The following is a 72,089-nucleotide window of genomic DNA, read 5'->3' as shown; positions in this document are numbered from 1 at the left end:
TATAGTATAAGGTAAATACTTTTGATTTACCCAAATTTATGAAGGAGCACTTCAAATTGGAACGAGGAGAATTCCAGTTTGAAACAAAAGGAGCCATTTCTGCAGTAAAATGGATGGATAACCATCCAGTCACTTTCCTGTCCTTAATTCATGACCCATGAGAAACAGCCACAGTGAAAAGGAAAAAACAAGGATGGTACTAGTACAGAGATTTCTTGTCCTGAAGTTGTGGCAGAATACAACAAAATGATGGGTGGTGTCGATAAGTTTGATCAATTACGAGAAAGGTATGCTTTTGGCAGACGTTCTGTAAAATTGTGGCACAGAATATTTTATTTCCTGGTGGATCTTGCTGCAGTGAACAGTTTTATCCTGTGGAAAATTAGTAAAAGGTATAGTGGACAGCATGATCAGCTCACATACAGTATCCATCTAGCCAGACAACTGATCGCTGGCTCCTCATCCCAAAAAAGGCGTGGACAAAAATTTGTCTTTCTGGCAAAAAGGGGTAAAGTACCTGAAGATTTTCGTCATGTGGCTGTAGGGGAGCATCAACCCATTTTAGGAGAAACGTACTGGACGTGCCGTCGTTGTAGTACCAAAGCTGCGGAAAAGAGCACTCGCTGTGTTTGTACATATTGTCAAATACCACTTTGCATAGACCCATGTTTCAGAAAATTTCATGGCAGGTAACTGTGAACAATCATTGTAACAAGAGAAGTAAATTTATCAAATAAATATGACATATATTGAAAAAGTTGTTTTTGTCATTTAACTCCAAGGATGGGCAGTGGGAAGAATACTTCCCACCTTGTTGTGTGACCTCACTTTCACAGTTGGAGCAAATTTGATATTCTGTATGATTAATATACCTATCTGTTAACTACTATCTGATCTCCATTCATAAAAAAACTGCTCAATAATTTTGCCCACGAAAGGGTTAAAGAATGGGCAAGCCTCCGATCCCTACGTTCTGTGACGAGGTATACACTTCCAACTTCTTGTCGCCTACTCGTGTTTCCAGCATTCTTCAACCACTTTCCATAGACGCTCACGGCAGTAGCACGCGACGGTAGCCGCCCAACTTCGCCTTTTCCCTGATGCTCGCTCCCAGGTACTGGGCCACAACAATCTAGCTTTCGTCAGAGACCCGTAAGTCGGCGGATTTCCGCATTTGCGCCACTTGTCGTCACTAGAATGATTCCCCATTCGTCTCTGCTCCGCTCTTATACTGCTCTTACCGTGTCACGTGCTCTCAGCTCCCCCAGGCAGCAGACAACCTCGCGGTGGGCAGTGGTCATAATGTCTTGGCCAGTCAGTGTACATTAAAACTGTCCACATTTATACGAACAACCTCCTTCGTCCCTAAAGAGTTTGTGCACTGTATTATACAGAACTGAATGAAGCATAAATGACCTTGATAGTGCAGGGAACTTACTCCTTCATCCCCTGTGTTCTTGCAAACTGACAAGTGCCAAGTGATTGCGGTTATGATTAAGGAATATGCACAGATTAAGGAATATGCTCAGATTAAGGAATATCCACAGATTGAACAGTATGGGTGAAAGACTACAATCCTGTCTCATACGCTTTTTTATCCAAGCATTTCGCTATTGGTCGTCCACTCTTATTTTTACGATCTAGCTGTCTTGTACATATTGTATATGACCCGTCTCGCCCTATAGCTTACCCCTACTTTTTTCAAAATCTCGAACAGCTTGCACCATTTTATATTGTCGAACGCCTTTTGCAGGTCGACAACTCCTATGAAAGTGTCTTGATTTTTCTTTAGCCTTGCTTCTATTATTAGCCGTAACGTCAGAATTGCCTCTCTCGTCCCTTTACTTTTCCTAAAACCAAACTGATCTTCACCTAGCGCATTTTCAATTTTCTTTTCCATTCTTCTGTATATTATTCTTGTAAGCAGCTTCGATGCATGAGCTGTTAAGCTGATTGTGCGATAATTCTCGCTCTTGTCGGCTCTTGCCGTCTTCGGAATTGTGTGGATGATGCTTTTCCGAAAGTCAGATGGTATGTCGCCAGACTCATATATTCTACACATCAACGTGAATAGTCGTTTTGTTGCCACTTCCCCCAATGATTTTAGAAACTCTGATGGAATGTTATCTATCCCTTCTGCCTTATTTGACCGTAAGTCCTCCAAAGCTCTTTTAAATTCCGATTCTAATACTGGGTCCCCTATCTCTTCTAAATCGACTCCTGTTTCTTCTTCTATCACATCAGACAAATCTTCACCCTCAAAGAGGCTTTCAATGTATTCTTTCCACCTATCTGCTCTCTCCTCTGCATTTAACAGTGGAATTCCCGTTGCACTCTTAATGCTACCACCGTTGCTTTTAATGTCACCAAAGGTTGTTTTGACTTTCCTGTATGCTGAGTCTGTCCTTCCGACAATCATATCTTTTTCGATGTCTTCACATTTTTCCTGCAGCCATTTCGTCTTAGCTTCCCTGCACTTCCTATTTATTTCATTCCTCAGCGACTTGTATTTCTGTATTCCTGATTTTCCCGGAACATGTTTGTACTTCCTCCTTTCATCAATCAACTGAAGTATTTCTTCTGTTACCCGTGGTTTCTTCGCAGCTACTTTCTTTGTACCTGTGTTTTCCTTTCCAACTTCTGTGATGGCCCTTTTTAGAGATGTCCATTCCTCTTCAACTGTACTGCCTACTGCGCTATTCCTTATTGCTGTATCTATAGCGTTAGAGAACTTCAAACGTATCTCGTCATTTCTTAGTACTTCCGTATCCCACTTCTTTGCATATTGGTTCTTCCTGACTAATGCCTTGAACTTCAGCCTACTCTTCATCACTACTATATTGTGATCTGAGTCTATATCTGCTCCTGGGTACGCCTTACAGTCCAGTATCTGATATCGGAATCTCTGTCCGACCGTGATGTAATCTAACTGAAATATTCCATTATCACCCGGCCTTTTCCACGTACACCTCCTCCTCTTGTGGTTGTTGAACAGAGTATTCGCTATTACTAGCTGAAATATATTACGGAACTCAATTAGTCTTTCTCCTCTCCCATTCCTTGTCCCAAGCCCGTCTTCTCCTGTAACCGTTCTCTCTGCTTCTTCCCCTACAAATGCATTCCAGTCCCCCATGACTATTAGATGTTCATCTCCATTTACGTAGTATATTATCGTTTCAGTATCTTAACATTCTTTGTCTATCTCTGCATCTTCAGCCTGCGACATCGGTATGTATACCTGAGCTATAGTTGTTAGTGTTGGTTTGCTGTCGATTCTGATAAGAACAATCCTATCAATGAATTATTCACAGTAACACGCTTTCTGCCCTACCTTCCTATTCATAACGAATGCTAATCCTGTTGTACCATTTTCTGCTGCTGTTGTTATTACCCTATACTCTTCTGACCAGAAATCCTTGTCTTGTTTCCAAATGGTTCAAATGGCTCTGAGCACTATGGGACTTTACTTCTGAGGTCATCAGTCCCCTTGCACTTAGAACTACTTAAACCTAACTAACCTAAGGACATCACACACAAGCATGCCCGAAGCAGGATTCGAACCAGCGACCGTAGCGTCTTCTTTCCATTTCACTTCTCTGATCCCTGCTATATCTAGATTGAGCCTCTGAATTTATCTTTTTAGAATTTCTAGCTTCCCTACCACGACTCGTAGAATGTTATCTTTTCGATGGTTATTCACTCTCATGGTCATCTTGTCCTGGAAGTCCCCTCCCAAACATCCGAATGAGGACTATTCCGGAATCTTTTGCCAGTGGAGAGATCATCATGACACTTCTTCTGTTACATTCCACATGTCCTGTGGGTATAAGTTCTGTGTCTTTAATGCAGAGGTTTCCATTGCCTTCTGTATCCTCTTGCCGTTGATCATTACTGATTCTTCCGCCTTTAGGGACAGTTTTCCTCCCCAGAGAGAAGAGAGTGCTCTGAAACTCTATCCTCTCCTCCGCCCTCTTTGACAAGGCGTTGGCAGAATGTGGGTGACTTCTTATGCCGGAAGGGTTCGGCCGCCAATGCTGATAATTAATCAAATTTTAAACAGAGGCGAGGCTCGCTCTCGGGTCCGAGATTGTTTTGACTACTAATCACAGACGCTACTCCACTCTTTTTCCAAAATTTTTTAATTTCGTGTTCCACGACGCTTACCACTTTCTTTTTGCCTTTTTTTAGACCTTTCCAGACCTTTCAGGCGTTGTCCCCTGTCACCCATACTACTCCCCAAAACCAATCTAAAGTAAATACAAAAAGAAAGGTAGTGCCACCGCCACTTTCACCCTAAAAGCTAACTAGGACGGTTGTTTGCCACCAGCTTAGGCTGCCCCCACGAACAAAATTTAAATACTCCTCTAAACGTTTTATTAAAATTGAAAAGGACAGAGGAAGGGGTACAATACTTATATGTCTTGGTCGTTTTCTCATTCAGCAAGAGTGAAACACCCTGTAATTTCAATTGATGTCTCTCATCAGTCCATAATGTGCTATATTTCAGTCTCTTCTCACACCCGGCACACCCCAATCGTCTGGAGGGCGCTTAAACAGCAAGCCCAAGTAATTCGTAAAGAGCGAGCCATGCGATGCTTTGCGCCGTAAAACCGTGTAGTTGCTCGTTAAATAATTCCAAAAATCTAACAACCCTGCAACTCTCTCACTAAAAACCTGTGGCAGTGCCATACCTTAACCCACAACGTGGCGTTATGGGGAGTAACAGGGAAGTAAGTGGCGTCAGTTCGGTGGGCTCTGCGGACTGAGGTGTCCGTCGCAGCAACAGTGCCAATAAGCGCCGTGTGCGGAGCCAGCGGTCAGCAGCCTTACCACAATCAATACGGTGCATTTTCATGTCGGTGGCGGCGCATCCGGGGCAGAGATGATCCTCGGCAAGATGTATCATGGGTAAACGGGTTCAGGTGGGGAATTTTTCAGTCGTTATCGTACACCACAGCACCCTGACCGTGATGGAAAGGAAAGGCGAGTGTATGTTACTCCACACCCGTCTCCAGCGAACCGCCGGAAGTCGGCGTTCAATCACATTAGCAGGCTGTGTCCGTTGAAAGTAGCGGTAGAAGTCCTCTGTTCTAAGATCCCGCATGGTCAGTAAGACATCCAACAGATAACTCATGTCGACCAGATGGGTGAGAATGTGAGACAGTGCTGACATATGTCCAACAGGAATCGGTAGCCAGAAAGACTAAGGCACCACTTTCTGAATCACTCTGCCAGGGAGGGTATTCTTGTCCGAAGTACAAAGGCGCTGCATCGTCCGCAGGAAGAGAGCACGTGCTCTGTTGTGTACGTTTATCATTCCATAGCCGCCTGCATGTGTGGGCAACTTTAGTGTCTCTTAATGGTTCTTGAACACCCAACCTCGCTGACGAAATGACCTAAGGCCGCCTGGAACGTGGCAGCTACCGTAGCGGCCACTGGGAGAACGTATGTGTATTGATTAAGTTTCGGAGCGAGGTAGACGTTGACAAAATGAACCCGCATGATAAAGTCAAGTGATCGAAAGTTATGGAGACGTACTTGCGTGCGGATCACATTAAGTAGTCTGCGATACGTATCTGCTGCTGTACGCTGCACGTTCCCACGGAAGATAGCTCCCAACCATTTCAAGGCTGGGACTTTGGCAATGGGCACTGGCTTACTCATATTCAATCCTCTGCCCACATCCATATAGCGCAACTTTCGTAGGTTGATACGGCTCCTTGACACCTCACCGTAATGCTGAAGCCACTCGATCTGCGTCCGCATATCTTCTGCCGACCTCGTCGAGAAAACTACATCATCCGCATAGGCACAACATTTAAAATGCACATTGTAACATCTACATCTACATTTATACTCCGCAAGCCACCCAACGGTGTGTGGCGGAGGGCACTTTACGTGCCACTATCATTACCTCCCTTTCCTGTTCCAGTCGCGTATGGTTCGCGACAAGAACGACTGTCTGAAAGCCTCCGTGCGCGCTCTAATCTCTCTAATTTTACATTCGTGATCTCCTCGGGAGGTATAAGTAGGGGGAAGCAATATATTCGATACCTCATCCAGAAACGCACCCTCTCGAAACCTGGCGAGCAAGCTACACCGCGATGCAGAGCGCCTCTCTTGCAGAGTCTGCCACTTGAGTTTATTAAACATCTCCGTAACGCTATCACGGCTACCAAATAACCCTGTGACGAAACGCGCCGCTCTTCTTTGGATCTTCTCTATCTCCTCCGTCAGACCGATCAGGTACGGATCCCACACTGATGAGCAATACTCAAGTATAGGTCGAACGAGTGTTTTGTAAGCCACCTCCTTTGTTGATGGACTACATTTTCTAAGCACTCTCCCAATGAATCTCAACCTGGTACCCACCTTACCAACAATTAACTTTATATGATCATTCCACTTCAAATCGTTCCGCACGCATACTCCCAGATATTTTACAGAAGTAACTGCTACCACTGTTTGTTCCGCTATCATATAATCATACAATAAAGGATCCTTCTTTCTATGTATTCGCAATTGTGGGGGCGAATGCCCTCCAAACGCTGTTTTAGGCCATGAAGTGCAGGCACGAGGGCGACGGCGAAGAGAAAATCTGACAGAGGGCATCCTTGTGGCACTGAGCTCTCAGTAGTGAACGGTGGCGAGCGGTAGCAATTGACCGGGACTGTGGAAGTGGCTCCGTGGATGAGACAGAGAACCACACCTGCCGATATTGGGGACAGCCCCATCTTCTGGAAGTCAGCCTGCAGGAAGTGGTGCTCAACTCGGTGACATGCGTGGTCTGGGTCAACTGCCACGAGGGCGCCTATTAAGCGGCATGCCGACATAGACGCCACCACATCTTTATAAGAGCTTAATGCAGTGCGTATATTACCTCCCAGACATGTTTGGTCGGCATGAATGGCATCTTTGACAACAGCGAGAGGGCGAGAACGGAGAATGCGGGTTGTAACAGCTCCTCTTAAGATATATTGGAAATGTCCGACTAACTAGTGGTAACATTGTCTTATGAGGAACATTATATAAAAAAAAAATCTGTCCTGCTGCACTGTATTCACGCCGAGTGCGTATCAATGATACCGATCAGTTCAAATAATTACATGCTCCCCGACGTGTACGAGCACAGCTACACGTAGTTGCACAGCAATGGCTTTCCCTGTACTAATTATGGCTACAGTCCATGTACTGCAATAGTTTCTCCCCTAAAGTTTCCAGTTTACGTAATCTTAATAGTTCGAATCGGTACAATAACTGTCTAACGCGGCGAAGAGTATTTATGCATGCTGCACTTTGTTATTTGATCTGTGTCGTCGCACTAATAAATATTTCATAAACACACAATATTAAATGGTTTGAAAGAAATGTCACACAGTAAATCCACTTTATGCCGGTTTGTTCTATACTATTCACGTCCTATCATTGTATTAAGGGAGTAACTTTTCCCTAAGCTGGGTGAAATTAATTACGTAAGTTTTCGTCAAGGAGTTTGTAACAAGATCCAGATTTCATTTGCTGCTTTAACGAAACTTCGGCACTTTCTCACAATTCAATACCAATGTTCACTTCCTATGTCGGTAAATTGCTAACAGTCTACTGCTTTGGGGTAAAGTTCAGTCTTCCCTGTATGATAATCAGTTTAAGACAAGTCCGGATGTTTTCCTCTCTTGGCTTTACGTGCTGATATACTCAAAGTTGCTGACGTACCTATTTCAAGTTTAATGATTCCTAGCAGATCGCAAAATTTCCAAAAATGCACGAAAACAATCTCGTCGCGCCTACAAGAGCATACGTTGGGATACGACCTGATCCAGCAAGCGCTAGCAGCACATTAACAATGTATGACTTTCTTCTCCTGTCCTCAAAGACTCACAAAGAGTATTCTTTGAGTTCACTAGTTCTATTCCGTGATCTATAAATACACTACTTTGCGATCTACTATTATTTTAATTTTAAACTAATGGATTCTATTTCTTTTCTTCCCGTTCTCAAAACACTAAGTCACCTCATATTGGATTTCCTTTCTATATACTTGCTACTATTCAAGTGATGCTATTCCAGTGGGACTTGAAATTTGGATCTTGGATTTTGGGACTTCTATTGGGTTTTGGGTACTATTTTAGATTTTCAATTTTGCGTCCAAAGGAAGTAGCGTTACATCCGCCCCCGGACGATTATCTATGCAATCCCTTTTTTACTGTGGGGTGCGTTGATAATTGGACTCTTTGTGTCACCTCATTATTACAATATAAATACATTGCTAAAAATACATCGGTATTTGTTAATAATCTTAGCCTATGGGATTAACAGGATTGCCCGTTTAAATATTTCAAATTTAATGCTATGTAGGCCTAAGAATTTTGTCTGTTTACACATCTTATTCCTTAATAATTTCAGTGCTAAAGTACTTCGGGCTTAAGTAAATTCCCCACTAAATAATCCAGGTCTTAATTAATTCCAATTATGATGAAGTAATTTAAGAATGGCCTATGTTAATTACCATGTCTAGAAATTTCATTATTAAATTAATCGGATTATACATAACAATGATGTTACAGAGTGTGTACAATAATCAGTTTCGTTGTCATCTCTCTCGGGCGACGCTCGAAGAGTAGGCAGACAGCAAGCTCTGGATTACTGTCTGCAGTCAGCGCTCAGCTCCCCATCGGGTCGTTTTGCTCGTATCAGAGATGGACCAGACTGTGGAGGCTGGGATCACAGTCTGATCATCCGCTACTTCTGGTGCCTCTCGGATGACTAGACAACAGGAACCCCAGGCGACGCGCAATCTTCTCATCTGCTACCTCAATACGCTAGCAGCAGAATACGATCTTCTCATCTGCTACCTCTTGAATATGCTAGTAGCAGGATTGGGCTGTTTTTGATCAATTTGCCCTCTCTTTGTTGGCGAGCGGCGGAAGTTGAAGTATCTCGTTTGCTGCTTGATGGCTGGTACAGCAGCCAACATCCGTGAGTATCTGATTCGCCCATCTTGAATAGTTGCCGGCCAGACGTAGAAGTATCGAGCATTGTTGTTGACTGCGGCTCTGATTCTTCTTATATGGACGACTGCATCAGAAATCTCACCCACATAGTTCTTTCATGTCATTTGCCAGTTTTCTTAGTTGACCAGCTGTGTCTACTTTTACTTCTGTAGGTGGTTGCATCAATGATTTCTTCGATGTGGAGCAGTCCCATACTGGTTGCATCGTTCTTGATTTTGACGAATTGTCATTGGATCTATTGTTTTTCTGCTCAGCTTCTTCTATGACGACGACATCTTCTTTAAAGAATGACTGTTGAGTGGAAAATTGTGCTACTCAACATCTTTTCTGATGACATCTTTTGGAGAATAACAGCCATGTGCGATGACCAGTCATTTAAATTTACCAAGTCGATGGCATCTTCTTGACGGTGATCAGCTGTAGATAGGCAGGCTGCTCGAAGTCTTCGACTCATTCATCTGTTTGTACTGCAATGGACAGTCAACAGCGATCTTCTACTTCTTTGAATTACCGCTAACGTGTGCGCCCCCCATCGGTTTTGCCTTCTTCATCGCTTGTGGTAGACTATAAGTGACGACATTAGCGGCCCACCAGAAAGCTGCTAACTTCGTTCTCGTACAGTGATATGAAACAAAAATATTATTAACATAACAGATTAGAGAACAATAGAAACAATCATTATTTCATTGTTGTCAATATTTATGTAGTTTACTCATATGAGTTTAGGTTCGTACTGGACTTCTTGTAACAGTATATAATCCTAACTTGTCTTTAACCAAGTTCAAGAGAAGGTAATTATTCTCAGCGACTTGTATTTAGAAGTTCGCCTAACACCGTTTCGCCACACGAAATCACACGAAACACTTTTCACTCATGTTTAACACTTTTAAAGTTCAGTTACCTTTAGGTAAACAACTCAGCTTAGTCAGCTATCGTATTCAAAACTTACCTACTTCTGCAGTTCCTCTGTGGTAAAATAGTAACACGGAAATCATTGTACCACTTCTTTTCTCTGCAAACATGCCTACAAATAATTTCCTGTTACAAATGGTCAATTACATGTAATTGTTATTCACATAAGTCTCTTTCTTACGAAGTTCTTTATTATTTAGTCCCTAGAGTCTTTTCTTGTTTAAATAGTTTCATAGTATTCTGTGAGATACTTAAATCTGATAATCGACTGAAAGTTCTAAACCAGCACATTGTGAAAAATTTAACTCTATTCTGGCTCTGAGACAGAAAAGTACTTTTACTCTTCTTACTCTAAATACAAATACAACTTTCAAATACTTATCCTAATAATAAATGCTCAAATTGAAATTCATTTTAACTGCTGAAAAAAATATCCTAGCTATTATTTCTGTTGCAGAAGGCAACAATGATTTTAAACCTTATTACTAGAAGGATAGAAAATGAAGGAAGTTTAAATACTATTTATCCTAAAATGTCTTATTACACAAATCGATAAGTCTCTTTATTAAGCTTGAGTTTCTTACTTCTCTTCTTTCGTAAGGTTGTTCAGTACACGAATCCTCTACTAAAGCTGTAAAGCAACAGCTTATAACAGTTTTCAGGTTACAGTTCCTTAGTCTGTTATCAAATTCTCAATATTATCTTTAACGTTCTTTAGCACAGGCTATCTCAGTTATTAGTATTACTGAGTATCTTCTTCTCCGTCACTTTCTATCGACAAACAAGTCCACAGGTAAAATTACTCACATACAAATTTCAATTGCCACTTCTTGTTTAACTTCTTTATGGCAGATGATTTCGGATGAGATCTTAACATGATACTTTCTCCAACTCGATAGGTAACAGGTTTAATCAAATGCTTATCATAGTAAGTTTAACTTAATTTTGGGTGATGCTGAAGCGCAGCACGCACTTGGTTATATAAGGCAGATTTGTCTATAGGTAATGGATTATTGAATTTTGGTAGTTTTTCATTCCATTTGTTTGTTTGACAATTACCAAATAAGATACTGTAAGGGGAAAAACCGGTAGATGAATGGGGTAACTAATTATACACTTCTTCAAACTTCTGCAAATATTCTATCCCGCGATAGTGTTGGCTGGAGACGTAGGTTCTCATGAATCGATTTATTTCTGTAAATACGCGTTCGATGGGACTACTTTTCGGACTAAAACGAGAAATCTGAATATGCGCAGACACTCTTCCCAAGATCTACACGAAAAATACGAAGCATTGTCCCTTAACAAGGCTTTCTGTTTTCTCACTTGAACTATGTATTTCCCTATTAATAGCTGTAGCATCGGCTTTACCCTTACAGATTTTAATGGATACACTTTTACGTACTTAGCAAACAGATCGTAAAATGCTAGTATACATTTAAAATTGTCTTTTGACGCTGGCAACGGACCAATTATGTCACACGAGACTAAATCAAGAATATTGTTGACTACTATAGATCGCAACTCTGTTTTTGTCAAATAATTAATTGAGTTAACTTTTTGGCATATTACACAAGTTTTCAAGATTTTCTGTGCAATGCGCTTTAAATTTGGATAATGTGCATAAGCCGTTATTAATTTAGCACACTTATAACCACTTACATGTCCCCACGACATATGTGTATGTCAAAGGAATTTTTGTACATAATCTGAGGGAAGGCAGAATTTCCACTGGAGGAAAAAATCCTTATTTTTGTAGAAAAGGATATTGTCGCGAAGGCAATATTTTGTGCTTTGTTGGCTACTGTTACTTTCAGAGACGGATTGTCTAATAATTTTCCATGTAGAATCTTGTTCTTGAAGTTTAATAATGTTCTTGCTCATGAATTCGATGTCTTTCTCGAATATAGAGTTCTGAATCAACATTACTCGAAAGTTGTCACTTTTGTTCACTACAGCATTTGTTCCAGTGATACCGCGCGGCAATCGAGAAAGCGCATCTGCGATAACATTATCCCTGGCATGGATATGTCGTATCTCCAACGAATATTCCTGCAAGAATAATGCCCATCGAGTTAACCGTGCGTGCAGCAATCTACAGGTCATCAAAAAAGTCACAGGTTGGTGGTCACAATACACGATTATTGGTTTTCCATATACAAAATATCTATATTTCTTTAGCGACCACACCAAGGCTGACACTTCCCTCTCCGTAGTTGTATACGCTCTCTCACAGTTTGTGAGCGTGCGACTGGCAAAGCTTATAATTTTGATAGTACTAGTATCATCTGAACCATCCATTTGAAATAGTGTTGCTCCCAGACAAGTGCCTGAAGCATATGTGGCTATATAAAACTGTTTGTCCATTTGTGGGTGGTACAATATCTGCGCATTCAGCAAAGTGTTTCGTATTTTGTCAAACGCTTCGCGACATTCCGGTGTCCAATGCCACGAAACGTTCTTTCGCAACAGGTTACGCAAACAATCCTGGTTTAGCATCGGATCAGGTAGGAATTTCCTAAAAAAGGATGCCAAACCGAGAAAGGACTTGAGTTGCTTACGAGTGGACGGTCACGGACAATCACTTATTGTTTTCAACTTTTTGGGGCTAGATGTTATGCCCATGGGAGAGATAATATTCCCAAGAAACTTAATTATTTCTTTTCCAAATTCCGACTTGGAAAGGTTTACGATTACTCCGTAGTCTTGATAACGACAGAACACTCGTCGTAATAGTTCTACATGACGCTCCAAGGTGTCGGTTTCCACCAGGAGGTCATCAACGTACAAAGTTACCTCATTTAACAAGTCCGGGCCTAAAACAGTGTCTAATGCGGCAATGAAAACTCCACCACTGATATTAAGAAAATGGTTCAAATGGCTCTGAGCACTATGGGACTTAACATCTGAGATCATCAGTCCCCTAGAACTTAGAACTACTTAAACCTAACTAACCTTAGGACATCACACACATCCATGCCCGAGGCAGGATTCGAACCTGCGACCGTTGCGGTCCCGCGGTTCCAGACTGATGCGCCTAGAACTGCACGGCCACGCCGGCCGGCTGATATTAAGACCGAATGGCATGACTTTGAAGTGAAACCTTCTCCCCATAAAAATGAAAGCCGTGTATTTCCGAGACTCTTCGTCTAACTGCACCTGCCAATAAGAATGACGGAGGTCAATGGATGTCAAATATTTTACGCCAAAGAACCGCTGTAGTAATTCGTCTAAGTTCTCTGGTCTCGTCCGAACAGGTGTTAAAATTTTATTGATGTTTTGGGCGTCAAGCACGAGTCTTATATCACCGTTAGCCTTTGCAACTGCTAGAAGTTTACTGTTGTACTCGGAGTTGGACGGTTCTATTATGTCCCCTTCCAACATTTTCTGAATTTCTAGTCTAACGGATTCTCGTTTGAAGCAGGGTATCGAGTACATTGTTTTGCAATATGTTTCGTGAGGCCACACACGCATCTTATACTTAACTCCTTTAATGACACCAGAATTGGCGCGTACTCAAATAGTAATTTAGACAGTTCCTGTCTCTGTAAACCTGACAAATATTCAGATTCGGCTATTTTGTCCTTGATGACTTGCTCGAGATCTGAATTGTAATCGACTATAGGCAAACTAATCGTGTCGGTTGACATTACATTATTATAATTACATAACAACGGCAGATTCCGACAGTATTTGTCGAGAATCCTTGTTTCCCTCAACAAAGACAATTCAACGATCCAGTTGACTGTATTTAAAATACAGGTAGGTGCACTTAAGTTTTTCCTCCTGTATGATTAATTCCGCCTGCACTTGAGCTTTAATGGGTGGAATACGTGTGCAGAAAGCTCCGTAAATAGTACACCCTGTTACCGGAAAGGTAGGTACTCTTTCTATTCTATTAATACATTTAAATAGATCAAACGACATCGCATTAGTGGTAGCTCCCGTGTCTATAAGGACGTGTACCGGTATATCATTGATCTCTCCAGCTATTATAGCTTATACGTATTCCTTGGGTTCGGGTTGGTCCGATGTTGCCTCACTCATTAAATCATCTCTAATGTCCACTCCAGAATTATACCTTCATAAGCACACAGATTGATTATGTTGACCTCCATTAAGCCTACCAGTCACCCCCGGAAGTCTAGGACTGGCTGGTCCTAGTTTGTTGAGTTCTCTGGTTCATGACGTGGCTCCACGACTATCTCCGCGACTATCTCCACGACATGGACGTTGTGATTCTGTGGATTGTATATTGTATTCCGAACATCAGCTGCACCATTTCCTAACAGAATCGCCGCAGAAGTATTCTGAAGCGGAAATCTCGGTATATTAGTCTGGTTCATTTGGTTGTTCCAACGAGCATTTGTTGGAACCCACTGATACGACTGATTTCGATTCTCTGGATTGTTTTGTTCCAGATTGGTATATTGTCTTGTGTCACTGAATTTTCGCTTCCGATTTTGAACATTAGCCGGTGGAACCGGTCCCTGACTGTATGCATTTCTACTGTTTTGATTGTTGTAATTTAGGTTATAGAAGTACTGTCTACGTTGTGATTCTCTGTTATTCGATTGCCAATGATTGCTACCGTTAGACGGAGAGTGGTTGTTATTATTATTATGACCGTTACCGTTATTGTGACGCACATCTCTACCGTTTAACTGACGGAAATCTTCTCGTATGATATGTATCGACTCAACTGTGGGCAGAAATTGCTCAAAATCATCATCGGGTGCATGAACAAGCATTTCACGAATGTTAATCAGAAGCCTGGTTTTAAGGATCCGAATAACTTCGCAATGTGATATAGGTTTGGTATAATACCAAGTTTTATTAATGTACTTTTCAAAGTACGACCGTAAGGTTCCCTTCTTCGGGTTATAAAACCCGGTATTGTAAACCTCTTTTCTTAAACGTTCTTGCTTGCTCGTGGACCAGTACTTAGCCAAAAATAATCTCTCAAACTCGTGAAATGTGCTACATTTTTCACTAACTTCACTCGCCCAGAGCGGTGCCTCACCAACAATCTTTGAAGCTCTTTGGAAATATTCTCTTAAAACTGTTGATGAATATTTTGGGATGAGTTGTGTTCTTCTCCGACGAGAACATCGGGAACTGCCTACTTTTAAATGTGCTGTTTTCAATTTTAATAGATGACAAAGAAGTTTTCTGAGCGAACGACTCAGATTCAGGCAAAGATCGTTCATCACTATCGATTCCTACCGTTTTGAATTCGTGACGCCTTCTTTTCTCTGGTCTAGTTGATTACCTTGTTTCTGATCATACGAAATTTCTCTTTTTGTTGTTCAACGTCCTCAGGATTATATGCGTTTAATTTCTTTTCACTAGTTGAAGTTAATTTAAGTTCAACAGTGTCATTTACTCGCTTTTTTATCTCCTCTGAAGTTTCACCTATCCACACGGATATTTCTTTTTCCCACTGCCTAGATTTTTCAAGTAGAAACGAATCAACATTTTGTTTAGTGTTTAACTCCAGTTGATTCATTTTTTCAGACAATCCGATACCTGTTGGACTACAGTCTTGAGTTGTCTTCACTACTATGAGATTTTCTTCTAGTGTTTGTACAGCACCAGAGATGTCATTGATCTCTGTACTTTTTCGAGTTTCTGATTATATCTGAGATCACAAGCTTTCTGTAATTTTAACATTTCCTGCTTGAACTTTCTATTCTCTTCTTCCCTTTCCTGTTCTTTCTTTTTAAAATATTCTTCTCTTTCTTTATCACGTATCACCATTTCAAGTCTAAATTCCTTATCTCCTTCTGCTTGCGTGAATCACGTTCTTTCATCTTAGATACGAAATTGAACAACATATTCATATGAAAGTGTTGCGTGGAAGAAGCATTCGCCAACCCATGAAGTGCTCTGTAGCGCCCTGAAACAATGGAGCTACCTCAGTGGAGTAATACAGTATTCGCAGTACCAGACGGGGCATATAAATTCAAGAGGTGGACTGCTCGATGGTGAGCGCAATGCCTCTCGCTGATGGCAAATATTGAGTATCTGTTGATACGATACCATCGCGTAGTAGCGTGGCCGTACCACCACCACCGTCGGAAGTTGGGCTGACGTAAGACGCGTATCCATAAACATCCAGGCGCAGATCAGGTCGTACTTCTTGAAGAAACACGTTACCAATGTCCGCCGCCCGAATCCTTTAACAACTGGATTTTGATCGTGGAACTAATGCTGTTGACATTGATTGTACCTATCCGATACATCTGGGTCGTTTGGTGACACGATGACGTATCCTGAGTCGTTTAAGCCAGTAAGCATCACGTCGTCCGTCTGGCGGTCCCTGTCAAATGGTTCAAATGGCTCTGAGCACTTTGGGACTTGACATCTGAGGTCATCAGTCCTCTAGATCGTAGAACTACTTAAAACTAACTAACCTAAGGACATCACACGCACCCATGCCCGAGGTAGGATTCGAACCTGCGACCGTAGCGGTAGCAGGGTTCCGGACTGAAGCGCCTAGAACCGCTTGGCCACAACGGCCGGCGGTCCCTGTCACCTGCACCATATATATTATTGATCGGCTGAGACAAGATGTCCGTCCGACGATCCGCCGGCCGCGGGCATCTGGTTGTCGCTCAAGTCTGATATCATTCTTTCCATCTCGAACGCCCAATCACCAAGCTGAAGGTATGGTACAGTAGGCGACGCATGACGTTCATCTGATGTCTTAGCCGCAAAATCGCCAGGGGGCTCGTAGGTGAGTTGAGAAACGTCAATTTAAATCCTTGGCCGGACTTTGCGAGCAGCAAACCAGGAACCGTTGGAGCGAGGGCCACAGCCCGGACCTCAGATAGATTTTCCTCACCCTCCTGCACCGTGTCACCATCTCGCGAAGCATTTCCTGCAGTCAGCCTCCTCTTCTTTCGTTGGTTGGGCGACTTCCGCTTGCGGGCACGAGTGTCGGCATCCTGTGGATCACGACAAACAGTAGGCACCTCCAGTATCTCCGATCTTCTGGTGCTCTCCTTCCTCACACGGCTAGAGTGCAGACGTAGTCGCTGCTGCCGAGCACGGCGGCTGTTCCGATGGAGGCTGCGTCGCCGTGGGCGTGGAAACAGGTCCCGCGTGTGTCGGTAACTGGAACGCAACAACGTCTGCGTCCATCATGTTCCTCGCTGCCTCAACGTGTGTAATAGGCAGCGTTGTTGTTTGCGATGTAGGCGTCGTGTCTGCACGTGGTATCTGGACGAGGTGCCTGTTCAGCTATTCAGAGCGTACATGCCCTTCCTGCCCGGACCATGAACGCGTCCGCGTACTTCGCCGTAAGGCCGCAGCGCATTCACGACAAGCGTGGCCGGAACTTCAAACGGCAGCTGGAAGATTCTTATGTTCCGAACGCCGCGTCCTGCGTGGTCGACAGTCACTACACCCACGTTGCCGTCCGAGTGGTGGAAACGATATCCATCAGTGGAACGGCGAGTAAACCTTCACAGGCTGCTTCATCTACAAAATCCGGGTAACATATGGTGGAGACGATCGAAAGATGTATACCGAAGAGTTCCTGTGGATCGACGTGCATTAGGAAAATTGGAAATGTGTGGTAAGACCTTAAGAGACCAAGCTACTGAGGCCATCGGTCCCTAAGCTTACATACTGCTTAATCTAACTTAAACTAACTTACGCTACGGACAAGACACTCACCCATGCCCGAGCGAGGACTTGAACCTCCGACGGGAGGAGCCGCGCGAACCTTCACAGGACGCCCGAGACCTCGCGGGCACCCCGCGCGGCTCTACGTGCATTACTTCACGCAGGAAACGCTCTGCTTCGTATGTCTTAGGTCTTGCGTACTGGACATGGAACGTTAATTTAATCGTGGCCTTTCTATAAGAAAGCGGGACCGTCGTTCGAGGTGACCTGTTTACATTGCAGTACCACTACCCGCGCGAGTAAACACCGGCCCGCTTGCGGAGCGCCGCACACAGCCCTTCGCGTGTCCACTTCGCCGACTGAGCTGCCCCTAGACAAAGGGTAAATATATCTGTAATATTTCTTGGTTGGTTTCCACAGACGTGTAACTTGTTACTTCAGTACATAAAAAATTAGGAAAACATATCACCATCACCTTTCACTTTTAAAATTATTTATTTGTAAAACCGACTCTTGGAATTTTGACCTTTGGACGTTTTCAAGAGTAAAACTGCCAAATTGCAAAGAGTGGATGTATACAGGATGAATCACCTAAAAATTTGGACTGAAAATATTGCGGAAATGGAAGGTGCCACTGATGTGCGGTTTTCACAGAACGGATTGGTTGTCAGGGGCTCGTATTGTTATCCAATCTACAGGTTGTAGTAATACTTAGAATGCGTATTTTTGTCAGGGGCTCGTATTGTTATCCAATCTACAGGTTGTAGTAATACTTAGAATGCGTATTTTTGTGCAAACATTCACTTTTTCAAATGGAACAATGTCTATTGAGATTAAGAAACAAGAAGTAGGGTAACCTGGAATAAAAGTGGTGTTTATTACAGGATTCTAGTGCGAGTCGTTTACGAGATATCGTGTTTCGAAAATTTACCACACCGACACTTGTACAACATCTGTGGCAGCACACAATAAAGACCAACATGAGTGCATACGCTAGTTATATGGATCATGACCAGTAACGAGACAACTGACCATCACAGGTTGTGTCTAAAACGACCACCGGCACCGGCAATACACGCTTCCATTCTAGTATTGAACGACTGTTGCACACGTGCTGGTGTTTCAGCATAGACGCCCGAGCAGGCTGTAGTAATACGTCATTGCATATTATTGGGTGTAGTTGGTATGTTCTTGTAGATAGTGTCTTTCAGCTTTCCCCACAGAAAAATGTCTACAGGCGTCAAATCTTGGGAATAGGTCGGCGAATGTGCAGGTCCTCTGCGTCCAACCCAACGATTTGTATACAATTAGTGAAACGTTCTGTAGTACCTTGTGCACTATGGGCTGGACAGCAATCATGCTGAACCACAGGACCGTCGTCTAGCATCCGTGGGATATGGGCTGTTAAGAATGTGCGATGGTTGTGCGCGTTCTGTGTTCCGTCTATGAAAAACGGGCCTATAAGCTGATTGTTTGCTATCCCACACTGTACTTTTACACTCCATGGACGCTGACGATCCACCTGATCAATCTAACAGAGTTTGTCAACAGCCTAATAGTGCGTGTTTCGGCGGTTTACCTGCAATGACTGGTATATGTGGCTTCATCACTAAACAAGATACATCTAAATGCCTATGTAAAGAAGTTAACACTAATCTGTTAATCATTTCTATGTAGCTCTTGATGGATAGAGATGCAATGGGAATGGACCCTACCTATGCAATGGAGATTGCGTAGGACACTTTCCCGACTCAACTCGTTTCCATGTGCGACTGCGAGGGAGCTGACGTACGGATCAACTGCAATAGCAGCAAGAACATTAATTACCTCTTCTTCTATTGTCACTTATTTCCTTCTGTTGCGTTATCTAGGTGTTGCACTACCACTATCACGTAACTGGTTGAAGAGGTTGATAAATGATTGCCAAAGTGGTTGACGTCTATGGGATATCTTGCGGCATACAGCTTATAAGAACGCATTGCGTTCTTCGTACACTCTCCATACACCATGAGCATGTAGGATTCTTCTGCATTGGTAGATCCCGTGGTCCATTCACGAGCTACTGCTTGGACCGTCACACACTAACTGACTAGCAAGTCGCAGTGCACTCAGGAAAAACATGAGCACATTGTAAGAAAAAGTAACAACATCACACCTAGCATCTACGCACATTTAATGGCAAAAATAAGTATCGGCGTGGAAACTTTTCAATATAGATATCTCGTAAACGACTCACACTAGAATCCTACAAAAACACCACTGATATTCTAATTTCCCTACTTCTAGTTTCTTTAAGTCAGTAGGCATTGTTCAACTTAAAAAAGTGCATGTTTGCATAAAAATACCCTCTCTAAAAGTTATTAGAACCTGTTGATCCGTCGGAGGTTCGAGTCCTCCCTCGAGCATGGGTGTGAGTGCTGTCCTTAGCGTTAGTTAGTTTAGGTTACATTAATTAGTCTGTAAGCCAAGGGACCGATGACCTCAGCAGTATAGTTCCACTGGACCTTACCACAATTTTCAAAAAATCTGTTGCTCAACAAACAGTACGAGCCCCTGATTACCAAGCCATTCTGTGAAAACAGCAAATCAATAGTAGTTTCATTTTCCGCAGTATTTGAAGTGCAATTTTACTTGATTCACCCTGTACAGAGAACTGTATCGTTTGACTTACGCATTGCCCTACATGTGGCAGTTACTTTCCATGACGACACGTTAGCTGCATTTCTGACTTCTCCATAAAAAAATAAAATAAAAAAATAAAAAAAATTAAAAAGAATTAAGACGTGTTTGCATAAGGCAATATTTCATACCGTTCATCTTAAATTGGATATTCCTTCATTGCATGCTAGTGCTGAAATACACAGACGGAAAAAATCGCAACACCAAAAAATAATTAACTTATAGTAATGAAATTTGGCAATACATTTGTCTAGGTAACATATTTAAGTTCAGCCGAAATTTTTTCAAACGATCTAACAGTGTTCAAAAAGGACAGATTAAATACAGTTGGTGGTGGAGTATTTATTGCTCTCAGAGCTAGTTTGCCTTGTAGCGAAATTGAAGTAGATAGTTCGTGTGAAATAGTATGGGTAGAGAAACTTCCTGGCAGATTAAAACTGTGTGCCAGACCGAGACTCGAACTCGGGACCTTTGCCTTTCGCGGGCAAGTGCTCTACCAACTGAGCTACCCAAGCACGACTCGCCACCCGCCCTCACAGCTTTACTCCTGCCAGTACCTTCTCTCCTACCTTCCAAACTTTACAGAAGCTCTCCTGCGGACCTTGCAGAACTAGCACTCCTGAAAGAAAGGATATTGCGGAGACATGGCTTAGCCAGAGCCTGGGGGATGTTTCCAGAATGAGATTTTCACTCTGCAGCGGAGTGTGCGCTGATATGAAGCTTCCTGGCAGATTAAAATTGTATGCCAGATCGAGACGCGAACTCGGGGTAGAGGTTATACCTGACAATCGGACTAAACTATTAACTGGATTGTTTTACTGACCTCCCGACTCAGAAGATATAGTTGCTGAACAATTCAAAGAAAACTTGAGTGTCATTTCAAATAAGTTCCCCGCTCATACAATTATAGTCGGTGGTGACTTTAATCTACATTCGATATGCTGGATATGCCGGCGGCAGGCATAAAACGTCATCCGAAATTGTGCTGAATGCAGTCTCCGAAAATTATTTTGAACAATTAGTTCATGAGCCCACTTGAAGCGTAAATGTTTGCGAAAACATACTTGACGTTTTAGCAACAAATAATCCTGGACAAATAGTGAGTATTGTGACGGATACAGGGATTAGCGACCACAAGGCAGTTGTTGCCAGGCCGAATACCGTAACACCTACAACCATCAAAAAGAAACGCAAAGTATATCTATTTAAAAAAGCTGATAAAATTGCTCTTAACGCCTTTTTAAGAGACAGTCTTCACTCCTTCCGATCTGATCGTGTAAGTGTAGAAAAGTTGCGGAATTTTTTCAAAATACCAGTAACGATAGCAATTGAGAAATATATACCACATAACTTAATAAGTAATGGTACTGATCCCCCATGGTACACAAAACGGGTCAGATCGTTGTTGCAGAAGCAACGAAAAAAAGCATACCAAATTTAAATGAACGCAAAATCTCCAATATTGGCAAAGTTTTACAGAAGTTCGAAATATGGCGCGTACTTCAATGCGAGATGCTTTTAATAATTTCCACAACGAAATTCTGTCTCGAAATCTGGCAGAAAACCCAAAGAGATTCTGGTCATACATAAAGCACACCAGTGGCAAGACGCAATCAATACCGTCACTGCGCGATAACAACGGTGAAGTTGCTGATGTCAGCGCCACTGAAACAGAGTTATTAAACATGGTTTTCCGACACTCCTTCACCAAAGAAGACGAAGTAAATATTCCTGAATTCCAATCAAGAACAACTGCCAAGATGAGAAACATAGAAGTAGATATCCTCGGAGTAACGAAGCAGCTTAAATCACTTAATAAAGGCAAGGTCCCCGGTCGATGTTGTATACCAGTCAGGTTCCTCTCAGAATATGCTGATAAAATAGCTCCATATTTATCACTCGCTCACAGAATGATCCGTACCTACAGACTGAAAAATTGCTCAGGTCACACCAATACCAAAAAGAGAAATAGGAGTAATCCGCTGAATTACAGGCCAGTATCACTAACGTCGATTTTCAGTAGGGTTTCGGAATATTTACTGTATTCGAACATTATGAAGTACCTCGAAAAAAAAAAAAAATTATTGTTACATAGTCAGCAGGGTTTCAGAAAATATCGTTCTTGTGGAACACAAATAGCTCTTTATACTCATGAAGTAATAAGTGCTATCGACGGGGGATGTCAAATTGATTCCATATTTTTAGATTTCCAGGAGGCTTTCGACACCGTTCCTCACAAGCGCCTTCTAACCAAACTGCCAGCCTACGGAGTATCGCCTCAGTTCTGCGACTGGATTCGTGATTTCCTGTCAGGAAGGTCACAGTTCGTAGCAATAGACGGAAAGTCATCGAGTAAAACAGAAGTAATATCCGGCGTTCCCCAAGGAAGTATAATAGGCCCTCTATTGTTCCTGATCTACCGGGTGATCAAAAAGTCAGTATAAATTGGAAAATTTCATAAACCACGGAATAATGTACATAGAGTGGTAAAAAGTGACACACATGCTTGGACTGACATGGGGTTTTACTAGAACAAAAAAAAAAAAAAAAAAAACAAAGTTCACAATATATCCGACAGCTGGCGCTGGGCAGCAAAACGTCAGTGACTGCTACCGTGACGGGTGAGAGGTACGCCGATATGTTACAGAATCGCATCATCCCCTGCCTGGTTGATAAACATCTGCTGGAACGTACGATGTTTATGCAGCATGGCACTCCACCCATATTGCTAGACGCGTGAAATATCTATTGCGCTCGTAGTTTGGTGATGATAGTGTGCTCAGCCGCCACTTTCGTCATGCTTGGCCTCCCCAGGCCCCGTGCTATTATTGGCTTTGGGGTTACCTGAAGTCGCAAGTGTATCGTGATCGCCCGACTTCTCTAGGGATGCTAAAAGACAACATCCGACGTTAATGCGTCACCATAACTCCGGACATGCTTTACAGTGCTGTTCACAACATTATTCCTCGACTACAGCTATTGTTGAGGAATGATGGTGGACAGATTGAGAATTTCCTGTGAAGAACATTATCTTTGCTTTGTCTCACTTTGTTATGCTAATTATTGCTATATTGATCAGATGAAGCGCCATCTGTCGGACATTCTTTGAACTTTTGTATTTTTTTTTGGTTCTAATAAAACCTCATGTCATTCCAAGCATGTGTGTCAATTTGTACCTCTCTCTCTACATTATTCCGCGATTTATTCAGTTTTCAAATCTATACTGAATTTTTGATCAGCCGGTATAGTAACGACATAGGAGAGAATCTGTTTAGCCGTCTTAGATTGTTTGCACATGATGCTGTGATTTACCGTCTTGTTAAGTCATAAGATGATCAAAACGACTTGCAAAAGGATTTAAATAAGATATCTGTATGGTGCGAAAAGTGGCAATTGACCCTGAATAAGGAAAAGTGTGAAGTTATTCACGTGAGTACTAAAAGAAATCAGCTAAATTTCGATTACACGATAAGTCACACGAATCTGAATGCTGTAAATTCAAGTAAATACTTAGTGATTACCATTACAAATAATCTACATTAGAACGATCACATAGATAATATTGTGGGTAGAGCAAACCAAAGACTGCGATTCATTGGCAGAACACTTAGAAGGTGAAAAAGGTCTACTAAAGAGACTGCTTTCACCACGCTTGCCCGCCCTATTCTGGAGTATTGCTGTGCGGTATGGGATCCGCATCAGGTGGGACTGACGGATGACATCGAAAAAGCACAAAGATGGGCAGCTCGTTTTGTACTATCGCGAAATAGGGGAGATAGTGTCACAGACATGATAAGTGAATTGGAGTGCGACGGGATCTTCTCACGAAATTTCGATCACCAGTTTTCTCCTCCGATTGCGTAAACATTGTGTTGGCACCCACCTGCATAAGGATAAATGATAATCACGATAAAATAAGAGAAATCAGGGCTCGCACAGAAAAATTTAAGTGCTCGTTTTTCCCGCGTGCCGTTCGAAAGTGGAACGGTAGAGATACAGCTTGAAGGTGGTTCATTGAACCTTCTGCCAGGCAGTTTATTGTGAATAGCAGAGTAATCACGTAGATGTAAATTTAGATGAAATGATCAACATTGCAAAGCCACAGGTTAATGTTTGCGCGAATGAAGAGACTTTGCGAATATGAAATGCTGGTCCATTAATAACCGGTGTAATCTCCATAATGTTGGATCCAAGCATGCAGACACACATGCATTGTGTTGTACTGGTGGCGGGGGTCAGTTTGTGGAATCGAATTCCATGCCGTTAAAGTTGATCGGTCGTTACAGGGACGGTTAATGCAGTTTGTGAATAACACTGGAGTTTTGGAGTTGTCGTTCCACGGTGTCTCATGCGTGCTCGACTGGAGACAGAGCTGGTGATCGAGCAGGCCCAGGCAACACGTCGACACTCAATAGAATGCGTTGGGCTACAACAACGGTTTGTGGGCGAGCGATATCCTGTTGGAAAACACCTCCTGGAATGCTACTCATAAATGACAGCACAACAAGTCGAATCACCAGATAGACGTACAATTTTGCAGCCAGGGTGACGATTCGCCAGAACCATATGTCGAACATGAAAAAGATTTTCACTCTGCAGCGGAGTGCGCGCCGATATGAAACTTCCTGGCAGATTAAAACTGTGTGCCGGACTGAGACTCGAACTCAGGACCTTTGAATTTCACGTTTGGAAGATAGGAGACGAGGTACTGGCAGAATTGAAGCTGTGAGGGCGGGTCGTGAGTCGTGCTTGGGTAGCTAAGATGGTAGAGCACTTGCCCCCGAAAGGCAAAGGTCCCGAGTTCGAGTCTCGGTCCGGCACACAGTTTTAATCTGCCAGGATGTTTCTTATGTCAAACATGATGTTCTTCGCTCTCGGTAGTGCCACGTGGTCGTCCGGAGTCTTTTTGCGATCGTTCGTTCTCGTGACCACCGCTGCCAGTAACCATGTACATTTCTACCAAATCTTTCTGCAACATCGCAGAAAGAATATCAGGCGTTTGATAGCCCTATTACTTGACATTATTGAAACTTACTTAGGTGTTGGTACTGGCGGCTTTGTTGCCTTAAGGGCATCCTTGACTAACATCAACTCACCACGTCCAATCCCAATGGTAACTGACGCTCACGACCGTTACAGCGTGTAACGGTAACAAACGTGATTTACATCCTCATAGTGGCTCTACTAATGCCACTCCCTTGCGACTAAATCTTTCAGATTTAGAAACATGCCTACCAACTTTCATTTATGTCGCACGACTCCTTGGTGTTGCTAGTTTTGTTCCGTCAGCGTATTTGATGATTTTTTCTTAGATTTTGCTGTCTTTTGCGTATCTGTCAGTCTACGTGCATTGTAATGGACATTACCTTCATCATAGTGCAGAGGAAATACCCCTATTTCAGGAGGTAGCTCACACGATTCAGATCGAAAGCAGATCGTGTGGAAGTCTGCCGAGCGCTTTTGCCAAACAGGGTACACTCAGCCCTTGTGGGGCAAACTGAGGAGCTACCTGATTGACAAGTAGCGGTTCCGGTCTCGGAAACTGACATACGGCCGGGAGAGCGGTGTGCTGACCACATGCCTCTCTATATCCTCATCCAGTGACGCCTGTGGGCTGAGGATGACACGTCGGCCGGTCGGTACCGTTGGGACTTCCAGGGCCTGTTCAGACGGAGTTTAGTAGCTCGTGTGGAAGTTTTTTCGTCCTTTCAGCATGTGGAATTCCTGGATGAAATGCGAAGGCATCGTGGTCTCTCGGAATGACTTTCTGGTTTATACTCCAACCATGGATTCTCTCCACATCCGGTACGTTTGCCGGCATTAATTCAGTGTGGGAGCGCGACCTGCTCTTTTCTGATGAAGTTGACCACCTCCCTTCAAGACAGGTAGTTTCAGCACTCTGATCCCATTGGGAATCGTTGTGCACAGTGACAGTACACCATTTGGTCACGCTGAAGCCAGATGTGAATCTTGCAGTTGGCACTTGCCGCAGAGTAGTTTTGATGCTAGTGAAATCCGACCTGTAGCATGTACTCTGTTAATACTAATGCAGCTGTACAACGAAACTACCTGGAAGGAAGGAGAGGCACACAGCAGTCAGTCGCATTCCCATTAGCTTTTATTATTCTTGAAACTCTAGATTTCGGCTCTAAATAGCCACATGCAGTCCATTTTCGTTATATTTCAGCAGACTCTCGGCAGTCCATGTCGCCATTTGCTCTTACAGGTGTATAGGCATAAGGACACTGAGGCTGTTGAAAGAACTACAACAACTGCAGGTAGTGTGTTGAAATACACTCCTGGAAATTGAAATAAGAACACCGTGAATTCATTGTCCCAGGAAGGGGAAACTTTATTGACACATTCCTGGGGTCAGATACATCACATGATCACACTGACAGAACCACAGGCACATAGACACAGGCAACAGAGCATGCACAATGTCGGCACTAGTACAGTGTATATCCACCTTTCGCAGCAATGCAGGCTGCTCTTCTCCCATGGAGACGATCGTAGAGATGCTGGATGTAGTCCTGTGGAACGGCTTGCCATGCCATTTCCACCTGGCGCCTCAGTTGGACCAGCGTTCGTGCTGGACGTGCAGACCGCGTGAGACGACGCTTCATCCAGTCCCAAACATGCTCAATGGGGGACAGATCCGGAGATCTTGCTGGCCAGGGTAGTTGACTTACACCTTCTAGAGCACGTTGGGTGGCACGGGATACATGCGGACGTGCATTGTCCTGTTGGAACAGCAAGTTCCCTTGCCGGTCTAGGAATGGTAGAACGATGGGTTCGATGACGGTTTGGATGTACCGTGCACTATTCAGTGTCCCCTCGACGATCACCAGTGGTGTACGGCCAGTGTAGGAGATCGCTCCCCACACCATGATGCCGGGTCTTGGCCCTGTGTGCCTCGGTCGTATGCAGTCCTGATTGTGGCGCTCACCTGCACGGCGCCAAACACGCATACGACCATCATTGGCACCAAGGCAGAAGCGACTCTCATCGCTGAAGACGACACGTCTCCATTCGTCCCTCCATTCACGCCTGTCGCGACACCACTGGAGGCGGGCTGCACGATGTTGGGGCGTGAGCGGAAGACGGCCTAACGGTGTGCGGGACCGTAGCCCAGCTTCATGGAGACGGTTGCGAATGGTCCTCGCCGATACCCCAGGAGCAACAGTGTCCCTAATTTGCTGGGAAGTGGCGGTGCGGTCCCCTACGGCACTGCGTAGGATCCTACGGTCTTGGCGTGCATCCATGCGTCGCTGCGGTCCGGTCCCAGGTCGACGGGCACGTGCACCTTCCGCCGACCACTGGCGACAACATCGATGTACTGTGGAGACCTCACGCCCCACGTGTTGAGCAATTCGGCGGTACGTCCACCCGGCCTCCCGCATGCCCACTATACGCCCTCGCTCAAAGTCCGTCAACTGCACATACGGTTCACGTCCACGCTGTCGCGGCATGCTACCAGTGTTAAAAACTGCGATGGAGCTCCGTATGCCACGGCAAACTGGCTGACACTGACGGCGGCGGTGCACAAATGCTGCGCAGCTAGCGCCATTCGACGGCCAACACCGCGGTTACTGGTGTGTCCGCTGTGCCGTGCGTGTGATCATTGCTTGTACAGCCCTCTCGCTGTGTCCGGAGCAAGTATGGTGGGTCTGACACACCGGTGTCAATGTGTTCTTTTTTCCAAGGTGTAAGTCAACTACCCTGGCCAGCAAGATCTCCGGATCTGTCCCCCATTGAGCACGTTTGGGACTGGATGAAGCATCGTCTCACGCGGTCTGCACGTCCAGCACGAACGCTGGTCCAACTGAGGCGCCAGGTGGAAATGGCATGGCAAGCCGTTCCACAGGACTACATCCAGCATCTCTACGATCGTCTCCATGGGAGAAGAGCAGCCTGCATTGCTGCGAAAGGTGGATGTACACTGTACTAGTGCCGACATTGTGCATGCTCTGTTGCCTGTGACTATGTGCCTGTGGTTCTGTCAGTGTGATCATGTGATGTATCTGACCCCAGGAATGTGTCAATAAAGTTTCCCCTTCCTGGGACAATGAATTCACGGTGTTCTTATTTCAATTTCCAGGAGTGTATGACGAATGCGAAAGCCAGAATATCCACAATGAATGAAAGACTGGTATAATAAGTCAGTCACAGTGCTAAAGTACTCGAGGATGTACCAATAGTTGCTTTGAAATGATGCTACTAAATCAAAGCCACGGACACACGTAAGTGGAAGAAAGGTGCTAAGAGAATAGTCTCATTAAGTTAGTCCGTAAGTTCGCAACGTTTTTGTCTCGCACGTTGATATTGCTGTTGCTACGGGGTCATTGATCGACTGTCAGTTTTGCTTGTAGTTCACGGTTGCTATTAGGTACGTATATCATTTGGAGATTGAAAGGTGGCTACACTGAGCCACAGCGCCAGAGATTGCGCCAAAGAGTATTATTCAGCCGCCTCCACTGGCAGTTCTTGTCGAGAAGTCGTGGTGGAGAGTGCTTATTGTGAAGTAGCAGTAGGCAGTGCTTGTTGAGATGTAGCAGTGGTGAGTCGTTGTTGAGAAGTTCCCATGGAGAGTGCTTGTTCAGATGTTGTCATATTGTTTTGATGTTCCAGACACCAGATATTGTAGGACTGGGGATACTGTATTGATCAGAGTGTGCTTTTCATCAATATATATGAAGGTAAAAAATTCCTTTTTTTTATTATTTCAATGTCTTAAACAATAATGCCTCTTGGTCACATGTTCAGTCAACAAAGCATCTGGCTCGTGTTCTTGTATTAGACTGTATTTCTGGTTTCTGTGTGCAATTATAGTATTTCTGTTTATTTTTATTAATTACTTCAGTATAAATGGTGTTTAAAGTATCTGGTCTTATTTAGGAAGAACCGTGCCAGATGTGTACGTTGAATCACACTTCCACACACAGAACAGCTACACTTGTGTTTTGTTGTTTCGTAGGTTTTATAGTTGCTGGGGACTTAATTAATTAATTGTGTTAACGGAAGTTTTCTTTCGTTCTTTGTTGTTATTCTATGCAGTCAGATTGCGTACTATACCAGACAGGGCCAACCGTTTACGAGACTGCGTAATCGGACAGACAGCGACGAAAATTTAAAAATATTTGCATTTTATATAATTAAGCCCCCATGCACGTGGCGACCGCTGCTTCGGATCGTCCCTTGGAATTATTCTGATCGTAAGAATAGCAGACAGTAGTATTGTTGTAGTAATTTGTAGTTTAGTAATTGTAGTGTATATTGCATGTGTAGATTTGGTAATTGTCATTCTTCTAATGGTATTTTTTGCAGAATTTAATTTTTGTTGTCTTGTATACGGGTTTGACAATTTGTGCAAATACGAAGATTTCAATTGTTCGTTAATCGTGTTTGTCGGGAAGTATTTCGTGTGAATGGTATTGTTGGAGATAAAGTGTCATATTGTGTTTATTTTTCATATAGTGACGAGTTTTGTATGTTCTGTAAATGATTACGCGATCGATGAAAAAGGCAACAATGATGGATAGTGAGAATGACGAAATTGTTAACACGGCGAACTCGCCAACAGGCGAAAACAGTATCATGAATAATGAAGTAGAAAACAATTTAATAAGCAGGGAAAATAGTCCAGAACCAGTTCAAAACTTTTCACGATTAAAGAATTTTCAGAATACGAGATTAATGACAGAAGATTCTGGAATAGTATCGAACACAGATAGCTTTACAGCTATGACGAGGGAAGCTGGTTTTGCGGGAAATGTTAGGGGCGAAAGGAATTTCGAACCAGTCAATGTGGAGCAGTTGATGGGTGCAATATTAAATCTGGGATCACAGTTGGGATCTGAATTAAAAACAGTGGGATCACAGTTACGATCTGAATTTAAAACAGAGATGGGAACTTTGGCAACACCGTTAAAAACTGATTTGGGAACAATGGAAACACGGTTAGACTCACAAATAGGAACAATTAAAACAGAGATGGAAACAATGGAAACACGGTTAGACTCACGAATAGGGACATGTTTCAAAAACATGAAAGATGACTTAAAGAAATAAATTAGAGAGGAAGAACAACCGATTTTGAATGCTCACAATAATAGATTAATTTCAATAGAAATCAGACAAAAGGAACAGGATAGAGAACAGGAAGAAAGAGATCGCGCGATAGTACAAAAATTTTCAGAGTTAAATTTACAACGTGCACACGGTAAGGAAGAAATATTTGAGAGAATCTAGGAATCCGTACCAAATGACAACAATGTGAACAGTTCACTACTAAATGTGTCAATACTGAAATCCGAGTCGCGACACTTACGGAAGACGTAAATAAACAGAAAGAAAAAATAGGTGACTTATCGGAAAGAGTTGAGGAGATTGCAGATAGATTGACAAGTCTTAGCTTAAATGGGGACAGAGAGTCAGATGATACAGCACCATTGCCATTTGCAGAAACCGAAGAGTACCAGAACATAAATAAGCATGTTGAAAATCAGGGAAAATTTAATGAACGTGTTAAAAGGGAATTTGAGGCATTACGAAAGCAAGTCAAACAAATTGAAGGTGAAATCGTTGGAAAAGACAGCAGAAGAAATTTAGAATCGCAGATAGCAGAGGGGTTTGAAGAAAGTAATTTATTTCATTTACGAGAAGCAACAAGAGAGCGCCAGGCGCGCGATCTTGACAATAATCGACATTCGGACTGGGACAGACGCGGTAGGTCTTTGTCGCCACAAGGAGAAAACTTTGATTATAAACACTTCTTAACTGTTCGGAAATTTAAGATCTTTTGCAATTCTAAGAATGACATACATCCATGTTCATGGTTAGATCAATTTATGTACGCACTTCCACCAAATTGGCCACTAAGTCACAAACTGGAATTTATGTGTGGTTATTTAGAAAACGAACCGGCGACGCGCATGCGCGCACTTATTAGAGATTGTAATAATCTAAATGATTTTTATCATGCATTTCTATCGGCATATTGGTCCGAAATCACGCAAGACAGAGTCAAACACAGTCTTATTATGCAGCGTAATTTTAAACAGTCTGAGTTCCGCACGCCAGCAGGAAACTTTGAAGACATGATTGGAAAGAATCAGTTCCTTTCCAACCCTTATAGCCCGACTGAATTAATTCGCATTTGTTTAACTAAGCTGCCACAATCGATAAGACAAATTGCTTTAGCCGGAAGATGTAAAGATGACATTGAGACTTTTAAGACTTTGCTACAGGAACTTGAGTATGACAACGACGACGGGACTTCTTGTAATTTTTTCAGTAACAGTAATTACAATAGATTTTCAGAGAAAAGGGATAGTGATCGGAACGGACGTTATATGGGTAATTTTGAGAATGACAGACGAAACAGACAGGACAATAGATACCAGCCTTATGACAATAACAGACGTTCTGGCAGAAATTACACAGACAATTATAATATCGGAAATTCCTACCGGAATGATCAATCATACGGAAACAGTAATCGGTGTCATCAAGACAGAAATTATTCATACAGTAATAGTAATTCTAACTACAGAAATAACCAGTGTAGTAGATATAACAATAATTTCAGAAGTGATAGTCGAAATTACACAAGAAGCAGTTATGCAGACAGACAGGAAAATAGAAATTTTAATAACAGACACAACCAAGAATTTGCATCTAACAGACAGGAAGGACCTAATTGGCATCCTCCACGTGACAGAACTTCAGAGAGACAAGTGCAAATAGTAGAAATTGATCCGCGAAATGACGCGAATAATTAGAGTTCTCAGGGGATTCACTACATTAAGTGAATATGTGCCGTAGCGTGCACAGGGCCCCGAGCTGTAGTGGTGCTATTTCCCTTTTAGTTTTCTGCACCGCTGCCTACTCTTTTACTATTCTTTGTATCTGTCAAAACAACTCTTCGACTATCAATCTATCTAGAGAATCGATAAAGAATAACCGGACATGACTATTTTACCCAAAAGTGATTTCGGAAATTACCGTTTGGACTTACTGTATCTTCAGCAGCATTCATTCGTAGTTTAAACGAAATTTTACCTGTTTATCTTCGTGACAATATTACTTCATATGTTGATGATATTCTTATTGCTAAACGTTCTTGGAGTGAGCACAACAAAATTTTGGATTCATTATTACGTATTTTTGCAAGAGTTGGCATTACAGTGAACTTGGAAAAACCTGAATTTGGTCGTTCTCAGGTGAAATTTCTTGGTCACATTATTTCTACAGAAGGTATTCTTCCTGATCCAGAAAAACTAGACGCTATTCGTAATTATGCTGTTCCTGCCACAAAACGTGATGTTCGTAGTTTCCTTGGTGTCTGTAATTTTCTTAGACGCTTTGTTAGATTGGACAATTTGGCCACACCTCGTTTATGTGAACTATCTGGAAAGAATTCTAATTGGTGTTGGGATGAGGAGGCTCAATCAGAATTTGAACGACTTCGTGATGCTTTAGTTGCTGCTCCACTTCTTTCACATCCGGATTTATCTAAAGATTTTTGTTTGGCGACAGACTCATCGTACGAAGGCCTAGGTGCACATTTATTTCAAGAGATACAAGAAAACGGCGTTATAGTACAGAAGACTATTGCATTTGGAAATCGTGTTCTCTCTAAATCAGAAAAGAATTATTCGATTACGGAACTTGAGGCTTTGGCTGTTGTATGGGCTTTCACAAAATTTCGCATTTTTTTGTATGGTAGACATACTAAGGTTTACACCGATCATCGAGCTCTGGAATTTCTTATGTCAACAAAATTAACACATGGAAGATTGTCACGATGGGCGCCGTATCTACAGGAATTTGATTTTAGTATTGTTTACATACAGGGTTCTTCAAATATTATCGCTGATGCTTTATCACGTGCACCTATAGGTTTGAAACAAAGTGCTGAGGAGGACTGCAAAGAAAACCATTATTGTTCGATGTATATTCAAGGTGTTGCGTTTGAGAATTTTATTTCGTCTTCGCTCCAGGACATCGCTAAGGAGCAAAATAAGGATCTAATCTGGAAGGACATTAAGGAGAAGTGGAGGAGAAAGGAAAGCGTAGCGATTAGACAGTATTATTTAGTTCGCAATGATATTCTTTTTAAACGAAAATCGGTCGACAACTCTGTTTGGTTAGTTTGTATTCCTGATGAGTGGGTCAATAAATTGATTTGGTGCACACATTTCAGTTATGCACACTTTGGTCCCAGAAAATGCTTTCATAAATTACGAGAAAATTGCTACTTCAGTAACATGGAAAAACGTATTCGATCTGTTCTTGCCAAATGCAAATTATGTCAAAAGGCTAAGCCGCCAACTGTTTCTCACAGAGCACCGTTGTTTCCTATCATTTCAGCAAAGTTAAAGGACATGGCTGCAATCGATTTGTTCGGTCCAGTGGTTTGTTCTACTAATGGTTTTGCGTACATTTGGTAGCAGTGGAATTGACATCAAAATATGTGTGTTTTACACCTTTACGCAAAGCAACAGCTCGTTCAGTATCTAACGCTTTCATCAAACATTTTGTTAAAGAAGTGGGTCATGTTGATAGGGTTATATCGGATAATGGATCACAGTTTCGCTCTAAAATTTGGCTTCGTATTCTACGGCGTCGTAAGATTGAACCAATTTTCATTTCACTTTTTCACCCTCAATCTAACGCTTCAGAGAGATGGATGAACGAAATCAATAAATTGTGTCGACTTTATTGTCATCAGAATCACAGAACTTGGGATCAGTATCTTCATATTTTTCAAAACATTCTGAATGAACTCCCTAATGATTCAACTTCTTTACCGCCTATGCTGATATTAAAAAATAAAGCACCGAAAAATCACATTTCTGAAATCGTTCCTTTTCCGCCTACACGGAAACTGCGGCATTCTGAAGTTGTCAACCTGGCTCTGCAAAATATTGCGTCTGCGGCTGCTAGAAGAGAGAAATCAGCTAAGCGTCCTGGTCGTTTAAAAACCTTGTCAGTTGGTCAAAAAGTGTTAATTAAGTCTCATCGTTTGTCTCATAAAGGAAAAGGCTTGTGTCGCAAATTTTTTCTGCTTTATAACGGTCCATATAGAATTCGCAAAATTATTCATGATAACACTGTTGAAGTAGAAACTCTTAAATTTCGACGCTCTAAGGGAATACATCGTATATCGAACGTTAAAATTTTTGTGGAATAACATACTTTCGAGAAACCAGCAGTTATACGTAAACATGCAGAGAATACAAGGATACCGCGCCGTGTTCCGGCGGCGGCACATACTCAAGCAACAGTCAAGTCTGCGCGCCGCACAAGGCAGTCGTTGACCGCAAACAATTACTTCCTACGTCACGCGTACCTTCAGCTGATCGAGCGCTCTGTGCGAATGCACTGACAGCCGTAAACAAATACACAGTCTAATTTCTCTGATTAAATTCAGTATAAAGCTATAGTGTCTTCATAAATTATGTTATTAACTTTCAGTATTTCTCAGGATACGGTTGTATAAAATATTTAAGACCTTCAGGTAAATTCCGTGTGTGTCCGACGTTAAGAGGACTTGCTATCGGGAAAATTTCAGGAAGAATGTAATTTCGAAGAAGAAACTAATAAACTAAAGAGGTAACTATTAATTGAGTTTATTTTTCAGGTAACATATTTCCACTTAGGTACGTACTTTAGACGTAATTTGCTGCTCGCGATTACGTGATTCATACTTTGTGTTAACTGATTTTGACAATCATTGATTAATAAACAGGGTTGTTACTTATGTATATTATGCATCGCTTGGCTGCTATGCTTTTTCACTGATGTCATATTTTTCTATTATGTGCCTGCTGTGCTTATTTATTTAAATTTTAATTGCCACCTGATTAATTGTGTTGATGTGGTTATGTATGTTGGTTACACTTTTAGATTTATCTGCTTGCGCCTTCATGTTTACTTATTAAGATTACATATGAACATTTATTTGCTTATGCTGATATGATACTAATGACCTGTTTATTGTGTCAGATATATATTTGCTGCATTGCGTATGGATTGCATATTTACACATTTCTGCTTTGTTGTCATAACTATTCTTTAATTTGGTATATAGAAATGCTGATGTACTGTGCACGAACATAGAGTGTAGGTCACACTATGGTATTAATTATAGATTGTTCGCTTGGCAGAGCCTCATTGTAGGAATTGTGCTGCATCCACTTGTTGACATTGTGTTCTCTACTGGTATATTTACTCGCTATTGCATGTTTTGCTTACACTCAGTCCTTTATATTTTAAGATAAGAAAATGAACTGCCATGAGCTGGAGGTTTTATGGAAGCTGTATAAATTTATGTTACTAGGAAGGAAGCTAACGATATGACATACCAACACTAGGCTTAGACCATTGACAGTTATTACACTGCATTCTTCGGGAGCAATTGAAATAGTAAGTGACACTTGACACAAGAAATACTCCACATGTTTGCTTCTGTTTTGCCATGATTCATGAAGTGGTGTACACACTGTGAAATATTATGATCATTCACACTCCGTACTCGTACTTACTTACTGAAAGTTATTCGAACTAAAGGCTGTTAGAGGTCATGTATGCATTTCTTTTATTTTATGATGGACAAAGTAACCAAAATGTATTTTATAATTCATAATGAGTAGAAGATTTGGCTCAGGTGGACTGCACAGAGGTTGTGTGTGGACATTGTGTCTTCAGATTGTATGGGATGATGAATTGAAGTTTGCACTAGGATTTTATCTGTACTTGTTCGAGGAGACTGACTAGAGGAAAGAGTTGTTATGGAAGTGAAATGATATTGGTGATAAGGTTTATATGTGTCGACGTATTGAAGAGGTATTATTGAGGTATTGAGATTGTGTGAAGTTGATGATTATTGGAGTTTTGGTGGACAAGAGGTAATGCAAATGATATTGATGATGAGGTTTATATGTATCGACGTAAGAGGTATTATTGAAGTATTACGATTATGTGATGATAATGATTATTGGAGTTTTGGTGGATAAGAGGTGAAGTAAGTGAGGAGCATATTTTTTTTGTTGGTCTATATGGAACAAGGAGGATGATGATGGCAGACTAGAACACTCAAGTGGAAAGAAGATTGTCTACACACACACTTTGTTAAATCACTAAGCAGTATATATATATTTATATATATTTTTTGGAGAGAGGAAGCATTTGCATATCTTGGCACACTGACAGTTGTTCAGCAACCGTACATTTGATTTGGCTTGGCAAACATTGGTCTTGACATGATGACTATGACATTGACTAACTATTATTGACTGTTATACATTGCTGCCACTACTACTTGACACACAAGTTGAACATAAAATTTTGGACAGAATTGCATTTACACAGTTAACACTATTCAATTACACAGTGGTACTTAAATGTGGATAAAAGATGAGTGAGTGTGTTTTGTGTGTTTTCCTTTCCTAATCCCAAATAATTGATACCGACCTATCTCCTAAATATTATTTTACTTGTTTGTTGTGGCTTGCACTGACACCCACAAATATTATAGGTTTACTGTTATTTGTGTATTGTAATAGTTAATATGACAATTATCTGATATCAATTATATGTTTATTATATTTTGTATGTTTAGTGTAAGAGCATTGATAATTATTTTGTAAAAGCAATTGTGTGTGCCTTCAAACTGTTGTTCGTGCTTGCACCTGCTCAACATTACTGGGTGCCACTGATGGAACAGATTCTAGTGAAATGATGTCACTTGTTGGTGTCTGCACCTGTTCAACATTACTGGGTGCCACTGATGGAACTGCTTCTACTGAAATAATGTCACTTGTTGGTGTCTGCACCTGCTCAACATTACTGGGTGCCACTGATTGACTGCTTCTGCTGAAATGATGTCACTTGTTGGTGTCTGCACCTGTTCAACATTGCTGGGTTGCACTGATGGAACTGCTTCTACTGAGATAATGTCACTTGTTGGTGTCTGCACCTGCTCAACATTACTGGGTGCCACTGATGGAACTGCTTCTACTGAGATAATGTCACTTGTTGGTGTCTGCACCTGTTCAACATTGCTGGGTGCCACTGATGGACTGCTTCTACTGACATAATGTCACTTGTTGGTGTCTGCACCTGTTCAACATTGCTGGGTGCCACTGATGGACTGCTTCTACTGACATAATGTCACTTGTTGGTGTCTGCACCTGTTCAACATTACTGGGTGCCATTGATTGAATAATACTTATGTAAATTATTATGTAAAATCATATGTATGAAAGCATTTGTATTCCTTACTGTATTTTATATATTATGTTATTGAAGGGTCAGTGCAAAGCCAAATTTTATTTAGTTATGTGATGTTTACTTATTAATATTATCTTTTTATTTTGTCTGTATTTTTTTGGACGAATTAGGTGGTATTTCCACCACCAATGCTGGCAAAAATACCATCAAATTCTGGCCCATGGAGGAAGGGCATATGAAAGGTGGCTACACTGAGCCACAGCGCCAGAGATTGCGCCAAAGAGTATTATTCAGCCGCCTCCACTGGCAGTTCTTGTCGAGAAGTCGTGGTGGAGAGTGCTTATTGTGAAGTAGCAGTAGGCAGTGCTTGTTTAGATGTAGCAGTGGTGAGTCGTTGTTGAGAAGTTCCCATGGAGAGGGCTTGTTCAGATGTTGTCATATTGTTTTGATGGGCTAGACACCAGATATTGTTGGATTGGGGATGCTGTATTGATCAGAGTGTGCTTTTTGTCAATATATATGAAGGTAAAAAAATTCCTTTTTTTTATTATTTCAATGTCTTAAACAATAATGCCTCTTGGACACAGGTTCAGTCAACAAAGCATCTGGCTCGTGTTCTTGTATTAGACTGTAATTCTGGTTTCTATGTGCAATTATAGTATTTCTGTTTTTTTTTAATTACTTCAGTATAAATGGTGTTTAAAATATCTGGTCGTATATAGGAAGAACCGTGCCAGATGTGTACGTTGAATCACACTTCCACACACAGAACAGCTACACTTGTGTTTTGTTGTTTCGTAGGTTTTGTAGTTGCTGGGGACTTAATTAATTAATTGTGTTAACGGAAGTTTTCCTTCATTCTTTGTTGTTATTCTATGCAGTCAGACTGCGTACAAATACTAGTCAGGACCAACCGGTTACGAGACTTCGTAATCGGACAGACAGCTACTAAAAATTAAAATTATTTGCATAATATTTATATATAATTAAGCCCGCATGCAAGATACCTTGGAGCTGTGGCCGCTAGGAAAAGGAGTGCCAAGTGGATAAATTGGAACATTTCCGATATATTATTCTGTTTGAGTTCAGTAGAGGGGTCACAGCAGCAGAGGCAGCCAGAAACATTAGCGATGTGTAGGAGAATAATGTCACTGGACAGAGCACGGCAGGAAAATCGTTTTCTCTTTTTCAGGTGGATCGTTTCGATATTAGTGACTCTCAACGTTCACGAAGATATTCGGGGTTTGATGAAGATCGTTTAAGCACATTAATCCACAATGATCCATGACAGCGTACTCGAGAACTGGCAGATGTGATGAACTGTGATCATTGCAACATCGTAGGGCATTTTCGTGCAGTGGGGAAGATTGTAAAGTCGGGTGTATGGAACAGCATGCACTGAGCAAAAGTCACAAATATCCATCTTTTTGATTTGCAGCTCCTTGTACTGGTCGTGTTTGCAGTTAAAAGTTTTTGGATTTGAGGTCCGCCAGTTATACAAAACACCTTTTTTCTCAGTACCCAAACATGTTTCAGCACCACTGTGCCATCATCAGTGGGTTTTCGTTTTTATTTATTCTGCAATGTGAACATTTTTGTTACATGATTATAAAATTATGTGCATTTTCAGTTCAAACAACAGATTGTTTCTTTTTGTAAATGCCTTTACATTTGGAGTGTTAATTAAAACAAAAGTGGTCCAGAAAATTCGTGCTCTCCAAAATTTAAAGGTATTTACAAAAATAAACGATCTGTTGTTTGAACAAAAAATGTACATAATTTTATAATCATGTAACAAAAATGTTCACATTGCAGTTTAAGTAAAAACGAAAACCCACTGATGATGGCACAGTGGTGCCCAAACATGTTTGGGTACTGAGGAAAACGGTGTTTTGAATAACTGGCGGACCTCACATCCAAAAAAAAGTCACAAAGATCAGCGGGTGGCCAAACATGCATTTCCGCTTGCTCGTCAACAACTGGCACATGAACAACGCCGATCATACCTATCCTGTATCGTTACTGGTGACGAGAAATGGTGTCTTTATGTTAACGTAAAGAAAAGTAAGGAATGGTTGACCCGAAACAAAGCAGCAACTCTCCGTACAAAGAACTGCGTGCATCTACAAAAGATAAGGTTATGCATCTGATGTAACAACAACGGTGTGATGTACTATGAATAGTTTATCCGAAGTGTAATCATCACTGCTAATATTTATTGTCAACAACTGAGACGTCTTGCAGACTGCAATCCAAGAATAACGATCAGGACGACTGCGTGAAGTTAACGCTAGTCCGCATTTTGCTAGGCTGACAAAAACACTGTACAGGAGTTGAGTTGGGAAGTCATTCCGCGCTCACCTTATTGACCTCATCTAGCACCCTTAGAGATTTTAGACTTTTCCGCTCTCTATCAAACAGCCTCAAGGAACTTTCTTTCCGGATAAAAATACGCTCCGAAAGTGACTCGACGAGTTTCTCGCCTCAAAACCACGAGATTTCTACAGTCTCGGAATTGAAATGTTACCCCAGAGTTGGCAGACTGTTGTAAATAGCGAAGGAGAATATGTTTTCGATGACTTAACTCCCTGTTGCGTGTATTTGTTGTGTTTATTAAACTTACGAAGAAATGCTACGGACTTTTGGACCAAGCCATTATTTCGTAGCTGACGTCTCCAGTTCCCAACACTGGGGAAGCAACTATGTTATCTTGCGCGAAGTGCTCTACATAGCATAGTTCTTTCACATGTGCTACACATCGTCTACTGTAAGTAATGATTCATTCAAAGGTCTCTGAAAGATCATTGCTCGCACGAAAATACCAGCTGTAGATGTGCATGTCTTTCCGACGAAAGGTACGAAAAATAGTTGAGCTCCACTCTCACAGGGTGAACGTTACCAATCGTTTTAACGCTCCAAGGCCAGCACTGTGACTTGCATTCGAACGTTCTTCCGACATCACTTGTCGACAGTCGTTACCGAAAAGGACAGGGTGAATGTCGACGGATTTTGTTGTCACTCTTCGTGTCGCGGAAACTTAATTTGGAAGTATTTCGACGACGAAAAATCAAGGTATTGGTCCGTCGCACACTTCAGGCGTTAATTGAAAACGGCAGCGACGCAGAAAACCGACAAAGCTTCCCCCTAACACAGTACACCGGTAAGGCCCTGAACAGCGGTCTGTCCAAATGCAGCTGCTATTTCTGTCCTGCCTTGTAACCGTTGTAAGCGACGTGGAATTAAGACTTTATCAACGTCGGTTAATTGTGTATCTTTCTGATCGCACGTGAAGGGACTGAATACAAAGGAAGGGAAAGGAAGGAAGAGAACATTGCGGTAATACGAAACGCGAGCGAAGAAAGAGAGATGGTAAAGCCCAGAAAGGCGAGAACGAGTGGAGCGCTGTTGGTTTTGCTTTCTCCTATTTCCTGTTGACAAAGAGGATGGGATTGTGGGGGGGGGGGGGGGGGGGGGAGGGCGGTGTAGTCGGGCGACTGCAGCGGGAAAGGAAATAAAATAATTACCGAGATTGGCGCCGGCAGACTGCAGCAGGGCCGTGTTGCTGCTCGGCCTCGTCCGCGCTCCTGTTTGTTTAATTAAAGGCCGACAGGCGGCAGCAGCGGCGCGCTGCCCACGTACAGCTCAGCAGAGCTCGGCACGGCACGGAGCACTCGTGGTGGCACTGTGTGTCCAGCGCCGGCCGCTCTCTCCATCTCGAGCGTAAACAGGGAACGGCAAGCAAAGGGGCATGACGATAGTCGTCGTGTTGCACGGGCTGCCGTGAACTGTACCGCCACTCCTCTCAGCAAACTGCCCAGCCGGTCGACAAAATTGATCTCAAATACTACCGACCCCTGGAGGGTAAACGAACCATTACAGTTCTCTCGTTCTCCAGTACGATGTAGTGGTATGTTCTTTTCACGATGCAGAAATGTTTAACATCATTCTTCGGACACGAAGGTGACCTCTCTGATGATAATCTCGACATTGGGGGACAACATTATTTGTAATAACAGCAAGTATATCAGCTATATTAGCCGAGCGGTCTAAAGCGCTGCAGTCATAGGCTGTTCAGCTGGTCCCGGCGGAGGTTACAGTCCTCCCTCGGGCATGGATGTGTGTGTTTGTCCTTAGGATAATTTAGGTTAAGTAGTGTGTAAGGTTAGGGACTGATGACCTTAGCTGTTAAGTCCCATAAGATTTCACACACATTTGAACATTTTTTTGTATATCAGCTATGATTGTATGGAGTGTAGCCATGTATGGAAGTGAAACATGGACAATAAATAGTTTGGACAAGAAGAGAATAGAAGCTTTCGAAATGTGGTGCTACAGAAGAATGCTGAAGATTACATGGGTAGATCACATAACTAATGAGGAAGTATTGAATAGGATTGGGGAGAAGAGGAGTTTGTGGCACAACTTGACTAGAAGAAGGGATCGGTTGGTAGGACATGTTCTGAGGCATCAAGGGATCACCAATTTAGTATTGGAGGGCAGCGTGGAGGGTAAAAATCGTAGAGGGAGACCAAGAGATGAATACACTAAGCAGATTCAGGATGTAGGTTGCAGTAGGTACTGGGAGATGAAGAAGCTTGCACATGATAGAGTAGCATGGAGAGCTGCATCAAACCAGTCTCAGGACTGAAGACCACAACAACAACAACAGCTATAATTTGTCTGGTGCGCTCACTAATGTTATCAGACAACAGCTTCAAATTATTTTTCTAGTTTACCCATTACTTTTAAGGTTCTTATAACGCTCTTGGGCATTGCGTCAGATGGTGTTGAGGAAGTTGCTCAACATTTCTAACAGGCTGCTGCTTGTTATTTGCAGGGGCGACTGTGGGGGGCTGTTTCGATAATTTTCATTCTATAGACAGAGCTGTCTGTCCGAGTAATGACCCTTTGCACGGTCATAGGCTTTCCAGCCAAATAGCAGAAGCGATGGTAGTGGGGCAGAGGAATTCCCAATGGGAACGTCGCTTGGTAATTTACACTTCTTGTAGTTTCCTTAGAGTCAAGGAGAACATCCAAATAATGTTGGTCAGAATCATGGGATCTGGGCTGTTTTTAATAGAAATCTGGAGCAGCGCTATCCAGATAAAAAAAATGAAAGCCTAGTGTATATTTATTTACTTTATAACTCAAGTGCATCTACTCACAGAAGTCCAGTGTGGGCTGCAATCATAGTATGACAGCGGAACTTGCTAAATATGCTTATGTGCTAATGCGAACTGATTTTCTGTGGAAGAAAATTAGTTCCAATTTTTTCCACCAGGTGCACAATTGGCGCTTTGAATGCAAGGAAGACGTATAGAAATGCTTCCATATGTAGTGGATCAGGACCAGCACGTGGGCAGATAAGGTCATATAAGTGAGAACGATGTAATCTTGATTTCATTACTAACTGCCGCTTACACATTTCGTTCAATATGAGCACCAGAGATGCCGACGAGACGCTGCAACCTTAAAGCGACGTGGTCAGCAGTTGATCGCCGCAGTTCCGATGGAACCCAAGCAACGTATTCCTATGTACTGGCCATTTGATAAGGTAGAGACTGTACATATCGCTGGTAGCCGCATTCTTCAATGGTAGATGCCCCAAAGCGGTGGCAACAAAATTATTGTTCGTTGGTGTGTAGAATGTATGGGGGTAAGGATGTACCATCAGTCAATCGGAAAAACATCATCCATATAGTTCCGAAGATAGCAAAACCGACAAGTGCGAGAATTATCGAACAATCAGTTTAACAGCTCATACATCCAATTTGTTGATAAGCACAGTATACAGAAGAATGAAAAAGGAAATTGAGGATCTGTTAGATGACTATCACTTTGGCTTTAGGAAAGGTAAAGACACCAGAGAGGCAGTTCTGACGCTGCAGTTGATAATGGAAGCAATACTGAAGAAAAATGATGATACGTTAATAGGATCTGTCAACCTGAAAAAGGGGTACGAAAATTTAAATAATGGTGCAAAATGTTTGAAATTCTGAGAAAATTGGGTGTGAGCTATAGAGAAACACAAGTAGTAATATATAATATGTATAAATAGAAAGAGGGAACCATAAGAGTAGAGGAACAAGAACGAATTGCTCAAATTGAATAGGATGTAAGACAGTAATGTTGTCTTTCGCCCCTGCTGTTCAACCTATACATCCAAGAATCACTGACAGAAATAAAAGAATTATTCAAGTGCGAGTTTAAAATTCGGGGAGAAAGGATATCAATGATGATATTCGCGGATGACATTGCTATCATCAGGGAAACAGAAGAAGAATTACAGCATATGTTGAATGGATTGAACAGTAATGGGTGCAGAATATGGATTTGTGTCCACCCAAACATGTTTCGGCACTTTTTATGGGATCTTCAGTGCGTTTTTTGTTTATCTTTCTTTTTACATGAAGCTGTAGATGTTCATGCTATTAACTAAATGGTTCAAATGGCTCTGAGCACTATGGGACTCAACTGCTGAGGTCATTAGTCCCCTAGAACTTAGAACTAGTTAAACCTAACTAACCTAAGGACATCACAAACATCCATGCCCGAGGCAGGATTCGAACCTGCGACCGTAGCGGTCTTGCGGTTCCAGACTGCAGCGCCTTTAACCGCACGGCCACTTCGGCCGGCTGCTATTAACTCTAGGACTACTACGCAGTCTACACCTTCTCATAGATTTTCATGTTAGGTGTTTTTACTTAGTTCGCATCAAAGTAAAGTGCGTTTTTCTTGCGCTTTTGTCGATGCACATACATTTCTTGGGATTTGTTCGGCAAGTATAGAGTTTTTTCGCTACTAGTGAAAGAGAATTTTGCTATTCGTTGCACATCTCTCTTCTAGTGAAAAAAGAAATATTTCATGTCTTTTTCTAGCTATAAGACAATAGTAAAAGATGCGTGGTTCGAATCCCTCCAGGCAAAAGTCATTTGCATCTTCGTTTCAGGTCCCAATATCACGCTATTGTTAAACATATTTAATAGCTGACATCTAATTTTGCTTAGTTCACATTTAATATAAGTACTAGGTTCTACTGCCCTGTCCATCAGAACAACTTTCCTTCATGGCGTTTCACACTTGTGCATTGCACTTCATTACGTACCTTTCATGATTAATTCTCAGGGCCAATACAAGCTCTCTGGGGTTCCCAATTCAGAGCTGAACGATTCGTCATTTATTTCCTGATTTGTACATTTGGCCTTGTATATCGATACTGGTGAACACGTTGATTTTTTACGTCTCTTTATGCTTAGTCGAGTCTCACTTGGGCACAGAAGCTTTGTTTGGTTAACAGTGAGTTCCAGTTTGGATAACGAACAACAACTCATCATATAATTTAATGACTGTGATAAGACTTCTGAAGTGCCACTCATTTTAATGAAGTTTAATTTACAAGTTTAATGAAGTTCAGTTTACAAGCGTTCTCACTTCTTATAAAGTGTTTCATAATATTTGTTGTATCACAGTATTAGATTACATCTGGACTGACTGCCATAGGGAGCCGTGTTTCCTAGCCATCTCTTGTGGAAACCATTGTGCAGAGCAAACGACTGTACCCACGGTTTTTCGGCGTTTAGACGACCTGCAACACAGCTGCATTTTGTTGGTTGCATTCAGCAGTGGACCACTTTTTTTGCTGTCAAGTGTACAGGTACAGGCAAACAAATGTTCACAATTTCAGAAAAAACTGGATGATTTCTTGATTGATGTCCTCCTGAAGGATATCATGCCATATTCTGTCCAAGGCGTTAGATCGTCAGAATCCTAAAACATTTGGAGGGTCCTGCCAATAATGCTCTCAACTGGGGAGAGATCTGGCGACCTTGTTTCCCAATGTAGGGTCTGGCAAACACGAAGAAAAACAGTAGAAGCTCTAGCCTTGTGTGGACAGGCACTGGTCTTCCTGAATTGTAAGCCCAGAATGGCTTGCCAAGAAGGGTAACAAAATGGGACTTAGAATATCGTCGACGAACCTCTGTGCTGTAAGGGTGCTGGATGAGACCTAAAGAGGTCCTGTCATGAAATGAAATGTCACCTCAGACCATCATTCTTCGTTGTCGGGCAGTATGGCGGCCACTGTTATGTTGGTACCCCACCGCCGTGCAGTGCGTCTCAAGACACATCTTCGGCTTGGAATCTCAATGACTGGAGTAGTATTGTCTTCAGTGACGGGCTCCACTTCGAACTGAGTCCCGATGACAAGCTCACTCTCTCGATTTAATCATCCAATTTTTCTGAAATTCTAATTATTTATTTGTTTGTGCATGTATGTCACATCTACCCATTTCCGTCTGATAATCCCATCGTGGTGCTTCTTTTTCTGTCTCAGGGTACATTTTATTAAGATCCTTCGAGTAATTCTCACCCGACTTTTCCTACAATCTGTCTTATTTATGATAGTTACCGCTTCCAATGATTTGTCGCCAATAGTGTAATCGAACATAAGTGAATTTTTTCACCTATATTCACAATACGTTGTATTTATTTGTGTTCAGGGTCCACTACTAGTTGCTGCATCAAAATCGATCGTCTGCTGGGATTCCTACATTTCACTACAGTTTTCTAACGTTGATAACTTGCTAAGGACAAGCAGCTTCGTGGAGCCACCGACATTAGCCGTTAGCTCAGTCATATATTGTAACTAGTAAAGGGCCTATGACCCTTCCCTGGGTGCTGGAATTTCCTTTACCCGTGTCCATTTCGTGCCGTTAAGACCGACGTGTTCCGTTTGCTTAGAGATAGTGAAATCAGTCACAAATATCACTGAGGAACAAATCAGGAACAAAATTGTATTAAAGTGCTGGAGAACCGGTGAATGGAAAAGGGAGTGGGACAACAAGGACACTGGCTATCGTGCTTACGAACAGTTCTCAGACGTTCGTGAAAGATGCGTGTAGGATATGAATGCAAGCAGAGGCATTTCATAAAGAGAAAGCGATCAAATACTCTCTATCTGATTAAAATCGACAAAACACAATCAGACAGATGAGAATGAGGAGGAGCGGTCCGTACAGCCGACCATTTTGTGTTACAGAGAACTGTGAAATACACTGTGTGGATATGGACCTTTTCTTTCATCTGGAATTAACTTGGGAACTGGTGAAGTCTTGTGATTACTGGGTATTTCGAACAGATTCACTTGATATCACAAAACTGTAACACTCAAATGAATGAAGGTAGAAACTTGAAGTGAATCTTAACTTACGCAAAGCGCTACATGTTTTTATTAAACAAGAGCTAAAACGGCTTCACAAGTACATATCTGTCAGATACATGCAATACAACATTAGGTCTTCTATACAGTTAAATTTAGGATCCAAGTTTTTGTCTATATACCGTAAATATTTAATGCGTGCTCGTAGTGCTACAACGATGAAAATTAATATTACGACGGTGTCAAACCTTATTTCCATAATTTAAAGAAGTATTCATGATATTAAAAATGTAATTATAATTTTATTATTTTCATTTTTGTGCTCAGTGTATCAAAGACTTTCTAGTGCACGGGCCGGCCGGAGTGGCCGAGCGGTTAAAGGCGCTGCAGTCTGGAGCCGCACGACCGCTACGGTCGCAGGTTCGAATCCTGCCTCGGGCATGGATGTGTGTGATGTCCTTAGGTTAGTTGGGTTTCAGTAGTTCTAAGTTCTAGGGGACTTATGACCGCAGCAGTTGAGTCCCATAGTGCTCAGAGCCATTTGAACCATTTCTAGTGCACGGAACAGATTAGCATTGTTTGTACTACGAAACTATATATGATTGTTAAGGGTTAAGCATGTAATAATTCGATGTAAGACATTTTGTTGAGTCTGAATTTTGTTCTCGTACTGGTCGGTAGAGAAGGAAAGGTTCCTCAATCGATGTGAAGGTATAAAGGCTGTAAAAAGGAGAGAGAGAGAAGGTAAATACAATTTGTTCAAAACAAATATCTCGAAGGTGTAACGCCTTGTCATTTCCTATAACTAAAAATTGCAAGATCTAATCTGAGCCTGTCCTGAATAACAGCGAAGAACATTTATGTTATCATATATATTCTTCGTTTGACCACGGTTGTGATTCGCATGTTTCTTTTTGTTATGCAACGTGTTATGAATATTTTCATTATACGCGCAAAAGTGCACACAGCTTTAATCGAACCTGCGTCTTTCGGAAACGATAACTTTTAATCAGTACGATTACGCGAATACCGTCTAAATCGCAACCGTGATCGCAAAAGTGTTTCCTGGACCAAATAATTCTTATAAAATGTGTATTCTCCAAAGCGAGCAGCATTGCACTATCGCTGACTCGCAACAATCGAAAGATTGAAAGTGGTGCTTAAATAAAATTGCCACCTTTTAATATTATTATTATCCCATTAAATAAATAAATAGCAATTCAAGGGCTATTCAATCTATAAACAGAAGGGGCAATTCAGTCCTCCACCGGATGCACGAGTAACCACAAGACGGAACTCAAACTGGTCATACTTTTACAAGCGTGTCTGGAACTGCAGCATCCGCTACTGTTGTTCTGTGGTCTCACATTTCGCCCAAAGCTGTTGGAAGGGCAGACAGGTAGGCGAAGCTTGCCACAGCCACCTTCCCTCCCCAAAAATCGTATAATGTATGACGAGGCGATCTCTAAGGACAATACGATATCCATATGCACCTTACAGTCCTTCCATCGTTGACGCAGCTCACTCTTAGGAAGAAGAAAAAAGAAAAAAAAAGAAAGCTCTTAGGCAAAGTTGCAGAAAAATGAACTCTGCTGCATGTATCGCAAATACGGAAAAAGCCAGATCGACATATCCATGTTCTGTATGGTTAAAATGCTTATCGAACAGTCACTGGAAGCACTCCAATCATTCAAATATCTGTGACTGTATGTACGGAGCGATTTAAAGAAAAACAATCGCACAAAACTAATCACAGGAAAAGCGGATGCCATACAGATTAGAAGAAAGAATCCTCAGGAAGTTGAGTCTATTCATGAAGGATGCAGCTTACAAAGCCTTAGTTTGACCGATATGCAATATTGGTGACAGAAGAAGAAACAGGGAAGGGACAGGGTTGCCAGTATTAGAGTCAGAAATTAAAAGAGTTTTGGACGATAGATAAAATTTCATCATAATTTTTTAAATCATTGGAGGAAGTGTCAACAAAACGATTATTCGCTTGGTGTATCGTCAGCCTTTCGGAAAAACATCATCCACAGAATTCCGTAGATAGCAAGGACCGACGAAGGCGAGAATTATCGCACAATCAGCTAAGCAGCTCATACCTCCAAGTTGCTGAAAATAATAATATGCGTAAGAATGGTGAAGAAAGTTAAGGATGTGTCAGGTGAAGGCAAGTTTGGCTTTAGTAAAGATAAAGGCTTCAGAGGAGCAATGATGGCGTTGAGCTTGGTAATGGAAGCAAGACTGAAGAAAAATCAAGACATGGACATATGATTTGTCGACATGAAAAAAGCGTTGGAGAATGTAAAATGGTGCAAAATTTTCGAAATTCGGAGAAAACTAGAGGTCGGCTCCAGCAAAAAACGGGTAACATAGAATGTCTACCATAACCAAGAGGGAACAACATGACCGGAAGATCAAGAACGAATTGCTCGGATTAAAAAGGGTGTAAGACAGCGATGTAATCTTTCGCCCCTACTGTTCAATCTATACATCGAAGATGCGATGAGGGAAACAAAAGAAACGTTGAAGAGTGATCAGATTGGCTCATGACATTTCTGTCCTCAGTGAAAGTGGAGAATAATTACTGGAAAATAAACTTCCTAGCAGATTAAAACTGTGTGCTTGACCGAGTCTCGAACTCGGGACTTTTGCCTTTCACGGGCAAGAGCTCTACCAAGTGAGCTACCATTTTTTTCATTTTGTTCGTTATTGTTCCTTGTATTTAGTCATAGCGGACGTCACATGACATCCGTTGGATTTCGTTCTTGATCCTTTCACTCAGTATTTATTACTTTCATTAGAGAGACGAGCCAGCTCTCTGACCGAACACGCTGAGTTACCGTGCCGGCGGCTACCCAAGCACTACTCACGACCTCTCGTCACAGATTTACTTCCGCCAGTACCTCGTCTCCTATCTTCCAAACTCCATGGAAGCTCTCCTGTGAAAGTCTCTGCCCGGCACACAGTTTTAATCAGCCAGGAAGTTTCATATCTGCGCACACTCCACTGCAGAGTGAAAATTTCATTCTGGAAGAATTACAGGTTCTCTTGACTGTAATGAACAGTCTAATGAATACAGAATATGGGCTGAGAGTAACTGGCAGAAACGGCATTCCTGTCCAAGAGAAGTCTACTAGTATCAACCATAGGCCTTAATTTGAGGAAGAAATTTCTTAGAATGTGCTTTTGGAGCACAGCATTGGATGACTGTGAACATGAACTATGGGAACAGCAGAACTGAAGAGAGTCCAAGCATTTGAAATGTGATGCTACAGAAGAATGTTGAAGATTAGGTGGACTGACAAGGTAAAGAATGAGAAGGTTCTCTGGAGAACTGGTGAGGGAAGGAAAATATGGAAAACACTGACAAAAAGAAGGGAGAGGATGGTTGGACGTCCGTAAAGACATCAGGAACAACTTTCAAGGTACTAGAGAGAGCTGTAAAGAGGGCCTGGAATACAACTAGCAAATTGTTGAAGACGTAGGTTACAAATGCTACTGTGAGATGAAAAGATTACCACAGAAGATGAATTCGTGGTTGGCCACATCAAACCAGAAGGAAGACTGATGACCCAAAAAATATTTTTAGGGGAAATAGGGTAGAACTGAAGAAGAGCAGTGCGTTTCGTCGGAGGTTCGTTTAGTAAGGACATAAATGTTATGGAGTTAAGCACACACGTGTTATGGAGTTTCTTACCAGCTGCAGCGGTAGACGTCACAAAAGAGGCGTAGTACACCATGCTCTGCTTTGCTGTTAGAATTTTCTCGATAATGACTATATTGCGCTCCTGCTGAGTCTCCCACATTGTTACGTTGCGGTGGTGCACTTTTCTAATTAAAGTATCTTCCATCTCCACGCCAGAAATGACTTCACAAATCTCTATAAGTTGCAGCTTATCACTATCATAAAAGACTTGCAGAAAATGGATCCTTTTCGGTATGAAACACAAACGTCGAAGCAAAACACGCCAGGGAGACTCACAAGGAATGGTGAACTCTCGGATGGCACGAAGAGTACACTTCCGCGGATTCATGAAAAACTTAACTGAATGCGCTCTACCTCTTTAAAAAGCATACGGGGAGACTTGTGTCGATCTAACACAAACAACCAGTCTCTTGAAACCGCTGGTGTCATCTTGCAATGCCCTGAGCTGTAGGGGAGAAATTTCCCTACTCTCGGCGAAACAAACACCGTACAGATTCACTGAACTGCACTTTTTGAAACAGAAGTCTAAAAATGCTGTTAGTTTCCCGATTTCACTCGACTCACGTTGGGTAATGATTTAGCGCGGGAGCTAGTTGCGCCAGGGTGACCTCTACTTGCAAACACGCGAACTGCAAACATACAACTGGCGCCAAATGTTAGTTCAGAAGTGTAAGATCACCGCAAGTTTCTATCTTCATTTGGGTAAAAGATAGTCTTCTGAAATACGATGAATCTTTTTAGAACAAATTACACTTCATACTGATCTTACTGTAATTTATCTGGGTTTGTAATTACATTTTTTACTGTTGTTGTTCTGCTGTTAATTTTATTTTATTCGCCAGTAAAAAATCATGAATTACTAAACATAGTAACTTACTAATGTTGTGTGATATATGTTTATACAACTTGTTTTAGGTAACTGGAAGCAGTTCATCTAATGTGACAGCCTCAGTAAATCCTACAATGTTCTGATATTAGAAACGCGTCTATTAAATTGAAACAGTCCTTTTTTTCTTCCTGTTGGACACCGTAACTGCAATAAACGTTCACCACAACGAAAACCAGCTGACATCCCGTGCTTATGTAAGTTTGTTAGCTAACTGTGAACACCAGAAGATTCCGCAGAAGATCCTAGCGGAGGGGTCGAAACGTCGGGCGCATAGAAGAAACTGAATTGTAACATAAGGCGGTCCAACAACGCAGAAGATTCGACCTCATGTTCAGCATAAGCTAAATTCACATGGATTTATGTGTGTATGTATGTATTTTTCATATCTCTTTCTAAACAACTGGACAGATTTCAACAAAACTTAATACGTATATTCCTTACTGTCGGGTAACAATCGTTGTGGCGGTAAGAACCACCTAGCTATCACAGTTCAGGAGATATGCCACAATAAATGAGTTGCTTGGAAAATTGCTGAATCATGTATTACATTTAAATTTATTACTTCTGTGCTACCAACTCTATTCGCTATAACTTTCACTGACAGTCTTCATATATGCCATTAACTGTACATACACATTCTCAGGAATACAAGAAAGAGCAATGTTTTCGATATTACGCTACAAATACAGTTCATTTTTGTTTGTTTGCGTTTCTAATAGAAATCTGGCAAGATGAATATCCCTGCAATGCCGGGTTTGTCAGCTAGTTAAGTTATAAACGTGAACAGCCGTCACACGATGAACTATTCCCTTACCTAGTGATTATCCAGTCATACGGGGTCCACTGTTCTCATAATTTGGCAAGTTTATTTTATTTAACTTTATGGCCGGAAGCTCCTTAGGTCACCACAGTAAACAGTTAACATGCGAACTTGGTATATGTCGTGAATCGTGTGAAATTTGTTTTCGTAGTTATCTTATTTTAACTGTTTATGCGTCATATTTTCTAAGACGAAGATTGAAGATGAGTCCAGAATTTGTCTAAATCGTGGAAACCGCTGATAAACCGCGACCACGTGTGATGAACGTGAGGATTGGCAACAGTCATTTACAGCAATAAGCAGCGTTGCACGACTGTCTGTACGGGGCGTCGGAGTCAGCCTGGCCGTCAGCTCCCGGAGGATTCCCGAATTCAAATGGCTCTGAGCACTATTGGACTGAACATCTGAGGTCACCAGTCCCCTAGACTTAGAACTACTTAAACCTAACTAACCTAAGAACATCACACACGTCCATGCTCGATGCAGGATTCGAACCTGCGACCGTAGCAGTCGCGCCGTTCCGGACTGAAGCGCCTGGAACCGCTCGGCCACCGCTGCCGGCTCGTGTTTTAGGTTTAGCATCTTTAACTAGAAATCGAAACATGCTCGGTTCCCGGTTCGATCTGAACCACTGCTTAAATTTGAATAAAAATGATCAGCAATGGGGATCGCTTACTTGCGGCATAAGGAGTCCCCCTCATTCTGCCAATGGCCTTGTCAAAGAGGGAGGAGGAGCGGACAGAGGGTCAGGGCACTCTCTTGCCCTTGGAATGGGAAACTACCCTTAAAGGGTAGCATGTCAGTTTACCAAAAGTACTGCCGTAAACCACCCGTTTTGTATATAAACCCAAGAGGCAAGTGTAGACTCGGCTCGCTTGTTCATCACTCATCATAATTTAAGTTTGAGGCAACTGGAGAGAATCATCATCAGAAAGGTAATGGGGTTCAATAAAGTACAAATGTAACTTTTTTCAGCAACTTACAAACTATGTAGTCTACATGTAATTTTCCATCCCATCGAGTCTATAATGAAGACGAAATAGGAATACAGATTGTAGCGAGAGAACTGCAAAAAAAAAAAAAAAGAAAAAAAAAGTGGCAAGAAAAGTCAAAATACTAATAACACAATGTGTTTCCGTGTGTTAAAATGATTTGTATTTAAATTAGTGATACTTAAGTATTATATTTTGATGTTCGATACGATCACGATGACAGAGACAATGATGATGGTGATCATCCTGCGGATGGTGATGATTTTGAAAGAGAGGACACCACACAATAGTAGCAGTACCTGACAAACACTGATATTCTCTTGAGTCTAGCAACGAATCCCTGCAGTGAACGCCGTGTTCTTTTCAATAAACACTTTTGAGGAAACTTAGAGAATCGATATTTGAAGCTGACTGCCAAACGATTCTACTGTAGCCAACATACATTGCGCTTAAGGATCACGAAGATAAGATTCGAGATATTAGTGCTCATAAGAAAGTAAATGACTAGTAGCGATACAGGGACTCTCAGCCATGCACCGTACTTTCGCTTGCAGAGTATGTATGTAGATGTAGGTGTAGAAGTACTCTGCTATATTGATAACAATTTCTTTTTGTTTGGAATTTTTATCCATAACAATAGGATGTTTTCTTCAGACCTCAAAGAAAGATCCATTTTCTTCATTTATAACATTTTGTTACTTATAACTTAAATACATCGTATGAGCATTTTAGGAACCAGGTTTTAAATTGTAAGGCATTTCCAGGGGCAGATGTGGACTCTGATTACAATCTATTGCTTATGAACTGTAGATAAAAACTGAAGAAACTAAAAAGGTGGGTATTTAAGGAGATGGGATCTGGGTAAATTGAAAGAACCAGAGATCGTAGAGAGTTTCATAGAGAACATTAGGGAACGATTGGCAAGAACAAGGGAAAGAAATACAGTAGAAGAAGAATGGGTAGCTTTGAGAGATGAAATAGTAAAGGCAGCAGAGGACCAAGTACGTAAAAAGACGAAGGATAGTAGAAATCCTTAGATAACAGAAGAGATTTTGAATTTAATTGATGAAAGGAGAAAGTATAAAAATGCGGTAAATGAAGTAGGCAAAAAGGAATACAAACGTCTCAAAAATGAGATCGACAGGAAGTGCAAAATGGCTAAGCAGGGATGGCTAGAGGACAAATGTAAGGATGTAGAGGCATATTTCACTAGGAGTTGGTCGAAGTAGAGAGGATATAAAATGTAGACTGGCAATGTCAAGGAAAGCGTTTCTGAAGAGGAAAAATTTGTTAACATCGAGTATAGATTTAAATGTCAGGAAGTCATTTCTGAAAGTATTTGTATGGAGTGTAGCCATGTATGGAAGTGAGACGTGGACGATAAATAGCTTAGACAAGAAGAGAATAGAAGCTTTCGAAATGTGGTGCTACAGAAGAATGCCGAAGATTAGATGGGTTGATCACATAACTAATGAGGAGGTATTGAATAGAATTGGGGAGAAGAGGAGCTTGGGGCACAACTTGACTAGAAGAAGGGATCGGTTGGTAGGACATGTTCTGAGACATCGAGGGATCACCAGTTTAGTATTGGAGGGCAGCGTGGAGGGTAAAAATCGTAGAGGGAGGCCAAGAGATGAATACACTAAGCAGATTCAGAAGGATGTAGGCTGCAGTAGGTACTGGAAGATGAAGAAGCTTGCACAGGATAGAGTAGCATGGAGAGCTGCATCAAACCAGACTCAGGACTGAAGACCACAACAACAACAACAAGATAGATACTGCCGACAGGAAAGTTAAAGAGACCATTGGAGAAAACAGAACCACATGTACGAATATCAAAAGCTCAGATGGAAAGCCAGTTTTAAGCAAAGAAGGGAAAGCAGAAAGGTGGAAGGAGTATATAGATGGTCTATACAAGGGCAATGTACTTAGGGGTGATATTATGGAAATGAAAGAGGTCGTAGATGAAGATGAAATGGGAGATATGATACTGCGTGAAGAATTTGACAGGGCACTGAAAGACTAAGTCGAAACATGACCCCAGGAGTAGACAACATTCCATTAGAACTACTCATAGCTTTGGGAGAGCCAGCCTTGACAAAACTCTACCATCTGGTGAACAAGACGTATGAGACAGGCGAAATACCCTCAGACTTCAAGAAGGATATAATGATTCCAATCCAAAAGAAAGCAGGCGTTGACAGGTGTGAAAATTACCGAACTATCAGTTTAATAAATCACGGTTGCGAATTGGTTACAGACGAATGGAAAAACTGGTAGAAGCCGACCTCGGTCAGGATTAGTATGGATTCTGTAGAAATGTTGTAACACGCGAGGCAGTACTGACCCTACGATTTATCTTAGAAGATAGATTAAGAAAAGGCAAACCTACATTTCTAGCATTTGTAGACTTAGAGAAAGCTTCTGACAATTTTGAATGAAATACTCTCTTTAAAATTCTGAAGGTGGCAGAGGTCAAATACAGAGAGCGAAAGGCTATTTACAATTTGTACTGAAACCAGATGTCAGTTATTAGAGTCAAGGGGCAAGAAAGGGAAGCACTGGTTGTGAAAGGAGTAAGACAGTTAGTTTCAAAATGGCTCTGAGCGTTGTGGGACTTAACATCGGAAGTCGCGCGGTTCCAGACTAAAGCGCCTAGAACCGCTCGGCCGCAGCGGCCGTCGGAGAGACAGGGTTATAGCCTATCCCAAATGTTATTCAGTATACTGAGCAAACAGTAAAGGAAACAAAAGAAAATTTGGAGTAGGAATTAAAATCCATGGAGAAGAAATAAAAACTTTGAGGTTTGTCGATGACATTGTAATTCTGTCGGAGACAGCAAAGGACCAGGAAGAGCAGTTGAACGGAATGGACAGTGTCTTGAAAGGAGGATGTAAGATGGACATCAACAGAAGCAAAACGAGAATAATGGAATATAGTCGAATCAGGTTATGCCGAGGGAATTAGATTAGGAAATGAGACACTTAAAGTTGTAGATCAGTTTTGCTATTTAGGGAGAAAAATAACTGATGGTGGTCGCTGTAGAGAGGATATAAAATGTAGACTGGCAGCGGTAAGGAAAGCGTTTCTGATGAAGAGAAATCTGTTAATATCGAATATAGATTTAAGTGTCAGAAAGTCATCTCTGAAAGCATTTGTATGTAGTGTGGCTATGTATGGAAGTGAAATATGGACTATAACTAGTTTAGACAAGAAGAGAATAGAAGCTTTCGAAATGTGGTGATACAGAAGAATGCTGAAGTTAAGATGCGTAGATCACGTAAATAATGAGGAGGTACTGAATAGAATTGGGGAGAAGAGGAATTTGTGGCACAACTTGACTAGAAGAAGGGATCGGTTGGTAGGACATGTTCTGAGGCATCAAGCGATCACCAATTTAGGATTGGAGGGCAGCGTGGAGGGTAAAAATCGTAGAGGGAGACCAAGAGATGAATACACTAAGCAGATTCAGGAGGATGTAGGTTGCTGTAGTTACTTGGAGATGAAGAAACTTCCACAGGATAGAGTAGCATATAGGGCTGCAAGAAACCAGTCTCTGGACTGAAGACTACAACAACAACAACAACGAGCAATTTTGAACTTAGGGTATCGTGTAATGTATGATCATAGATGTATTGTGTACAACTTTGATTGTCATGTAACCAGAAAATCAGATGGGAAACCTGTTAAGTGTACACCTTTGCTCCACTTTAACAGAATGATTCTTCTATCTTCGAGCGATTTCTGAATCATGCTGACTCACCATCCTCCACCAGAACATACCCACACGTTCTATTTGTCTTAATAAATAACATTATTAGCAGTGCCTGGTTGTTGTATACACTTTTTCTAAGAATTAACCTGAATCTGCTCACAGCCAACGTTTCACGATGTCGATATTCCCTAAAACAGCGTTACAAGATGTACAAGTTGACTGTAAAACTGTACCTATAAGGGGTCTAGTTCCATCAATATTATTCGGGCTGTATGTGTTGGCTTGGCACCTTTCTATAATATTTCACGCGTAACGAAGTCACCCTTCCCAAGTAGTAAGTGATCGTAAGACTTGACTACTCTCTGCGAACCTATGCAAACTAGCAGTGTGACGAGCTTTCCTATTAGGCAGCCTCCAACGTGGGCGTCCCTGGGGAACTCATTATTTTTTCCCCTTTAGAGCAGTTCGCCGTCTGAGACTCAATTGACGCTGCTTTGTGAATACGGCCGGTATACGCCCGACTAATGGTGGCGGAGTGAGCCACCATGCAGATGAGGCTAACGCCCCCGACACGGCGGGTTGACCTGCCAGAGGCAAATCCAAGTGGCTTTCGTTCACAAGCGCTGTAGAGCTCACCATGTGCCTGTTCTAGGCTCCGTAGTAGTTTACTGTCAGATAAGATCCACATCGTTACACAAATCCTTTTTGTTCTTTCTTGCAGATTCTAATCATTGCGTTTGTGGCAATAGTCAGTCCCAGTATTGCTTTCATTAAAACTGCTTTTGGCTTAAAAAGATAAGTGCCACGCTGTAATCAAACGCCCGCTTAATACTGCAAAATGGCACAGATATCGTATGGTGTGACGTCTCACACTATCTTGAACCACACTGTGTGTCAGTAGCAATAGTGGTGAGAGCCACACGTATGTGAACTGTTCTGTTCATCATTTGAATAGCAATTCACGTGATGCATCTCAATGTTCACACACGAGCACCTCTCTCCCGTTCCGTACCTAAGAATATCTTTAGTGAAACTGAACGTCACGGGGTTTGACTTGACATAAATTCAGGCGCGAAAAAGAGGAAAATTGCAAAATGGCTCTGAGCACTATGGGACTCAACTGCTGAGGTCATTAGTCCCTTAGAACTTAGAACTAGTTAAACCTAACTAACCTAAGGACATCACAAACATCCATGCCCGAGGCAGGATTCGAACCTGCGACCGTAGCGGTCTTGCGGTTCCAGACTGCAGCGCCTTTAACCGCACGGCCAGGAAAAATGCATTTTTCAATTTTTTTTGTCCTAGCATATATGATATTTTTAGTAATAAGAACTGGATAATATTTAAATAAATAAAATAAATCTGAACATAATCCTGTCTTCATTACTCAGAGTTTGCATATACCTGTATTCAATACTGCACATGCAATTGCAGCAAAATGATCTCAACAGGGCCAAGTCTACGAATGTGGCTCCAAAATTTTGGAAATCGCATGGGGAGGGATCGGGATGTATGGAGGATGTGTAAGGGCAGCCCAGCGAATATTCTACAGCTTAGTCGAGAGAATTTGCCAACAAAATGCTCGCCCACTTGGCACCAAGGTTGTTTTCACTACTATGCAGAAGTTTCAAAAGAATTGCTCTAAGCACTGTGGGATTTAACATCTGAGGTCATCAGTCCCCTAGTCTTACAACTACTTAAACCTAACTAACCTAAGGACATCACACACATCCATGCCCGAGGCAGGATTCGAACCTGCGACCGTAGCGAGAGCGCAGAAGTTTCGCTGGGGAGGTTTTACACATCCTCTATACAGTCTCTATCTCTCCCCACACGATTTCCACGTTTTTGGTGCCCTGAGGAAACACATTCTTGGCTATCGATTTACTTCGGACGAAGAGGTGCATGCCTCGGTACCTTCATGGTTACTTAGGAAGCTGCAAACATTTTTCCTTCAGGGTACTGACTGTCGTCTCACAATGGGATAAATCTGTTAACAGCTCTGATAATTGCTTTTGAAGTAATAAACAATTTACTTACTTTTTTCTATATGCCTCGTTTTCATTTGACTGCCCCTTTAAATACAGCTGAAATAGGCGTAGTTAGAAAGTGAAGTACCCTGCACTTGATCACTGCGACAAAAGTCGTAATTATTAATCGGAACCACTTTTTGGCTCAAATGGCTCTGAGTACTATGGGACTTAACAGCTATGGTCATCAGTCCCCTAGAACTTAGAACTACTTAAACCTAACTAACCTAAGGACAGCACACGACACCCAGTCATCACGAGGCAGAGAAAATCCCTGACCCCGCCGGGAATCGAACCCGGGAACCCGGGCGCGAGAAGCGAGAACGCTACCGCACGACCACGAGCTGCGGACAAGTCTAAGGTATACCAGGTGAAATCCACAGCGCTGAACACTTAACACAGCGGATTTGAGCCGCAGCTGCTGAGATTACACCAGATATGTGTGGGTAGGTTTTTCGGTCTATAATGGAGCGCTGGGCGGTATGCCCAGACATGAAAGGTGGTCACATTAAAATGTACTGAAATTATGTCCTATTGTAACATAAGTTGCAGTGCCATTACATATTGGTTAATAAAATTTGTTTAAGTACAAAATGTATAGTGACTTTAGAATCACCCCGTACTTTAGAAACTTCGCATATGGGTTTTGGCGGTATTTTCCGAAATAATTATCCCCACAGAGATAGAATATCACAGCGGGACAGCATCGCGATAGGAGTGAAGCAAGATGAACAACCCTCCTCCATATTTTTACAAGTCAAAACAAATGGGAATGGTAGATGACAATGCGTAAGAGAATTACGAAACCTATCCTAAGTAATAGTAAATTCACATGTTCACGTAAAGTTAAACATATGAAAGTTCTTTCTGTGCTAGTGTATAACGAAAATAAACAAAATCGCCAACAGATAATATTTTTAAACACAATGCACGATAATGGGAGAGATTCATAGTTTTACTGCTTTTGTGTGTTCAGTTATACTCCACACAAACTTTAGCATGATTTAGAAAAAAAAATTGCACATCTTACAAGTTGCACATGTACTATCTCGTTTTTAAAACGATCGTAGAATGAAGAGTGACTAAAATGAGGAAGCCCCAACTGCTTTCGACAGGCGTTCGTATGAAATCGGAAATCGGTCAAGTGACGTGGCACGCTCGTTAATTTTGAGAGGATTCATCGTATTTCTTTGTTTCGGTATTATAATTTGCGTGAATACGCTGTTCCAGGCCAACGGCTCATTGAAGATTTATCACAAACACGTCACTCTAGGTACGCTTTGTTATAATTAAATGCCAGTTAAGGACACGTTAACTGCACGACTGCTTAGAAGATTCTAAGACGAACGATAATAATTTTCGAAAGTGCAACCCATCGCTGTGCTCATGCGATTAGAGATATGCAATAGGGAAGTGAAGGGAGTGTGTTCGTGTCATGGTACATTCTTTCTTTTTCTTCTTCTTCTTCTTCATCTCCGCGTTTGTAACACACTCAGGCACTTTTTTTATTAATGTAACAGAATTATATTCCGCAACGCTCTATGTTATCTGCGTGTAAGAACGTGCTCTATAAGGAATGAGTTTCCTCGATTTCGCTGCTTCATTCGCATTAAAAAGTGAAAGATGAAACAACCAGCAATGGCATTTATATTCTTTCTTTTAACTACTATTTGACTGTTTGTTTTCTTTTTTTCAGAATATTTCGCATTTTCAAAGGATGTGGTTAGTGAGGAATCTAATGTAAATGCTGCGAGTGAAATGAGCAACATAGGCATTGATATTCTTCTTTGTTACAAATACTTGGCTGTTTATTTCTGAATGCACTGCTCAGCCAGAAAATTATGACTATCTACCTAACCTCTCAATGGAGAGAAATCTTCCGAAGTAAGAGTGATTTCAGGTGTGCCGCAGGCGAGTGTCATAGGACCGTTGCTATTCACAATATACATAAATGACCTGATGGATGACATCGGAAGTTCACTGAGGCTTTTTGCAGATGATGCTGTGGTGTATCGAGAGGTTGTAACAATGGAAAATTGTACTGAAATGCAGGAGGATCTGCAGCTAATTGACGCACGGTGCAGGGAATGGCAATTGAATCTCAATGTAGACAAGTGTAATGTACTGCGAATACATAGAAAGAGAGATCCCTTATCATTTAACTACAAAATAGCAGGTCAGCAAATGGAAGCAGTTAATTCCATAAATTATCTGGGAGTACACATTAGGAGTGATTTAAAATGGAATGATCATATAAAGTTGATCGTCGGTAAAGCAGATGCCAGACTGAGATTCATTGGAAGAATCCTAAGGAAATGCAATCCGAAAACAAAGGAAGTAGGTTACAGTACGCTTGTTCGCCCACTGCTTGAATACTGCTCAGCAGTGTGGGATCCTTACCAGATAGGGTTGATAGAAGAGATAGAGAAGATCCAACAGAGAGCAGCGCGCTTCGTTACAGGATCATTTAGTAATCGCGAAAGCGTTACGGAGATGATAGATAAACTCCAGTGGAAGACTCTGCAGGAGAGACGCTCAGTAGCTCGGTACGGACTTTTGTTAAAGTTTCGAGAACATACCTTCTCTGAAAATTCAAGCAGTATATTGCTCCCTCCTACGTATATCTCGCGAGGAGACCATGAGGATAAAATCAGAGGGATTAGAGCCCACACAGAAGCATACCGACAATCCATCTTTCCGCGAACAATACGAGACTGGAATAGAAGGGAGAACAGATAGAGGTACTCAGGGTACCCTCCGCCACACGCCGTCAGGTGGCTTGCGGAGTATGGATGTAGATGTAGATGTAGATGTAGAACAGCCGGGTTGTCCACCTTTGGCACGGATAACAGCGTCGAGAGGTCGTGGCATGGAAGCAATGAGGCCATGGTAGGTCGGTGGAAGAAGCTGTCACCACAACAGCACACACAAGTTACCTAATTCCCGTAAATTCTACGTTCTGAATTGACAGCGCAAGCAGGCGTTTAGCTTGTAGTGAAAATGGACCACAACATCGAAAAAAAGAGAACCCAGTATAAAAATTGCCTCTTGCCAGCTAAAAATACACACTGTAAAGTTATATTATAGTCACAATGAAGGACGAAATCTGGCTTGTAGGTGCTTTTCGAATGTATACACCAGCACTCAACCGGCACCTTAACAACAATCTAATTTGCCGCGACAGATGAATAAATACACTTGCAAGCGAAATGGTAAAGGAAAAGCTTAAAATTATTCCGAGCTTCGTTAAATAATGTATAATCATGCTCAAAAGTTTCGACCGGCCTAAATTATGTTTCACCTGATTTGCATGCAGTCCACATGTTAATACCTGTCTTGCAGGTATTTTAATATCGTTTCGGTACAGACGTTTGACTACACAAGATGGTTAACACAAGTGACCAGTAGAAAATACTGCTCTGTGTGGCAATAACTCCTGATGTTAATTAATACCACTATACTAAATGTGTCAGGGGACATTTGAGACCGTTCTTAACGCTTGTAAACCCAAATTTATTAAAATAAGCGACATTTATAAGATGTTACGAGTCTCAGTAGTACCTGATACAAGTAATGACAGTAACTCTAACACACCAGAAATTATTCTACTCTTGGTCTCTAAAAGATTTTACAACCACCTATTAAGCATTTTTCACTAAGCGAGTGCGTTTGCATAAACTGATTAATGAAATAAACATTTGAAAAACTATGATTACGAAGATCAAGCGCTGTATCATCATCAACAACGTATCATTATTAATTTCGCTGTATTCATGACACCACATTGATCTATGTGCAGTTCGAAAACCACCCATCGTACTTGTTATCGGAGTCAAAGTGACATTAAAAATGTATGTTATTCATGCTTAATGAGACTCGACCACAGCTTTGGTTACTATTGCTGACTACCGTAACCATAAAGAGACGAGATACACCACGTTTTTAGCCATTATTAGTTAGCAAATCTGAACTTGAAATTAGCTGACGAAATATTTTATACTGGATCGGGATGCCTATCCAGAAACTACTGCCTCTGTTAAACAACCATGAAATTTGTTAAACATGGTAAGTTTCCCAAGTAACAAACGTGAAGTGACATAATGTGTGTGTTGGAAAGGGATTCGAACCCCAAACCTAATCCTATTGTTTTATAGGCAAAATCAAATTCCAAGTATCGAATTTTCCCAGCAGTAGCGAGATGTTTGAAACTGCATTGTTTCCTAGGTTATAATTTAAAGATTCTATGTTTATTTCACGAGTAGCGACATGTGTGCATGTTTGAACTAGAAATTATGTGACAAAGTGGAAGAGTACAGTGATGATTCGGATTCGAGCCCCACACATAACGTCGAGGGCTACACACGAAGGCACGTTACGTGTTGAATTCTTTTTCAGCAGTGGCTAGGAGTGGTGTGTTTGAACTTGAAATGATGTGACCAAAAGATCTGTGTCTCTACGGGAGTCGAAACCATTTCATATTGTTATTGACAATGAATGAAGAGATATTAAATATCGAAATAAATTTCCACCAAAAATTAGGTGTGCTCACCTGAAAGGACATAATAAATGCATTTGTGTCGAACTAGGATTAGAACGCTGACACACTCCTTCCGAGAAGAACTTGAGGATTTTGGAATCTTAAGCAAACAACACGGTGAAATCTTTAAAATGTTCGAATGGGTGTGAATTCCTAAGGGACGAAACTGCTGAGGTCATCGGTCCCTTACACACTATTTGCACTAACTTAAACTATGAGTAACTTATGCTAAGAACAACACACACACTCATCCCCGGGAGAGAACTCGAACCTCTTGCGGGAGGGGCGGTGGTGGAATCTTATGTTCTCGATTTGGCATAAAATGAATCTACTAGACTCCCTTAAAAGTCTTCGCCTGGAATGGTAATCGAAACCTAATCGTACATACACTAACATAGCCTCAAGCCCACAGAGCACTGAATTTCATAGACGGCTAGTTCATGATTTTCTCGTAACACAGGTGCGCCACAATATATGAGATTTCTTACTTCATAACTCCCTGGAGTGGATTACAGTCGTTTCAATACTTTCGTTTCTTGCTCGATCGAATCGCTTTTAACCAGCTGCTTCAGCATTCAACTTGATTTTGTAATGTATACACATAAAATTGTAACTGACCGATATTTGTACTTTGGAGATATTTCAGAAAACTTAATATGAGTGTTCTTTATACCAGAAATAGAACCAAAAACAATTATTATTAAAATTTTTGTTTATTTGTTTCTCTGCTGTCTGTCCGTATGTTTGTATGTGCAGCACCCAAAAACTACTGCACGAAACTGGACGCAGTTTTCACAGTTGTGTTGTTGGGAACCTAACTTGAAATCTGGTACATGTTTCATCGTGCCACCCAGAAGCCGAATAACCTATACATACAGTGTGTTTTCTTTTCTTTTACTGGGTCAGTGCGGGGCAGTTGGAATGCATAGGAGATGTAGGAAAAATGTCTTAAAACGTTTAGATGATTTATTCTGAAAACAATTTTGCCATAATGAAAGTTTTGGTTGGGCGTGAGTTGTCCATAAAAATGAGTAATATTGGATTTTTTAAAATGCAGATCGACTCAGTTTCGTGTAAGGATCATTTCATACATTGGAAGAAAAAAAGATGTACAGCAGATGTTCTATAATACTAAATAAACCAAGATAGAAATAGTTTTCTGAGTCATCAGTCTCCTGAATTATTTCGACGGCCCTCCACCAATTACCCTCCAGTGCCAATCTTTTCATCTCAGAGAGGTACTTGCAGCTTACGTCCTCAATTATTCAGTTATTTGCTGGATGTATTCCAGTTCCTGTTTTCTTCTACAGTCCTTAACGTCTACAGCTGCTTGGAGTACCATGGAAATTATTCCCTGACATCTTGACAGATGTCTTATTATAATGCTCCTTCTTCTTGTCAGTGTTTCCCATATATTTCCTTTTCTCATCGATTCTCCAGAGAACCTCCTCGTTCCTTACCTTATCAGTCCAACTAATTTTCAATCTCCTTGTGTTGCCACACATCTCAAATGCTTCGATTCTCTTGTTTTCCGGTTTTCCCATGGTCCATGTTTCTCTACCATACAATGCTGTTCTCATTTCTGCTACTTTTCACTACTTTCGTCTTCCTTCGTTTTACTCTCAGTCCTTATTCTGTATTCATTAGACTGTTCATTCCCTTCAGTAGATACTGAGTTGTTCTTCACTTTCACTCAGGTCCGCCCCCGGTAGCTGAGTGGTCAGCGCGACGGATTGTCTTACCAACGGGCCCGGGTTCGATTTCCGGCTGTGTTGGAGATTTTCTCTGCTCAGGGACTGGGTGTTGTGTTGTCCTTATCACCATGATCTCATCCCCATCGACAAGCAAGTCGACGAAGTGGCGTCAAGTCAAAAGATTTGCACCAGGCGACCAGTCTCCCGACGGGAGGCCCTAGCTACACGTCATTTACTTTCACTCAGGATAGTAATGTCATCAGCAGATGGTATCATTGATATCCTTTCATCTTGAATTGCAAATCCACTCGTGAATCCTTCTCTAATTTCCGTTTCTGCTTGTTCAGTGTATATATAGAACAATAGTGGCGAAAGACTACATCCCTGCCTCACATCCATTTTAATCCGAGCACTTTGTTCTTGGTCTCCTACTCTTATTGTTTCCTCTTGGTTCTTGTGCATATTGTATAATACCCTTCTTTCCCTACAGCTGACATATATTTTCCTCAAAATTTCGTACATCTTGCACCATTTTACATTGTTGAACGCTTCCTCCAGGACGAAAAATCCCGTGAACGTGTCTTGATTTTAGGCTTCCTTCCATTATCAATCGCAACACCAGAATCGCCAAGAGCCAAACTGACGGTCATGTAACACATCTTCAGTTTTCTTTTCCATTGTTCTGGATATTATTCTTGTCAGTAACTTGGATGCATGAGCTGTTAAGCCTGTTGTGCCATAATTCTCGCACTTGTCGGCTCTTGCAGTCTTCGGAATTGTGTGGTTGATATTATTCCGAAAGCCTGATTGTACATCGCCAGAGTCATATATTGTGCACACTAACGTGAATAGTTGTGAATCTAATACATCTTCAATTTCCTTTTCCCTTGTTCTGTTTATTATTCTTGTCGGTAACTTGAATGCATGAGCTGTTAAGCTTACTGTGCCATAATTCTCGCACTTGTCGGCTCTTGCAGTTTTCGGAATTGTGCGGTTGATGTTATTCCGAAAGCCTGATCGTTCATCGCCAGATTCATACATTCTACACACCAACGTGAATAGTCATGAATTTTAGAAATTCTGATGGAATGTTGCCTATCTCCTCTGCCTTATTTTATTCTGTGTCTTCTAAAGCTCTTCTAAATTCTGATTCCAATTCTTGTTCCCCTATCTCCTCTATATCGACTCCTGTTTCTTCTTCTATAACGTCATCAGACAAGTCTTCCCGCTCTCCTGTTCCAAGGGTCCTTCAGTTCACTCTTTCCACCTATCTTCTTTCTCCTTTGCATTTAACAGTGGAATCCCCATTGCACTCATAACGTTATCACCGTTCCTTTTAATTTCACCGTAGTGTCTTTTGAATTCTCTCTATGCTGTGCCATTCTTGCCGGTAATCACTTCTTTTTCTATTTCTTCCTGTTCTTCGTGGAGCCATTTCACCTTTGCTTCCCTGCACTTCGTATTTATTGCATTCTCAAGTGACTTTTATTTCTGTATGCCTGAAATTCCCTGAACACTTCTGTACTTCCTTACTTCGTAATCTGACTGAAGTCTTCCCTTATCTCCCACCCTTGTTCAAATACAGATCCTCCTGTTGAACGGAGTATTCGCTATTAATAGCTGAAATTCACTGTAGAACTCTATATTCCTTTCTCCTCTCTCATTCCTAATACAAAGCCCATATTCTCCCGTAACCCTTTTGTCTACTCCTTCCTCTACAACCTCATTCCAATTCTCCATGACTATTACATTTTCATCTGCCTTAACGTAGTGAATTACTCGTTCAATATCCTCATATACAATCTCCATCTCTTCATCTTCGGCTTGCGACGTTCTGTTGTTGTCCGTGTTGATTTGCTGTTGATTCTGATGAGAACAACCTTGGTACTGAACTGTTCATAGTAACTCACTCTCTGCCTTACCTCACTATTCACAACAAACCCTACTCTCGTTATACTACTTTCTGCCGCTGTTGATACTATTCTATACTCATATGACCAGAAATTCGTATCTTTTTTCCATTTCAGTTTGAGCCTTAGCATCTCCCTTTTCACATTTTGTAGCTTCCCTACCGCATTAAAACTTCTGACATTCCACGTCCCGACTCGTACGACTTTGATCTCTCGTTGGTTGTTGAGTCTTTTTCTCGTGATCAGCTCTTCCGTGGCAGTCTCCTCTCGGTGATCGGAATGGGGAACTAATCCGTAATCTATTGCCAATGGAGAGATCGCTATGACACTTCCAGTTACAGGTCACATCTCCAGTGATTACGTATTATGTGTCTTTAATGCAGTCGTTTCCACTGCCTTCTGCATCTTGATGCCCTTGATCATTGCTGATTATTCCGCACTGGTGGGCAGTTTCCCACCCCGAGGGAAAGTACCCTTAAACTCTGTCATTTCCTCCGCCCTATTTGACAAGACCGTTTGCTGAACGACGGTGACTTCTTATGCCGGAAGTCTTTGGCCGCCATTTCTAATGAATTATATTCAGATTTAAGCGGTGCCGCGTTTCGAACCCAGGAGTGAGGACGTTTTGTTTAGTAATCAAAGACGCTACCCTTAGATCACGGGTGGCATAAAACAGAAACGGTAGAATCCATAAAAAGTAGTATTTTGGTACGTTTTATCATCATCATTATCATCATCATCATCATCACAATAAACTTAACAGTTCAATCCCGTTATCCACAGATGTTCTTGATTTCATTGTTGAGTCAGTGTAACTACTATCGTTGATAGCTTTGTCGAGTTGACGTTACTATTACCGTTGATAAACTTGTTGATTTCACAGTCAAATCTATTATCGTCGATAAGTTTGTCTAGTAGACACTAAAAATCACTATCTTACATTTCCTCAGAGGTTTTCATTGTTTGTCGTGGATATAAGTGATACAGTTGTTGTGATTTCGTATTAGTTTCTTCGTTTGTTTAACTTATTTCATTCTTCAAATGATCTAACTGTTACCTTTGATAAGTTTATCGTTTATCAATAATGCAATCCCGAAAATGGTATAACCTTTTTTCTGTTTCTGCTCAAGAAGAGAAGATTAACAGAAAATGAACCGGAGCGTGGACAGAGTTTAACATCGCAGTGCTCTAGACTTGCATCCCCTCAATCTCATGGGATTCGTCACTTTTGAATACTAACAGACGCCGTAATGCTGCGTCGCGGTCTGTGGAGAGTAACGTAGGACGTGAACATGGCTTCAGTGCAGGCCGATCTGATGACTCTCGATCTTCCACCATAACCGAGCCCATCAACATGAGGTAGCAAATATGAGATAGCCTAGGAGGTGGAAACTTGGGGTCTACTATGCCAAGACTGCTTGGTAGCTTCAACAGCAAAACACAAGTAATTAGCAGGAGTACAGAATAAGACAGTATTTATTACTTTGTTGTAATCCATGAACTTTTGGTTGACAATAATAGAAGACGCGACTAGACTAAGCTTTTGTAGAATGACATTATTTTCAAGTCACAAATCTTGCAGTGACGAATTAATCTCTTGTAAACTCGAATGTCGAATCCCGTGAATTTGAAGACTGACTTGGAACTGGGTTGCAAAGACTTGATGGCAGCAATGACTGAGCTGCAGATGATGACTAACATCGGCGCTGGCTGACTACTGAGCGCCTCTACGAACTGTAGACTGGCACAACTGCACTACACTCCTGCTACACATGAAGTGGCCTAGCGGCGCCACGCGGCGAGAGTAAGTACTGCGACTGGTTGTGTACTCTTTGGCTAGCACAGCCGTTCTTCTGTTCCATTTATCGAGTGAATCGCATCCGGAGGATCTCTCAGGCGGCGGTGTGGTCGTATGACTGACGACATCACACGATCTGGCCAGGTGCTCGAAGTGCAGAAACTCAGGATAAACGTCAGATTCGATTATCCTCCGATCATAGGCACCACGTGGTTTCCCTATCAGTAGAGACGAATTCCGAAGGGGAACTGTATTGGGCCAAAGACCCCATCGGTGTCGAAATCTCACGTTCTGTTAAAACGCACCAGGAAACAGACGCACGTTTATCCTGACCGTAGCCGTCACGAAACTTGGCGGCTATAAGAGACAGATGAGCAACACGAGGTCCGTGTATCTGCTGATCGTAGCCGTCATATTTCGTGGCTTTTGGAGACAGAAGACCAACACGAACTTCGTTTGTCTGCCGGGACTAGTCACCGTGAAAATTCACAGCCTTTCGAGACAGATGAGCAGCACGAGCTACGTTTGTGTGTTGCTCGGAGCCGTTAGGATGATAGACAGGAGGCAACCGCTCATCACTTGGAACATGGAAAGAGTCGTTTATAGTAAGTGTGGCAAAAACAATCCAGTGACACCCGAATGATGTAGTTACAGGAAGACCGGCTGCGCTATGCCGTTCTTAGGCTGGCCGTCGGCGATGATGAGTCGATGGTATACGATACCGAGGAGCTGCCATAGCTAGAAAAGTAGACTTTACTACGATTCAGTAATAAAATATGTAAATAAAACATGTTGGATATTCTCAACTTGCTTCAATAAATGAAATACGCACGACTTGCCGCTATCGAAACACTTTTCGAAGAAACTAAGGACCTACAACAGCGATTCTCAAATTACTTCTTTTAGATGGTTCAAATGGCTCTGAGCACTATGGGACTTAACATCTAGGGTCATCAGTCCCCTAGAACTTAGGACTACTTAAACCTAACTAACCTAAGGACAGCACACAACACCCAGCCATCACGAGGCAGAGAAAATCCCTGACCCCGCCGGGAATCGAACCCGAGAACCCGGGAGTGGGAAGCGAGAACGCTACCGCACGACCACGAGATGCAGGCACTTCTTTTAGAGTGAAGCAGATCGCTGAAGGGGCGTTTTGTGCCTACTTTTAAGGTACGGGGCCAAGTGTACCATTTGACTGCCTCTTTGTTGCCGACTGATGTTTCAAAATTTTTATAGATTTATTTTGTAGCTAATACCAAGACTAGGCAAATGTTAGGCAACGTATTCCTAATTTAAACTCAGGTTTGGTAGGAAGCCTGCAAACATATGCTACACAGAGTGCAACCATAGGTTCAACAGCCTTAAAGCAGTACTTCCATCGGTTCCAAATGACGAACGCAGTAACTACAAGTTTACAATTACAGCCGAAAAAAGACCAAGAGGATCTCAGCCGGATCGCTGTAATGCTCCAACTACAGATGAAGTTGCTGTCCTGTTAGTCAACCAGGAATGATATAGGAGAGACCCACACCTCCACCTGTCGTGAGCCTTGTTTCTGGGCGTTAGTCGTGCTCAGATAGCCAAGTGGTAACCGTTCGCGATAAGCGGGAAAACCGGGTTCGATTCCCGGTCCGGCACAAATTTTCCTTGTTGTCTTGCCATTATACAGCGGACGGTTGTCCATAATCGTAACTGCGAATACATGTCGTGTATTTCATAGCGGCTGTAGTCGCCGCAATGTCTGTTTCTTCGGACATGCGAATTAATTAGTCAAATTGTGGAACAATACCCACCGTAAAATTAGGTCTGTAATTCAAATTACGTCTATTGTGTGTATCTCCGCAAAATCTGCCTGCAAAATGGTAGTAATAGCTGTGTTTCACACCTCTCTGCTTGACGCATTACTTGCAGACGTGACAAATTTCTGACAGCTCTTCCTCTTCGGGCCTAATAATCATTTGCTTGATCTGTAGGAAGTAATTTTTGTGCTCTGCAATTAGGTACAGCTGTTTGCTGTAGGAATCCATGTAATCTGCACCTCAGTACCGCTTACATGGTGATTTAGTGTACTTTAACATTTACTTTTTGTGGTTTTGAATATACATTAATACTTACAGGTCATCATGGAAGAGGTCCGCCCCGACAGCTGAGTGGTCAGATGACGGATTGCCGACCTACGGGCCCGGGTTCGATTACCGGCTGGGTCGGGAAATTTTCTCCGCTCAGGGACTGGTTGTTGTGTTGTCTTCACCATCATTTCATCCCCATCCGGCGCGCAGTTCGCCCAATGTGGCGTCGAATATAATAAGACCTGCACCAAGCCGGCTGGACCTGCTCCGCAAGGGGCCTCCCGGCCAATGACGCCAAACGCTCATTTCCATCATGGAATGCCGGCCGCGGTGGTCTCGCGGTTCTAGGCGCGCAGTCCGGAACCGCGCGACTGCTACGGTCGCAGGTTCGAATCCTGCCTCCGGCATGGATGTGTGTGATGTCCTTAGGTTAGTTAGGTTTAACTAGTTCTAAGTTCTAGGGGACTGATGACCTAAGATGTTAAGTCCCATAGTGCTCAGAGCCATTTGAACCATTTGAACCATCATGGAATAAACAACACGCAGTGAAATTGAGGTTAGGCGAGAATGAACCGTGACACCTAGTGTTAAAGGAAAAAGCAGGAAGAAACAACGAAATCGAGCGTTGTGGAAGAAAAATGTGCAGGAAAGCAAGAGATTTATTATCAAACGAGGGAAAACACCAAGTGCAGACTTCCTTGTTCGTGGAGAGCCAGCATACAATACAGACGTGGGCATTGCAAGAAAGGTTCTCAGACCAAAGAGGAAGGTAGCAGAGATTAATCCAGACCAGATTGCAGTTGGCATTCCCGTGAAGCAGACAAAAATAGATGACATCAAGAAATTACTGCGACTTGACTATGGTGAAGATTGGCAGACCTTACCTGCCTTGCTATTCTACAAAAATATCACCTTTGCAGGTTGTGAAGAAGGTAATGAAGATGCATCAGAGGACGAAAACGAGGGTGGTCCAATGCGAGATGTTGATGATTCAGGTGTCCGCAGCTCGTGGTCTTGCGGTAGCGTTCTCGCTTCTCGCGCACGGGGTCCTGGGTTCGATTCCCGGCGGGGTCAGGGATTTTCTCTACCTCGTGATGACTGGGTGTTGTGTGTTTTTCATCATCATTTCAGCCGGCACGGTAGCTCAGCGTGTTCGGTCAGAGGATTAGCTGCCCTCTGTAATAAAAAAAACTGAGTTAACCGATCAACAACGAACTTAAAACGGATGTCTTACGACGTCCGCACCGAGCAGATGCTACGAACAAAAGCGAACAAAATGAGATTGAAAAAAAAA

This window comes from Schistocerca americana, chromosome 4, assembly GCF_021461395.2.
Source record: "Schistocerca americana isolate TAMUIC-IGC-003095 chromosome 4, iqSchAmer2.1, whole genome shotgun sequence".
In the NCBI taxonomy this organism is placed as follows: Eukaryota; Metazoa; Arthropoda; class Insecta; order Orthoptera; family Acrididae; genus Schistocerca; species Schistocerca americana.
The sequence above is the reverse complement of the archived record's forward strand: the minus strand, read 5'-3'. Positions refer to the sequence as shown.